At 29.2% G+C, this 72,089-nt stretch overlaps 8 protein-coding genes across 12 annotated transcripts in view; 4 read left to right on the top strand and 4 right to left on the bottom strand.

Moving 5' to 3' along the window:
- LOC109330323 (protein BONZAI 3) overlaps positions 1-5,365 on the top strand; it is a 10,881-nt gene extending 5,516 nt beyond the window's left edge. The window contains exons 9-16 of the mRNA XM_019564479.1: positions 77-173; positions 261-375; positions 751-827; positions 1,345-1,482; positions 3,140-3,307; positions 3,791-3,908; positions 4,165-4,257; positions 5,078-5,365. Coding sequence (XP_019420024.1) covers positions 77-173; positions 261-375; positions 751-827; positions 1,345-1,482; positions 3,140-3,307; positions 3,791-3,908; positions 4,165-4,257; positions 5,078-5,202 — 931 coding nt within the window. The 3' untranslated portion in view covers positions 5,203-5,365. The remainder of the gene's footprint in view (positions 1-76; positions 174-260; positions 376-750; positions 828-1,344; positions 1,483-3,139; positions 3,308-3,790; positions 3,909-4,164; positions 4,258-5,077) is intronic.
- LOC109330324 lies at positions 5,814-8,503 on the bottom strand. Of its 2 annotated transcripts, XM_019564481.1 has the most exons (8): positions 8,161-8,503; positions 7,350-7,568; positions 7,041-7,127; positions 6,799-6,945; positions 6,539-6,565; positions 6,330-6,425; positions 6,017-6,237; positions 5,814-5,983 (listed from the first exon to the last, which is right to left on the bottom strand). In XM_019564481.1, exons 1-7 carry the CDS (start codon positions 8,413-8,415, stop codon positions 6,037-6,039), a joined length of 1,032 nt encoding a protein of 343 aa, XP_019420026.1. In that variant the 5' UTR covers positions 8,416-8,503; the 3' UTR covers positions 5,814-5,983; positions 6,017-6,036. The 2 variants fall into 2 exon arrangements, with proteins under 2 accessions (XP_019420026.1, XP_019420025.1); XM_019564480.1 differs by having other exon boundaries at positions 5,814-6,237.
- On the bottom strand, positions 9,796-10,523 carry LOC109328900 (histone H2AX-like). Of its 2 annotated transcripts, XR_002105487.1 has the most exons (3): positions 10,238-10,523; positions 9,877-10,148; positions 9,796-9,837 (listed from the first exon to the last, which is right to left on the bottom strand). XR_002105487.1 is itself a non-coding variant. In XM_019562541.1 (2 exons), exons 1-2 carry the CDS (start codon positions 10,436-10,438, stop codon positions 9,927-9,929), a joined length of 423 nt encoding a protein of 140 aa, XP_019418086.1. In that variant the 5' UTR covers positions 10,439-10,523; the 3' UTR covers positions 9,796-9,926. The 2 variants fall into 2 exon arrangements, 1 of the variants encoding a protein (XP_019418086.1); XM_019562541.1 differs by having other exon boundaries at positions 9,796-10,148.
- Positions 13,592-15,958, top strand: LOC109330398 (gibberellin receptor GID1C-like). The gene is made up of 2 exons (XM_019564589.1): positions 13,592-13,810; positions 14,806-15,958. Exons 1-2 carry the CDS (start codon positions 13,772-13,774, stop codon positions 15,814-15,816), a joined length of 1,050 nt encoding a protein of 349 aa, XP_019420134.1. The 5' UTR covers positions 13,592-13,771; the 3' UTR covers positions 15,817-15,958.
- LOC109329393 (cytochrome P450 93A3) lies at positions 18,382-21,232 on the bottom strand. The gene is made up of 2 exons (XM_019563058.1): positions 20,295-21,232; positions 18,382-19,011 (listed from the first exon to the last, which is right to left on the bottom strand). Exons 1-2 carry the CDS (start codon positions 21,213-21,215, stop codon positions 18,382-18,384), a joined length of 1,551 nt encoding a protein of 516 aa, XP_019418603.1. The 5' UTR covers positions 21,216-21,232.
- Positions 28,420-42,466, top strand: LOC109329392 (probable polygalacturonase At3g15720). The gene is made up of 9 exons (XM_019563057.1): positions 28,420-28,577; positions 38,989-39,126; positions 40,832-40,987; positions 41,093-41,116; positions 41,204-41,411; positions 41,514-41,595; positions 41,704-41,812; positions 41,907-42,011; positions 42,173-42,466. The coding sequence occupies exons 1-9, from the start codon at positions 28,428-28,430 to the stop codon at positions 42,464-42,466; spliced, it is 1,266 nt and encodes a 421-aa protein (XP_019418602.1). The 5' UTR covers positions 28,420-28,427.
- LOC109329823 (TATA element modulatory factor-like) lies at positions 45,094-47,990 on the bottom strand. Of its 2 annotated transcripts, XM_019563673.1 has the most exons (2): positions 47,296-47,990; positions 45,094-47,106 (listed from the first exon to the last, which is right to left on the bottom strand). In XM_019563673.1, exons 1-2 carry the CDS (start codon positions 47,914-47,916, stop codon positions 45,361-45,363), a joined length of 2,367 nt encoding a protein of 788 aa, XP_019419218.1. In that variant the 5' UTR covers positions 47,917-47,990; the 3' UTR covers positions 45,094-45,360. The 2 variants fall into 2 exon arrangements, with proteins under 2 accessions (XP_019419218.1, XP_019419217.1); XM_019563672.1 differs by having other exon boundaries at positions 45,094-47,990.
- Positions 57,970-63,292, top strand: LOC109329824 (sugar transporter ERD6-like 5). Of its 2 annotated transcripts, none has more exons than XM_019563675.1 (17): positions 57,970-58,191; positions 58,346-58,408; positions 59,372-59,461; positions 59,575-59,634; positions 60,030-60,095; positions 60,191-60,256; positions 60,378-60,453; positions 60,541-60,605; positions 60,765-60,857; positions 61,078-61,158; positions 61,241-61,325; positions 61,417-61,460; positions 61,579-61,641; positions 61,720-61,779; positions 61,870-61,923; positions 62,554-62,660; positions 62,945-63,040. In XM_019563675.1, the coding sequence occupies exons 1-16, from the start codon at positions 58,033-58,035 to the stop codon at positions 62,617-62,619; spliced, it is 1,191 nt and encodes a 396-aa protein (XP_019419220.1). In that variant the 5' UTR covers positions 57,970-58,032; the 3' UTR covers positions 62,620-62,660; positions 62,945-63,040. The 2 variants fall into 2 exon arrangements, with proteins under 2 accessions (XP_019419220.1, XP_019419219.1); XM_019563674.1 differs by having other exon boundaries at positions 57,971-58,191; positions 62,554-62,613; positions 62,986-63,292.

The following is a 72,089-nucleotide window of genomic DNA, read 5'->3' as shown; positions in this document are numbered from 1 at the left end:
TTCCTACAATTTCTTGGGTTTCATTTTCTAGTTCATAGATGCAAAAATCACATTGATATAATTTTTATGTGATTAGTAAAATGCAGAAATCAATAGTGGATCTTGAAAAGCTTAACAAAGAGAAAATAGGTGCAAATTTTGTGATACCATCCTCCAATCACAGTAAAGAAAAGGTTTTTATTGATCCATGCAATATAATTACATTATGGCTCTATTCTTCTTACATAAACTCATAATGCTGAAAAATCTTTTCACTATAGGTTCTAAAGGGTAAATTATTTGTGGATCAATATTGTGAAATTGAACAGTTCAGTTTTATTGACTACATATCTAGTGGATTTGAACTGAACTTTATGGTTGCTGTAGATTTCACAGGTAAGTAACAGTAATTCTATTAAGAGTAAATATTCATTTTAGTCCCTCATATTTTTTCGACTTTACCAGTTTAGTCCTTCAAAATAGAAAAGACCTAAAATGGTCCCTAAAATTTCAAATGTGAGTCAAATTAGTCTTTTTTAGCATATTTTATAACATTTGGTAGCGACTAATTTGACTCCAAAAATGATTAATTTGACCCACATTTGAAATTTTTAGAGACCATTTTAGGTCCTTTTTTATAAGGGCTAAACCGCTAAACTGGTAAAGTAAAAAAATATGAGGGACTAAAATGAGTATTTACTCTTGTATTAAATGAAGTTTATTACTAATTTCATGTTTGTAGCTTTGCTTAATGCTTCAAAATTTGTCTAGCTTCAAATGGAAATCCTTATCAACCAGATTCTTTGCACTACATTGATGTATCTGGCAGGTTAAATTCATACCAAAGGGTAAGCTTGATACTTCTTGTCAATGAAAAGCACAATTCAAAACCAATCTTGTATTTTGTCTGGTATCTATATAAATTCCAGAGTTTATCTGAAACACGATTCTCTCATTTTGGTAGAGGACTGTGAATTAGTTCTTGCATATAATTGATGATGTGCACTCGCTTACAAGTACAACAAACGAGGTTTTTTTTATATCCAGAGTGGTTCTCCTATGGTAAAACAAAAGTTGATTTAAACTTAAAAGAAGCAACAGTAGAAACGGACTTCGGGGAGCTATAGAAACCCTACTTATAATTAACAGTTAATGGTAATAATATAAGTATAAATAACATACCGAACATATCAATTAAGTATACCCCTAGGTATCGGTATTTGACAAGATAATTTATGGTTTACTGTACTCATATCAAAAGAGAATTACATATCAAGTGATTATAGACTAAATTCAATAATAGGGTAACATTATATTCTGATCTATTGTATTTTGTTGTGTAATAAAAATGGTAATAATTTGTAGGCTATAATGGAGGTTGGGGAAGTTATTCAGTTCTATGACTCTGATAAGCATTTTCCTGCTTGGGGCTTTGGAGGAAAGACATATAGTGGCACCATTTCCCATTGTTTTAATCTCAATGGAAGTCAAAGTGGCTCTGAGGTGAGAGGCTCTTGTTTTTTTTGGGTACAATGGCCCTTTCCTTATTCACACTACATGAGACTCTTACATTGTTTGGTTTAGAGAAGAAAAATCGAGAAAAGAAAAGTTGAGGAAGGAAAACTTGAGAAAAGAAAATGGATAGAAAATGTGATGATTTTTTAGTTGTTTGGTATGATAAAAAATGGAAAGAAAATGAAGAAAAAATAATATAATTATTATTAATAATGATATGTCCAAAATCATGTTTTAAACTAATAAAAAACATACAATGTGAATTAAAAAATTAAATATTTTTTATTTTTTTTCTGTTTTTATTTCATCGTCATTGGTTTGGAACATGGTTTAAGACATACTTTGGGACAATCGATCTGGTACAATTTTTTCTACATGTTTTTCTCTTAATAATGGAGAGAAAACATAATACATGGGCCCCACAAATTTTCTATTTCCTTCATTCTTTTTAATGCAACCAAACAATGGAAAAAACTATTTTTCTTTCTCTTTCATTCCTCCCCTTTTACCCAACTTAGATGATGGTCTAGTGGAGTAAGAGCATCTCCAATGGAGAACAACATTTTCATTCTTATTTAGGTCTCATATTATTTTATAATTTATTATAACTCTCCATTAAATAAGAATGTCTATTTTTTTCTCACAATGACGAACGTCATTCTTATTCTTGTTTGGGTCTTACACCATCTACCTTTTTCCATAACATCTATCCTCTCTCTCCTCACTTTCCTTTGGTTAAGGACAACCAAGAATTGTTCTTATTTAAGAACAAAAGTTAAGAAATAAGAATGACACAGTGGAAAATAGAGTAAGAATATTCTTATTCTATTAAAAATAACCTTCAGAACAACTATTGTGGTTGCTCTAAGACTCCACTGAATTCCGAATATCGTACTAGACTAAAGGTGCCACAATAAGAGATACTCTTAGTGTTATACCATAATGAAGAATACCATTATACAAAAAAAAATATTTCTCTATTTTATGCTTTGATATTCATCCACTCTAATATAAAAACCAAATGTTCCAATGTTGTTCTGAAATATTGTAAAAAGGGTATTTCTCTTCTTGAAAAGGTAGAATAGTATTCTTAATTGTCATTTTTTCACTCTATTGATAATATCATTTCTATGAAGCACTAGTTCTATGAAAACATAAACAAAACAGTACAATTCTTATTTGCAATTTTGCCATCAGCCCTTGAATTTAGAAACAAAACTGAAATATAATTCTATAGTGGAGCAACAAACTTCACCTACATGATATAGGACTTGTATTTTAATGTTGGAAATGCTTGAAATATGTTATTGTATTAGTCTCACATTGTCTACTATCAGAATAGAGTAGAATATCAATGTTATATATTGAACTCAGGTTGTAATGTGCACCAGATATAATCATCAAATAGAAACACCCCATGAGCAGGTGGACCCATGGGTGTGCTAGGGTTTGTAATATTTATTCTCTAATAATATCATGTTGGCCGCTCACAATTTGTCGAACCCCGTTAACAAATTCTCTTATTTCTTCTATTTATTCTATGCACATTATTTGATTACTTGTAACCAACGCTACACAATAATCACTTCCGCTGCACCAACATTTACTTTGCATCCAATATATATATTCACCTTCTTTGTTTCAGGTTGTAGGAATTGAAGGCATAATGAATGCTTATACTAGTGCTTTACACAATGTCACTCTAGCAGGACCCACTTTATTTGGCCCTATTATCAACATGGCTGCACAAATGGCTTCTCAGTCACTCTCATCATCTAACTGCACCAAGTACCATGTATTGCTTATCATAACGGTGAGGAGAAACTGTTTCCAGAATTTTAACCCGTTAACTCATGGTTACTAAGCAACAACCTTAACATTGTGCTAACTTATACACATAATTGATTCCTTACTTTGAGCTGAACAATCACGTGTCTTTATCTTTTTTATATGATGGAGTAGTAGATGTATGCAGCCTTATCCCCACAAGTGGAAAGGTTGTTTCCAGGATTTAAACTTGTGACTTCATGCTCACTAAGCAACAATCTTATCGTTGCACCAAACTCACCTCTAAAATGGCAATCCATTACACGAGACTCTTACTTAATAGGGTTTGGGATGATAGATATACGGAACCTTATCCCCGCAAGTAAAGAGATTGTTTTTAAGATTTGAACTTGTGACCTCGTGGTCACTAAGCAAAACCTTATCGTTGTACCAACCCGAATTGATTCTTTACTTTTGATGAGACCACATATTTGAGCTGAACAATCAAATGTCTTTATCTTTTTTATAGGATGGAGTAGTGACAGATATTCAAGAAACAATAGATGCCCTAGTGAAATCTTCTGACCTTCCCCTATCTATTCTTATAGTTGGAGTTGGAAATGCTGATTTCAAGAGCATGGAGGTTTACCTTCTTATCCTTGTCCAAGTTTTCATTGGATACACATCTGCTGTCTCACACTTTGTACCACTCCATGTCCCATGGGCATGTGATTAGTCAGAAGTGGCACAAAGCGTGAGACAGCATATATACTCTCGTTTTCCTTACACTACATTGAATCATTTAGTTGCATGGCAATGTTTTGTTTTCATAATAATCATGGGATATAGTAACCAATACATAGAGATAAAAAGAATGACATGTTCATATTGGTTTACAGATATTGGATGCTGATAATGGGCATAGATTAGAGAGTTCTAATGGTCGTATAGCTACAAGAGATATAGTGCAGTTTGTCCCTATGAGAGAAGTTCAAAGTAAGTATCACTTGCTTCTCAAGTTTAGTTTTAAAAATAAAAAAAATCATATTTTGAGTGTTATTAGTGTTACAAGAGTTTAATATCTATACATTGCTTATGTATGGTGTCATACTATATTGTCTCACAACTTTTGATGTAAAGACAAGAATGTCTTCTATTTCATATGTTTTTTTGTGGGTCGGGATCCTGGGAAATACATGAAAAGCAAAAGAAAAAAAAAATAGTATGATGTGACATTTTTATCCTTTAAATGTAATGTGATTACACTTTTGTCCTTAAATGCAAAAGCAAAGACAATAAATTGTATCTCCTGTATCGGAGATTAAGGTGGAAACAGGTTATGCCGCCTACCAGAGGCCTATTACCTGACCTATAACAGGCTAGGCAAGGCCAGACTTTTTCGTAAACAGGCCAGACTCAGGCTTTTTCAAAAGCCTATTTAATTTAACAGGTTGTAGGCCATCCAAAAGGCCAATTAAACTTAACAGGTCGGCCTATTTAGTTATATTATGTAGTATGTTCATATTATACAATTTTAATATAAGTAATATTATTATACATATGTAATATTAATATAAAAATATAATTTAATTGTTAGGGCTAGAAGAGCCTAATTAAAAGTAGAAATATTAACTTATTTAAATGTAGACATGATAGTTAAATAGACTTTTAAACAGGCTAACAAGTCAGGTCAGACCTATGATTTGAACAAGCTAACATGTCAGACCCAGACTCCTACATGTTATATAGGTTGGGCATGTTTAAGACAAAATCTGGCTTAACCTATCTCTTGTTCATGAAATTTTCATTCACACAGGTGGACAAATCTCAGTTGTACAAGCTCTTTTGGAAGAACTACCTGATCAATTTTTGAGTTTCATGAGAAGTAAGGATATCAAGCCACTTCCTTCCCATTTCCCTCACTCACCCTCTAATCATTAAATTTTATATTTTTATGTAAGATATAAATGTGCGATAGATTGTGGGGTCGGAGGGTTGCTTAATTTACCGAGAAATATGAACAGTTATATATAAGTTGTGAGACCCATCTAAGAACAACGATAAAGTTGTACTGTTGTGGATGCTCTAACATTCTCATTCATGCTTCTTCTGGTGAATTTTCTCATTAACATACAACATTACAACCTTTTTCACTTGTTTAATTTGTGCTCTGAAATATGAATAATTATAAAATAGGTTGTGAAATCTATTTAAGACAATGATAGAGTTGCATGGTTGTGAATGATGTAAGAAAAATAAAGAATTATAAGAAAACTGGTTAGTTAAATTATGTTATGGTACACATTAATGAACTAAGTTTACAGGTTAATGTTATAAGTCTGATTCATGAGCTAACTAAAATATTTGTGACCTTGAATTGGTTCTAGTATAAGCTAAAAAAGATGGTTTAAAACATGAGTCGAGTTTTAAGTTAAACAATTCACAATCGAGCCGAATTCTCAAGTGGGACAATATTTCATATTGGTGTGTCTGATAGTTCATGCTCTAGAAATCATACCATAATTGCCTTTTTGAGTTCTTTATCTCCAATATCAAAACAGTTGGTCATCTTCTGTAGAAATTATTATATCTACACAAACAATTAATACAATCAAGAAACTGCATTAATTTACTGATTTTCGACTGTAACAAAGGATATTTACATTTCCCTCCTGGAACATAGTAACATGAAAGAAAAGTTTCTGGAAATCTTAACAATATCATGGAACACGGCATTAACGGTTAAAGGAATCATCAAGGGATATCCAATTCCAATTACAGATCTGAAACGTCGATAGAATTCTCTATAATCTCAATGCAGGATCCTACAGAATTTCCCATGGAGATGGCCTCGGCAAGCTTAGCTCGAGCTGCTTCATGTCGACGCAAGAGTAAGATTGTGTTTAGCACGGACCATCTAACTTGAGAATCTGCCTTCTTCTGTGTGAAGCCAAGGCCTTTAAGCAATAAATCCAACTACACGAAATTACGAAAATCGCGATTAGTAGTGTAAATGTATTGTTAGCTTTCCCTCTGTCATGACTAAGTATGTTAGAAAGTACATAAACCTGTCTTATGTCATTCAATCCTCCTTCAGCAAATCCATATATAAGGTACTCAGTTGACACACCAGCCAATGCTATACATGAAAATCTGTTTAGTGTCTGATAAAATAAAACATGTTTTGTTAGATGATTAAACATCGTAATCTGAAGAGAATCATTTAACGCAAATTTATAAACTGAAAATTAGAAGTCGGTTTAAGACAGAAACGTACCGTAGCTGATACTTTTCCTGCATTAACCTGCATGACATAGAAGGTTCTAACGATCAACGAATATATTTGTCAATTAGTTCACAGGATGCTATAAACAAACTGTTTAATGCCAGATAGAATCACTCAACCGAAACAATCGTGCAACGAGTCTTAACACAGATGTCTGGCTGTTACTCTCTAAACACACACGCATACCGTAAAAGTCTAAAACTAAGCCGAGTACATTGGAATTTATGAAGTGAAAAAGCACATCGACTTACTTCTTCTAGAAACTCAAAATCAACAAATGCAGTGCCTGCTTGAACATTGAGAGATCCCTCCTTCTTGAGGGCATCCAAACTAGAAATAGTATAGCTTTTAGGAAGAATTCCTAGCAGATAAGCAACTAAAAAATGACCAGCTTCATGCTGCATAATTTAAATTGTTATGGTCACTTCATGGTCTTTAAGATGCACAATAAAATTGTTTAAGTGCAGAAATAAGCGAATATCACGAGTCTGACTTGAATAACCCTTTGGTGGTATTTTGGACTGAAACTGTGACCAATTGTATCAAGAACCAAATTACCAATACCTCCACTAAAAGCAACCTGCATACAATCAATATGATGAGCAATGGTCAATACAATCTGAGAAACATGTGAGTTAACAAACATGAATGATAGAGAGGGTAATATATTAGGATTCTGCAGTTAAACCTTTCATTCATGTTGAAAATGGCATTTCAAATAAGGCTAATGAACTCTTAACACGCCCAACAAACCAGAATTACACAGAAAGCATAAGAGAATAAGCTCGGCCAAGTACATTACCGCATCTAGTGTCCATAGAAATAGCAGTCCAACCGATATATAAAAGATTTGCTGCGTAGAAATTCCAAAGGTGTACCATGCAGTAAGCCCTCCTACAATAGTGGCAATCTGAAGGTTTCTCTCTATTGAACCAAGAGTTGTGTCCAGTGGAGACAGAAGAGATAAAGCTTCTATTCCATTTAGCTTCAATTCATCCAAAGTGTAAAGCCTTTGAGGCACCTACACAAGCATTCACATTTCACACAATAAATGGTGCACAATTCGAAAAATGAATAAACACTGCATAATTTAAAAATTAAAGGCAGCTCAGTACACGAGGCTCTCAAAATAAAATTAAGTGAAACACTGCATGGTTATAGATTAAGTGAAACATCAATTGGTCTCTAAAATTGACATCATTATCCAATTTGGTCTCAGAGATCATGAAGAGGAAAAGGTTTAGTATGTGAGTTTGACAATTATCAATCAATTTAGTCTCTGACAAATGTCTCACTTGATAGGTTAAGACTTAAGTGCTAGTTTAGCACACAAGTCCCTATAAAAATGAGATTGTTGATTTTTCAAAAAGGACTACCAAAAACAAACAGAAAAACAACTTTGCAGGGACCAAATTGATCAATTGGACTAAATTTCACAAACAAAGTTGATCTTTTAAAATCTTAGGAACTAAATTGACTAAGGGTTGTGAAAGTGAGGGACTAAATTTGCTTTTACATGATGAGAAATTTCAAATCAAACAAATGATTTACTCATTAGAATTCTAGTCTTCTTTCAACCAAATTAGTGAACATTAACAAGTAACAAAACTAACCTGCGTGGCTGCACCAAAACATTTAAGGCCACCAGGTTTACCTTGAAAATCCTTGACAAGTGCAAGAGCTGCTCTATCATCCCCTTTTGTTAGTTCCTTATCCACTTGTTCTAGTACTTGTTTCTTACTTACCTCAACCTTAGAACAACATCGGATTCTGACCCTTAATTCATAAGGAACATGTTTCTGTTGTTGGGGATATGAAAGTGATGTTAGAGACATACCCACATAGTGGATCAACCCCAAACTACTCATTTCATGAAAATTCTTATGATGGGTTAAGTGGAATTATCTCTCAATAAAGCCATTGTTGGGCATTTTGCATGACATGCGCTCTTCACCACATAAACAAAATATCACATTATGTTTAGAAAAAGAGAGGAAAAATAATTTACTTATAAATTATCCCCCAAAGAAAGAATTACTTTTTACTTTTATTGTTGATATTTCCAAGAACTTTTATTTGCTACAGATTAAATAAAATATATTGTCCAATTTCTATATTTTTTTGGCATTAATGTTGTATAACTTTTAAAATAATTGTCATAGATTAAATTAAATAAAGAGTAAATTACACTGACACTCCCTGAGTTTTAGTGAAATTACACAAACCACCCCTCACTTTTCTACACCTAGTCCAATTGATCAATTTGGTAATGACTCATTTCTAGTCCTCACTTTTCGCTTTTATAATGTATAAGTAAGTTATGATATACAAATCAACAAATCAATGTATCGTTATTATTTTTTGTTACAAAATGCATTAACAATTCTAAAAAAGTATAGTTTAAATCGCTCTTATAATGTATCATAACGAACCAAAAATAATAAAGAAATATTGACTCATATATTATTTGGACTTGTCTTAATAATATATCATATTTTGTTTAACTTAATTGCGTTTATCACATTTTTTGTTTAAAATATTACATTTATTTCTTATACACTTATTTGATCAGTGTAATTTTGTATAATTTCACTAAAACTCAGGAGAGTCAGTATAATTTACTCTTAAATAAACAAGTTTCTATATTTTTGACATTAATGTTGTATACCTTCTGAAATAATAACAACGCCAATTTTTCTAATAAGAATGAGAAAAAACATTGTCTTATATTATCATTCATTTTCAATACAAAAGTGTTTCAACTATATTCACATAAATATTAAACTCAACATTATACCTTTAGATTCCTAAATATGCTCACAACAAAAGCACATAATAAAAAACTCATTACCACAAATTCTTATTGAATAAACTGGATTTTCTATAAATAACCAAAAAAAAATCGATTTTTATAAAATATTAAAAACTTAGTAGTAGGTATAAGAATTTTATGAAAGGACGATGCCTCCCAATATGAAGATAGATATGTAAAACACTTCGAATTATATTTTGCTTTTATTTTCTACATTCCTTTTTCATTTAGTTTTTAACATCTAAGTGCAAAGAATGTTTATTTAAATTGTTTTCAACTTTTATTTGAATTTTGAAAATACGTTACCTTACACATCAAAGTAGTTTTGGAATTAAATGAGTATATAGGTTTTTCATCAAAATAATATGTTGTTTAATAATGAATTAAATTATACATCTACTATTGCTTATATAAAAAAAACATATACCAATATATATGATTCATGACACAAATAATTCAGATTATAAATTACCAATTCCTTGCATTCAAAGTTTCATAAAAACAGATATCACAATACAATCCAAAACTTGTATATTACAACCGAATCAAAATCCATTCTAGAACCTTCTAGAACTCTTGAGAAGCAGATCCAATTTCACCCTTTCCCTTTCCAGTTTTCTTCGGAAGCAAAGTTTGATGAATATTCGGTAACACACCACCATTAGCAATAGTCACTGATCCTAAAAGCTTGCTCAGTTCTTCATCGTTTCTAACCGCAAGTTGAATATGACGAGGAACGATTCTATTCTTCTTATTATCCCTAGCAGCATTACCAGCCAATTCTAAAACCTACAAAAATCGAATTCTACATCGTCAAAAACCTAAATCCACGAAAAAAATTGTGAAATTAGAAATTGAAAAGAGAAGAAAATGCGAACCTCGGCGGCGAGATATTCGAGAACTGCGGAGAGGTAAACGGGAGCACCAGCACCAACACGTTCAGCGTATTTTCCAGCTTTGAGAAATCTAGCGATTCTTCCAACGGGAAATTGAAGACCAGCTTTTTGAGATCGAGAAACTGATTTTGATGCCTTTGGTTTTCCTCTTCCTCCTTTTGTTGATCCTTCTTTTGAACTCATTTTCTTGATTGATTGAGAAATTTCAAAACCCTAGAAATTGTGATTTGGTTACAGAGAAAGAGAGAGAGAAGAGTGTTTTGATGAAGAAGTACAAGTTGGAATGGTTTATATAAGGTTTTAGAGTTATCTGTGATTGGTGAATATCATAAGGCGCGGATTGCCAACGTGGCATAGTGAATAAGATTCGTGGCGGTTTTGTGTTTGAGAATTTTCGAATATAAACCGCGAGGGTCTAATTTTGAAAGATGAAAAATTAAAAAGTTGGTGGAATGGTTTAATTATCCAATAATTATTAGGGTTCCTGGTTGGGCCGAGTTTAGGTTTAAATAATTTGGGTCCGATTATTATTTATTATTTTCTGATGAATTTTGTATCACTTCACCTTACAATTTGAAATATTACACTTATATTTAGTAATAGAGAATAAAACTCATATCAAATGATAAGTTGTTTTCTCTCATTATTAAAATTATAACATGTATCCTATTTTTTAAATTTTTTTTATAAAAAATGATTAAATATGACATATGTCATACTTTTATTCATGGGAGAAGATAATTTAAGAGGATATGTTTTTCTCTCTTACTAATACATATGAGATGGGTATGTTTTGATTAACTAAAATCAACAATAAGTGAGTGAAGTCACATGGTAAAATTGTAAAACTAAGTGCATGGTTTTAAATCCTTATAAAAGGTTTGTTAAGTGCATGAAATTTACTAATGGAGAAATGGGTCACCTAATTCGTTTAATTTGTATATACAAATGTCGGCAAATCAAAGGTCGATGCAAACATGCCCACATATTATTTTTGAGCAAATTCTCATACTTTCATTTTAAAACAGGATAAAAGGCTTGTGAGATATAAGTATCCACAAATAATTAAAGAGTAAGATAGCCATAAAAAATAATTAAATAAAGAAGTTAAAATAGAAAATAAGGAAAATATTAATATATTATAGGAAGTTGAACAAAAAGAATTATATTATTATAATTTTTTTGATACATTATATCGTAATTTCTTATTTAAATTGAACTGTCCTTTTTAACACTGGGCTCATGTGACCTATATTGACCAAAAAATAATCACGAGCTTGATGGATAAACAAGCCACGACAAATACACAAAATGGGCCATGATGGTAAATAAGCTTGTGGGCCCCAAACAGCATCCACTTCATTTGAAATTCCATCAATTACTTGTATATCAAAAAAAGAATTTAGTTTTACCACCACTACTAGAGCATGTCGAAATGGCTCATGAGTTAGCAAAATAATGTTACAAAATTAACAAAACATGAGTTAACCCGAAAATATTTACAAACCCTCAAACTCCATCTAGTTATAATAGATTAAATGGACCAACCTATATAAGCCCACATCATAAGGTTCCCACATAATGTTATGGGTCACAAAATATTGCATCTTTCTAAAATACGTGAAACAAGGGTAATTATTATATGGCAATGAAGTATCTCCTGGTATAAGGAGATAAATTATCTCCTCCTGTCATGTTTCATCATTTTCTATAAAAATATTTTAAAAAATAAACAAAATAACCTACATGTCACATTTTTACTGGCTAGATAAGATAAGTTATCTCCTGATATGAGGAGATACATTATTCTCTTAGCATATATCCACAAAACTCACCTTCAACTTTATATGTTTTGGAAGTATATATCATAAACTATTTTTTCTTCTTAATTACTCATTAAACTTTAATTAGTAGTGAAATTGATCCCTACATAAATACAATTTTAAATTACTAATAAAGAAATTGGAATTAACATATTAGATGGTATAAGGTTGACTAATGCTACAGGCAATTAATATCTCTATCTGCTTCAAGGAGATGTAGCTCATTTCATAGTCATGATTGAGACTAATTTAGCTCACGCAACAAAGGTTCGATTGCATCATCTGTGCTTACGACTCCGATGGGCGATGGTGTAACACTCACAAGAGGAGCGAGAAAAGAAGCATAAGGTCACCTGCGTCACAAGAGAATGGAGAAGACTACTACTCCTAAATAATATAATGGAGTTGGTTAGGAATGACCAATCACAAGTTTCATAAGTTGGATAATGACAAAGATGGAAAGCTCTTAATTAAGGAACTTAAACCCGTTATTGTTGATATTGTCGTTTATCTTAGCTTATCTCCTCATCTGATCACATCTATTCTCAGGTGTTAAATGAATTCACAAATGGTATTTTAGCATCTAATTCACTTTAAACAATTTCCTTTTTAGTGTGTTAATTCCAATTTGATTGTTAGTAATTTAAAATTATATATATGTAAGGACCAATTCCATTAATAGTTAAAGTTAAAGTTTAAGGAGTAATTAAGAATATGCAGAACTAAGTGAAACGAACCAGTGATTTAAATTTTTTTAAGTTAATATGCAGAACAACAACATCATTTTATGTCATCTTTTACCTTCCCCGCCATTTCTTGGAGTTCTATTAAGATAGGTGATTATACTCCAAAATTAGCCAAAAACCCAAGAATCACTTACCCTCGTGATCAAGAATAACACCAAAGATAAATGCTTTTGAAGATGACATGCTCCCCATGCAACACCACTCACACACAATAATCTTGATGTGTAATGCACACAGTAAAATTAATATTGAGTTCCTCCACCTCTATAATAGTTTATTAATATTGTTCACTAATTAAATCGTGTACCGACAAAATTAAATATACATATATAATATATAAATATTAATGTTGAAAAATAAAAAAAATCAATATTTTTTTTTATTTTCATTAAAAAATTAATTTTAAATAAAAACCAACCAGTATTATCGATACAGTTCAATTAAAAACTGACCGGTATGATAATTTTTGACCAATTTTAGCCAATAAATTGGTATAATTATATGACCGATAAAATTATTATACCATATCAATATTGAGATCCGTTCAATCTCCTATATGAAACAGTTTTAAGAACACTAAGAGGAGAAATAAATTGTTATTCTGAAATTGAATAGTGGGTCCCACCAAAACAGTATTATTTGGATTGTTGTGTTTTTACTTGCCACTCACTTATTCACACCTTGAACATTTTAGCATTTATCTGAAGGCATATACTACAGTGCGCACATTGTCCTTCTTATCCTTCACCCCACCATCCCTATCCCCATCATCATCATCATCACCACCACACTTTTCTTCTGTGATCTTCCACATTTATCAACCTCTCTCCCAACACATTAGGACCTCTCTCTCTGTCCTTTCTTCTGTTCTTTCAATTCATATAATGTTATTTTCTACTTTGTCTCTTACAATTATCTGAAACACTAACACCAACTATCTCTTATTCATGGCTGGGACTAACCAACTTAACCTCAATGACTCAAAGGTTATTTCTTTCCTATTTTTCTCACTTCCACTTATTTCTACACCTATTTGGCTTCTCATAATTGTTTTTTATTGTATGGGTCTTTAATAGTATCATTGACTCTCGAATAAAAGTAATACAAATCCAACTGTAGATGATATGGCTATAGTGTAAAAAACTCTTCACTAGATAGATTCTAAACTCTATGTTAAAACAATTGTTATTAATATGATGTTTAATGATTTTAATCCTTTTAATGTTAAGGGTCTCCTTGATTTTAATGTTTATGCGTCATTCAATATAATATATATAAATAAGTGACCCATATTAAACATTGTTTTTTTTTTTTTTTATGTTATTGAGGATGTGGTTTGTTACTTAATGTTTTGTGTTGGTTTTGGAACTTCCCACTTTTTTTGATTGGATCTTCAATTTATTGAATTTTAGGGGAACTGCATCTTGTACTAATTTTATTTTGAGGAGAAAAAAGAAACAAACTTTATCACCAGCCATAGTTGGTTATAGGGTCTAGCTACTACTGATCATATTCTAAAATATTGTGTCGTTATCTCTTTAAGAGTCCGTTTGCGAGTTTAGTTTTGAGCGAGAATGATTGACAAACATGAAATACACGTGTGAGATGACTCTGAAGCCCTCCCTTACCGTTTCTCCTCTTCAGAACCCAACTCGCAAAACTGACTCTACTAGAACCATATCCTCTACGATTATCCTTTTATTTGTGCTTGTAAAAAGCTCTGATGTAATGGGAAGAATTCTATGAAATTAAGCATTTTATTAGTTATTGGTTGTTATTCTTAGATATTATTTTTGAAATCAGAATTCTTTAAATGCTCGACAACGCATTCGATTACCATACTAATCATGCAGGCCACTATCGGAATTTCCAGTTCGCCTTCATTTGTTTTTCGTTCGTAGTTGACCCCACCTAGTGAGATTAATTAAGGCTTGGTTTTTGTTGTTTTATCTGATCACAGTCTCTTTTCTATTTGATGTAGACTGTGGTTCCACTAAATATGTGGATACTCATTTCCAATTTTAAGTTAGCATACAATCTCCTTCGTCGCCCTGATGGCACTTTCGATCGGCATTTAGCAGAGTTTCTGGATCGGAAAGTTCCAGCCAATGCCAACCCTGTGGACAGAGTGTTCTCTTTTGATGTTATTATTGATCGCGAAACCAATCTCCTCGGTCGAATTTATCGGCCTGCTGAGGAAGAACAACAACACCATGTGAGTATCATAGACCTTGAGAAGCCTGCAACATCTGAAGTTCTCCCCGTGATCATATTCTTCCATGGTGGAAGCTTTGCACACTCTTCAGCTAATAGTGCTATTTACGATACTCTATGTCGTCGCCTGGTTGGGATTTGTAAATCTGTTGTGGTCTCAGTGAATTATAGACGCGCCCCCGAAAACAGATATCCATGTGCTTATGATGATGGGTGGAGAGCTCTGAAGTGGGTTAGTTCTCGGTCTTGGCTCCAGAGTAGGAAGGATCAGAAAGTTCATATCTACTTGGCTGGTGATAGTTCTGGTGGGAACATCGTTCACCATGTCGCATTGAGAGCAGTCGAATCAGGAATCGAAGTGATGGGTAACATACTGCTGAATCCGTTGTTCGGCGGGGAAGCAAGAACCGAGTCTGAAAAGCGTCTAGATGGAAGATACTTTGTCAAAATTCAAGATAGGGACTGGTATTGGAAAGCTTTTCTTCCAGAAGGGGAAGATAGAGATCATCAAGCATGTAACCCGTTCGGACCTAACGGTAGAAACCTCGAAGGCATTCCCTTCCCGAAAAGCCTCATTGTGGTAGCCGGCTTAGACCTTGTTCAGGATTGGCAATTGGCTTATGCGAAAGGGCTCGAAAAAGCCGGTCAAAATGTTAAATTGCTGTTCCTGGAGCAGGCAACAATTGGATTTTACTTGCTGCCAAATAATGAGTACTTCTCTACTCTCATGGATGAGGTAAAAGATTTTGTGAGCTGCAACTTTTGCCAATATTCATAAAGGGGAAGTTTAGAATAATAGTAATAGGTATGCTACTTAACTTCATAAAATGATTGTTTTTTCTATACTAATAGGACCATAGTCCCATGATTTGGCACTTCTATGTCTATGGTATGAAATGTTTAGGGTAGTGTTTTTTCTATGACAAAGGGTGCTATTATCCTATGACTATGTTTATTGAACCATAAGAAGCTAAAGATTACTATTACTCACTATGACTTGAAGCCAAGGAGAGGAAGACATGATATTGTGCATGTGACCTATATCTGTGGGACTTGTCTTATAATTATATATAGGTAATTTTGGAACACTAATAGGGAAAATATCAAATGATATTATGATGCTGGATGATTTATACTATGATCTATATTAATATAAATTTGGTTTAAGACTCTTCAACTCTTAGTATATTATGGAATATATTATCTATTTATCAGTGTAATTTTATGGCTTATATTATGTTTTCTTATTTTGTAATTTATATAAATGGATGGATATAGAAAAAGTAATGTATTATTTTGATTGATAGAATATTAAATTGGATTATAGCCATTAGAACAAGTAAAGGTTATAGTAGAGATTAAGGAAGAACAAAAAAGTTTGTCTTTGCTCTTCATAAACCATAATTATGTCTTATAAGTGGTGATTGTAGAACAGTTAAATAATGATTATCCCTTTCAACAAGTGTCATTATCATGAAATAAACTTTTGATCTAATACGATACTTAAAGTCTAGTGAATTTTACACTACTAGACCAACGTCTCGTTCCTTCATGGTTTTTAATATAAAGACATAATTAGTTCAGGTTATTTTTTATAAAAGAGAGGTACTTTAAAGTACCTCATATATAGCAAAGAAAGGGTATAGCAATCATGAAAGAAATAATTAGAACATTGAGTGAAGTGTGCTTGTCTCGAACCAGCATCAAGTTAGTGAGCTGAGTTTCACCAAACCAATTGAGCTGGAAGACTGGCGTTCAAAAATGGTAACTTATATTTATAAGACTTTAATTAGGGATAGCAATAAAAACTGAACACGTGAGTACCCGCCCGAACCGAACCCGAATTTAACGGGAAAACCCAATGTGATTGGGTTTGGGTTTGGGTTTTACCGGGTTTAAATTTTGGGTTCGGGTTTGGGTTTTACCGGGTTTAAATTTCGGGTTCGGGTTTGGTATAGCAAAGGCCCTAACCCGAACCCGCCCCGAAGTAAGGTAATTCAATTTAAAATTGAAATTTCTATCATTTGTCAATTGTTTTTAATTTCTAATTTTACTTTACATACTATCGAATCTTTAAACATAAAAGAAATGAAATAATACAAGAGAAAATAGAAATGATAGAGAAAAATTACACGAAAATAATATCATATTTTCCTTAATACTTTATCACTTTCTGGTTTTTTCAGGTTCGGAGATGGTATTTTTATTTTCAATCCCGTTGAGTTTGGGTTCGAGTTTTGAATTTCAGGTTCGGGTTTGGGTATGTGCAAACCTGACCCCGATCCGCCCCATTGCCATTCCAAACTTTAATATATATTTATTTTTATATATATATATATATATTATAGTGTAAAGTTTTACTCAAGTACCTTATATGTCGTTCATGTATACTGATTTTACTTGAGAATCAATGTTGATTAACATATGAATAATAAATAAATCATCGATGTAAAGAACCCTCTCACTTTTAGTGCTAAGTATTAAATTGGTACATCCATTATCAAACACCTTATGACTACATACCTTCTATAATAAACGAATTATGTGCACAATAGAAACTTTGAATTTTTTTGGTACATGCATTTTAAATAATTAAAAGCATGTATATTTTTTTATAGAAGAAAAAAGTTGTGCATTAATAACGTAAAAGATTTTCAATTGTCAATTAATCATGCATTATTTGTACATATAACTTTGACTAAAAGATTAACATTAAATATATGAATACAAAATGATGTACTTAAAACAACCATAGTGGTTGTTCTTAATATAATAAGGAATATTCTTACTCTGTCATTCTTATTTTCAACTTTTTGCTTTTAAATAAGAACAATTTTGGGTTGTTCTTAGCCAAAGAAAGTAAGAAAAGAGGTAAATGTTGTGGGGGAAAAATTAGATGTTGTGAAACCTAAATAAAAATAAATATAATGTTTGCTATTGTGTGGAAAAAATATATGTTGTTCTTATTTCATGGTCAGTTATAATAAATTTTAAAATAATGTGCGACTCAAATAAGAATAAAGATTTTATTTGTAATGGAAACACTCTTAGTATCAAATACTTTTCCATTATTGTATAACCATTAATCATTATTTTATATGAGAGAATAGAGAGAAAAGATGATAATATCACATAATAACTTAACTAGCAATATTGGTATATTTAATGTTTCAGTGAATGAAAATTAAAATATATGGAAAAAATATAAAGGACTAAAATACAATTTAATTATAGTTAAACTATGCAAGTACTTATTCCCCATAATAATATTTTAATAGTAGGAATGAAACATTTTTAAAATCATACATTGTCGGCATACATTGTCGGTGTATATATTTTTCTGTTAAATTAAAAGATTAAAACGTGTAGTAGGGTAACAAACAAGTGGCATTGCCAAACCTACAGAAAATGATGACCCTTCTACCATATTAACCTTATCTCCATCACCTTCAACTTTCCACTCAAAACATTGTATCAAAGTTGCTATTGTCCCTTGTATGACCCTTAAAGCAAGGGTATCTCCAGGGCACCCCCTCCTACCAAACCCAAATGGAATATACCTAAAATCATTATTACTATTCATCATTTTAACAAAATAATAATCACTACCTTCAATAAACCTATCAGGTATAAACTCTTGTGGATTATTCCATGCTTTTGGGTCCCTCATAATGGCATATACATTGATAAGTGTCCTTGTTTGACCCTTTATATCATAACCATTGATGTTACAATCTTGTAATGATTGTCTAAGAGCAATAGGAGCTGTTGGATGGAGTCTTAGAACTTCTTTAACAATAGCTTGAAGATAAGGGAGATTGGGTATGTCTGATTCATTGATTATTCTGCATGTTCCTACAACTGAATCAATCTCTTCTCTTAGCTTTTTCAACACTTGTGGGTGATTTATGATCTCTGCCATGGCCCATTGTGATGCTACTGAAGATGTGTCTGTTCCAGCAAGAAAAATATCCTAGAAATTTCTCAAATTACAAGGTAAAATCAGTGTGAATATCGTAGAAGTTTAAGTATGTAAAGATATGTACAACTCAAACTTATTAATGAGTTAGTCCAAATAATTTATAATATAAATAGAAATTGTTATAAATGATAAACTAAAATAATAAGTAATTAAATAAATATAAGTTATAAATAAATTCAAAAAAAAGAAATTAACTTAATAGTAGATAAAATTGTTGGTGCTGCGGAAACGATCGTTACGTAGTGCTGACCACAAACAATGAAATAAAGAGCATAGAATAAATACAAGAGAAGAAATAAGAGAATTTGGTAACGATGTTCAACCAATTGTGTCTATGTCCACAGGAGCACTGAGCGGCTACCAATATATTACTACAGAATCAAGATTACAAACCCTAACATATCTATTGAGTGTTTCTATTTGGTGCTTATACATGATGCACATTACAACAAGGAACTTGAGTCTAATATATAACATTGATTATTATTCCAATATTAAACAATGTAATACTAATACAATAACATATTTCAAACATTCTAAAAAAAATAATACTCTATCGATCTAAATATATTTAACAAAATCTCATCCCATATGCATCAATTATTTTTCTTGTTTGGTGGGGGTAGGTTTTCTATTTAAATATGGCAAATGATTGGTACTACAGCACTAGTAGTTAAGTGATTAAAAGGTGGTGCAAAATTTTATATAGTAAAAGGTGATGTAATCAATACATTAAAGAATTGTATATTTAATTGCAAACTAAGTTTATCTTATGTTTGTTAGGGAGATCCATTGAATAATGAAAGTTTCTACATACCAATGAATTACTATACATATACTATCTTATGTTTAAGTATAATGCTCTTTAAAGAGATTGGTGTTAAATTGATGATGTATCCATTGTTCTTGATTAGTTAAAGTGCATCAATACTTAAACACATTAAATGTTGTGAATGTGAATATACACTCACTTAATATATTTATACTTAAACTCATTTTAAAAGTGATTTTCTTCTGTCTAATATAAATCCAAACTTTGTTATATATGTTCACAATTAAAATTGACACCTTAGATGATACTCATATTTACATTGTATTCTTACCTAACATTTTATTTAGGTAACTATGTGTGAATATTGAAGTATCTAATGTGTTGAGATAAAACTAAAAAAATATTGTAATAAATGTGAATTATTGTCTTGTCGTTTGAATATATTGTAGAAAAAACATAAGTAGTGACAATATATTACATGGCTGATGAAAAAAAAACTTACTAGGAAGAAGGCCTTCATATCATTCCTTGTTAACTTAACTTCAGCATTTGGATCTCTATAAATTTGTAACATAATATCCATCATATCTCTTGTTTCTCTTTGAGAAACCTCTATTTCTTTCTCATGTTCCTCCAAGATACCCTCCAAAATTTGATCGAACTTTCCTACTATTTTCACAAGCTTTTTACCATACCCAAATAAGTCCAATTTCCCCAAAGGTCCAAATACCTCACCCATGCTCAATTTAGCTCCAACCTCCAAAAACTCCTTAACCAAACCATGAATCTCTTTAGCATCATTATCTTTGTCCAAACAAGTTGTGCTCATAGCCATCCTACATAGTATATTGTTGGTCAAAGAAGTAAGTTCCAAACTCAAATTACATGCTTTTCCTTCATTAGAACACACCATCAATGATTTCAAGAGCTTATGTATCTCCTCCTCTCGGATATGCATGAAGCAACCAAGCATTGAACTTGATAGAAGTTGTGTCATGCATAGCTTCTTCATGAACCTCCAATAAGGGCCATAAGGGGCAGTGGTGAAATAAGAACCTTTATATAGGAAGTACTCAGAAGATCCAAAGTTGGGTCGGTCACAAAAATTAAGATCATTGTCTTTCATTACTTCTTTTGCAACATGGAAATTGGATACAACTATGCATGTTGAAGCACCTAAACGAAGCTTAATTAGAGGACCATATATGGTAGCTAGGGTTTGAAATGACTTCGGTATTACTGACCCTAAAAGGTGAAGGTGACCAATTATTGGAAGTGATGGTGGACTAGGTGGGGGTTGAAATTTGGTGCTGGAATTCTTGATTCCTATGCTAAGATACTTAACAAGTAAAGTGACAAGGAGCAAAACTAAGGAGGAGGAGAAGATGTAGAAGAAAACACTAGCACTTGTAACTTCAGCCATGGATTAATTTAGGGATAGATACTTTTTTTCTTGAAGTTGAAACACTTATCGAATTGTCTTGAATTACTTATATTTCTTAGAAGCATCACCTTTTGTTTTCTGAATTAATAAGTCTTACAATGTTGCCTAATCTTTGTATTACACTTGTACCTATGAGACATCTTTAATACATTGTTTTGCGCATAAAATAAAAGAAACACAACAAGGAGTTTTGTCTATTTTTATATAAATAAAACTACTCAATATAGAAACCAATAAATTATGTCCGTCCAAACAATAATCCATAAAATCGGCCTGTGTTGTCAATCATCAAAGCAAAAAATATTCATATTAACAACTTGTATGACGGTGTTGGAGTGACTTAAATTATAAAAAATAATGCTAGTTGCACATTTTTTCCTTTAAACTTTTATTTTGCATACCTCATGTTGTTGTGAATGAGAATTTGCTAAATTTCTAAATCCTTGTGTTTGGATATCTAACAATGAGCATAAAGAAATGAAATGAGGTGAATTAGAATTAGATGGATATTCAACCTAAAAGACATGTCATGGTCGGACTATAGTGACAACTATCAACCTAAGACTAGCTAAGGTGAGTCCATTCTAAGCACCTTAGATCTTGATCACTCAACTGAACAATTCAGAAAGATACGTCATTGACATGACAAGATCCAAATTAAACAACAGTACAAAGACCATTTCTACCATTCGCCTGCCATGCTACCTGTACAAGATTGCCACCCTGTTTGGACAACACAAACCTCTGCCACGAACTGCATGTCACCTGCATACTACACCTACTTTCTGTCAGGCGACAATACTTACCTAGAATACTACTTAGCATATCACATATACATTCAGCTATCCCAACACTCATTTACTCAACAACGAAATTCATTTATTCTCAAAATTGACATTGAAAATCAATCAACCTCATCATCATTCAACACCAAATTTTGAATATCATTCACGCATTCAACGCGAAAATCCTTCTTCACACCGATTTCGAAAATCATTCACTCGTTTAACCTCAAAATCATCATTCACGCATTCAACACCGAATTAAAAGTGGGTTTTCCTTATAATGACTTCCCTTTTTTAATTACAGTACATTTATGTATTGAGTTATAAATATTTTCCTTATAAATGAGTGAAATCAGAAAGTGATTTCACTCATTTAGCTTGTATTGATGAGTTGGGGTTTCTGACCTCTTTCACTTTAATTACATAATAATGTATTTGCTCTGCTTAGTACGTGAGCTTAACTCCAAGCTTTAGTTTTAGGGATTTATTCTCATTATATTTTTTTGTTAATAGAAAATGGATCAAAAATGAATGAGTACCAATCGATTGACGAAGGAGTATGAGGAATGAGTGAAATCATTTGTTAGGTTTGCAATTGAGAATGCTGAAAACCCTAATAGAATTGTATGTCTTTGCTTAAGTTGTTGTTACTCAAACCAAATTAATCCAAATGAGTTAAAAGTTCATTTAGTGTGTCACGATATTGATCAAAGTTACACATGTTGGACAAGATGATAAAAATCCAAATTAGAAGAGAGGCGTTCACGTGTGATTGATAAAGAAACAACCATATTCATCAACTTAGTGTATGCTTTATTGGGGATAACATCTGCTGCTCCACAAATTATGTCATTGTATGTACCACAAGCCTATGATTGGTTGAAAAAATATTTTCAAGTTAAAAATTTAATAATTAATTATTTTTCTAACCAACCACAACTAATGATATATACAATAACACAATTTATGGGACCACAGATGTGTGCCAACCTGGAGTTTGATATCTTCAATAACTTTGTAAGGAACTTTTTCTCTTCATCTTTACTATATGGTGATGTATTCTGCTTTACTCTTATGGTACACATTCATCACATAAGAAAACAAACTTAGGCTTTATTTATCCCTTATAGCCATCCATGACTTTGAGCATAAATACCATACATCACATCCCATGGTTTCTTTAGAATTTTGCTAAGTTTTTAAAGGTGCGTTTGGTATCTTGTTTGCAAAATTGAGTTTTGGTTAACATAGGTCTAATAACTTAATTTTGATTAGAAATGGGTTTGTAGTAGCTTATGTATATTTAGTTATTTTATTATTAAATGGAATTTGGTAGATATATGTTGTTTGGATATTTGTAACCTTAATGACCTCTAGTTGTATGATTACAAACTTGGTGATATGAACATTGATAAAGATGAGGCAACAAACAATAAATTTTGGTATTATGGTAAGGGTAGTGTTGAAAACCCACATTGAGTTTTAATGAACAAAGAATACATAGAAGAAGGGTCTTCTTGGCTTCATACTGAGTTGTACACATGTTTTTCATTTCTCTTTCTTTTTGTTCACCTTATGTATGTAATGTTACATTGTCACATTATTGTTAGACCTTTTTTATTGGATTTTAATGTTATGCAAATGAACCTTTCAGGAAGCTGTTGTTGATCCACCATATGTTGCCTTTGGAATAATGCATAATCCAAATGTATTGGAATTTGTAAAAGTGTGCTATGAAGACCTTTATGTTGAGGCTATCACATCAATTGACTACCTCAAGTGTTAGGCCACAAATCAGCATTGTAAGTGATCTAATATTGAAAATTGAGTAATTTATAGTTCTTTAGCTTATAGAAATAGGAGAAATAACTTTTATTCCATGATGAGAGTTTTTCCTTCGAGATAATGATCTTTATATATTTTACTTATTCTATATAGTTGTATGTTTTGCTTACTCTTTTACTTTATTTTATTAATTGATCATTGTTCAAGTAGTCTCATTTCATTATTGTATTGTTAATCTCATATTTTTCATCAGACCAAATATCTCAACTTTTTCAAGGTGATGATGAAGTGATCAAGTGAACAAGGCTAGAAGTTCAATGTGATATGCGTGAAATTTTTACTATAGAAATATTAATGCTCATTATTTGTCTAAGTTTTTGACCAAATTGGAATGTTTCAACAATTGGTTTGAATGATACATATTATATTAATTTATTTATGCTCATGCATTTGTGAATTATTTTAAGATGAAGGTAATGATAATTTGAGATATTGGATTCAATTTCTTAGTATTAATTTTTACTATAAGTTTCAATTAGTATCAACTATTAATTTATTTTTGCTTAATTTCTTAGTATAACCAAATATTGTTAGACAATCGGCACAACAAGATCTGGAGAGGAATATGTATTAAAATAAGTTTGACTAAACCGTAGCTAATTTAATTTGCCACGATGGAAGTATGGTAATCATTTGCCATGAATAATTCTGAAGCTAAATCCTTATGTTAGCCACGATTTAAACTGTAGTAGAATAAATTTGACCATGACAAAGTAAATGTTACCACACTTTAGAGAAGCACAACTATATTGCAAAATGATTGTGGCTAATATTTAGCAAACACCATCGATTGCTACCCTAGCCACAACCGTGGCTAACACAATTAGCTACAGTTTTTAGTACTTTGGCCATGGTTTTAACCGTGGCTAAAAGGATATTTTATTGTAGTGTCTATATCTATGTTTTAACTAGGGATAACAACGAGCGGGTAGTGCTTTCCTGATCCCAAACTTACAAAATTTGTGTGGCGCCCGTGTGTGTTGCGGATATTTGTAGGTATCCAACGGATTGTTAATTTTAATTATATATTGATATACTTTGTAATAATTAATATGTACAAATAATTATTATATCAATAATATAATATTGATGTTATAAATTTATGATCATAGTGAAATATGTTAATTTATTAAGAAATAATAATAATGTATATAACATATAATCTTAAAATATTTATAAAAATTTAGTTAAAAACTAAATATACAAATTTGCGAGTATCAACGAGGCGGATATCGTAAATCTCGTTCTCATTCATAAGCTATTATTGCGAATACCCATTACATGTATCTCCACGGATCAAGTTTTTTTGTCATTCCTAATTTTAACTATAAAAATCATAGTGTCTACTCTAAATTATTTGAAAGAATAAGAAAAAGAATTTCATTTCTCTCTTTTCTTAAGTCATGTAGTCTATTATCCATCAATGATGAATCACAATACTAAGATACAATCCATTTTATTTCATTTACTTTTAAGAAAAATAGTTTTAAATAAAAGTTTTCCACTTGGGTGTTGAGTGATGGGAGTGGAAAAACATTATAGTATTATACTGGTTATTAATATTCAGTATATACTTATTTAATAACCTATTAGTTTTGAAATTCTGAACTTATTTCTGTACGTTTGAATAATTTATAAGTTTTATTTTTTCGTTTTAATAATATTTATAAATTAATTTTTTAAATATTATTTTAATCTTTAATTAGTATTTATAACTTCAATTTTTAGTTTCCGAATATTCATTTTTTCATTCCACTGATATTTATAAGAAGAAGATGATGAAATAATAAAAATGTAAATGTAGAAATATAATTATAGTTTATTGTATGAATGTTTTATAAAAATATTAAAAGATAAACATTGTGACTTCTTATAAGAAAAATGATATTCAACTATTGTAAGTGTGTTAAAGTATTAACTAAGAGTCTTCAAAATAATAGTTAAATTTGAGATTATATAAAAACACCTTAAACTTTATGTATTTTTGTAAATAATCACAATGAACTATTTTTTGTTCCTAATTACCTTTTAAATTTTAACTATTGATCCCTACATAAAGACAATGTGAAATGAAAAACAATGAATCTTTTTAACCTATAAACGTTTTTAATCTCGATTATTTATTTTATTTTTGTATATATAATAATATTAATGTATTAATCACTTTTAACTCCATAATTTACTTATTTTCTTCTTCTCAATCAATTTGTATTTTGATAGTTGTTTATGGATATTAATACTGATTAATATGCATTGTTACATTCCTACTATTCTGAGTTTGACTGTAACAATTTCATTGTTATCTATGAGTAATTTAATAATATATTTATACATGGACCAATTTCACAAACTGATAAAGTTTAAGGAGTAATTAGGAAGAAAAAATAGTTTATAATACCTACTTGGAAAAGACATAAAGTTTGGAGGTATTTGCACTTTCCCTATTATTTATTACTACATTGTAGTTAAATGAGTAAATTATACCTACACTACATGAGATTATACTCACTCATCCGGTAGGCGAATTGACTATAATCTTTTAAACAAAAAAGCGGTGAGTGTAATTTGCTCTAAATTAATTATGAAATAGATGTAGTTTATTATGAAATAATAATAATGTGTATAATATATAATCTTAAAATAATAATAAATATATATGAAATTTTATTTAAAAACTAAATATATAAATTTGTGAGTAATTATAAATCTTGTTTCTACCCATAAGCTATTATTGTGGATACCCGTTATAGGTATTTCACGGATACTCACGGATCGAATTTTTTTGTCATCCATAATTTTAACCATAAAAATCATAGTGTCAACTCTAAATCATTTGAATGAATAAGAAAAGGAAATTTATTTCTCTCTTTTCTAAGTCATGTAGTCGATTATCCATCAATGATCGAATCACAATACTAAGATACAATCCACTTTATTTCATTTACTTTTAAGAGAAAATTGACTGTACATTAATAATTTATATTTTTATGATATCCGTTAAGAGTTAATGATTATTAAATAAATTTTTTTCACTTGGGTGTTGAATGATGGGAGTGGAAAAACTTTATACTAGTTATTAACATTCATTATAAACTTATTTTAATAACCTATTAGTTTTGAAATTCTGAACTTATTTCTGTACGTTTGACTAGTTTATAAGTTTTATTTTTTCATTTTTGAATATTATTATTTCGTTTTAATAATATCTATAATTATTTTTTTGTAATATTATTTTAATCTTTAATTAGTATTTATAAATTCAATTTTTAGTTTCCAAATATTCATTTTCATTCCACTAATATTTATAGTAAGAAGATGATGAAGTAATAAAAATGTAAAGGTAGAAATATAATTATAGTTTATTGTATGAATGTTTTATAAAAATATTAAAAGATAAACATTGTGACTTCTTATAAGGAAAATGATATTCAACTATGGTAAGTATGTTAAAGTATTAAATAAGAGTCTTAAAAATAATAATTATATTTAAGATTATATAAAAACACCTTAAACTTTATGCCTTTTTGTAAATAAATATAATGAACTATTTTTTCTTCCTAATTACTTCTTAAACTTTAACTATTGATCCCTACATAAAGACAATGTGAAATGAAAAACAATGAATTTTTTAAACCTATAAATGTTTTTAATCTCGACTATTTATTTTATTTTTGTATATATCATAATATTATTGTATCTATCGCTTTTAACTCTATAGTCTACTTATTTTCTTCTTCTCAATCAATTTTGTATTTTGATGGTGGTTTCTGTATATCAATACTGACTAACATGCATTATTGTATTCCTATTGTTCTGAGTTTGAGTGTAACAATTTCTTTGTTATCTATGAGTAATTTAATAATATATTTATGCATGGACCAATTTCACAAACTGATAAAGTTTAAAGAGTAATTAGGAAGAAAAAAGTAGTTTATAATACCGACTTGTAAAAGACCTAAAGTTTGGGGGGTTTATGCACTTTCCTTATTATTTATTACTACATTGTAGTTAAATGAGTAAATTATACCTACACTACATGAGATTATACTCACTCATCCTGTAGGTGATTTGACTGTAATCTTTTAAACAAAAAAGTGGTGAGTGTAATTTGCTCTAAATTAATTAATTATACATTAGATAGAATGAATTGATCATTTAAAAATTAAAAGTTTCTAGATGAAAAAGAAATTTAAAAAAAATCATAGGCGAAATGATTAAAAATAATTTAAATATTCAATGATTTGTAAATGAATATATTCACGATAGAGTATTATGCCTTAGTTAGACCTATGTGATCAACCACACCTAATTGAATTAAGGTTTGATTGTTGTTTATAAGAATTTGAATAATTATTCACAAACACTAACTTACAATCCATTTCTGTTTTACAAGTTAAACTATTTTTTATAAACAAATTAGACTCATTTAATGAAAGGATCGAAAGGAAAATTTGAAACTCAACCAATTACCTTGATATTCACTCGGATTATAAATAATCATATTACACTATGAAAATTACATGTTTCACATTCACAATCAATTCATTAAATAATATTGATCATGCAAGGTCTTATTATAATTTTTTTCATTTTATCTTTTGCTTCATTCTGTTCATGTAATACAAGGCTATTAGATGCTGTTTCAAGCAAATCCATTTTCAATGTAATGGAATATGGTGCTGTTGGAGATGGCCTCACTGATGATTCTCAAGTAAATAATTTTTTAACTTCTCTATTTTTTTACATTGATAAATTACTTTTTTTCACGTAAGAAAATGCAGTAATATATGACTTCCAATTTCTAATATGTTTTCTAATTCTCAAGTGTTAAATTTACTTATTGGGTTTATAATATATATAAATAATGTATATATATATATATATAATGCAAGCTAGGCTTTTTTGAAAGCTTGGAATGCAGCTTGTGGAGTAAGTGGTTCTATTGCTACCCTTGAGGTGCCATATGGAAAAACGTTCTTGTTGAAGCCTCTATCTTTCAATGGTCCATGCAAATGTGCTGAGTTTAATTTTAAGGTAAAAATGTGTGACACTTACAATATAATAAATTGATTTTTGTACATACATGTTCCATCTTTTGTCTTTTGGACATATTTTACAATGTTGAAGGTGCCATTAACTTCCATTTTTGATTATTTAAATATTATATCTATGATTATGTAATTGTGATGTTTGTAAAAAAAATATGGTTTTACATAATTATCCACATTCACCATTCATCAAAATCTAATAAAATTAAATTCATTCATTAGAACTAATAAATTTAAATGAATATAATTAAATGAATAATTTTAACGATGAATGTATGTAAGTTCATTCATTATATCTAATGCATCAAAAAACATTCATAAAATATTTTTTGCTTTTCAGTTATATTCACTATCTCATATCTTACTTTTTTGTAATACTTCCTACTCTTACTTTGATTTTTTTATTAAATTGAGACTAATTATAAGACATATAGATATAATTAATGTTAAAAGTTTGTTCTTAAATGTATAGTGAATATGTATTAAAAAATTTACACTTAAAACTATAAATATTGCATGCTTATAGAATATTTGAAAAAATAAATTTCTTAAAGTTCAAAATATCACTTAATTAAAAAAAGCGTTTCTTAAAAAATAAAAATAAAATTTTTTCAACTTTTTCTTCTTAAATGACAGCTTTAGTTAACATTATGTATTTATTGAAGTTGAATTATTTCAGAATAATCAACTAACAAACTATGAAATTGAGACAGTATCCAATATACAATTCAAGTTATCCATGTAAAAATTCTCTACCCATTTTATATATTATTATTATATTATCTATATTCATATTTAATTATCATTGATTCTTAAAATATAGGTAATACAAATAAGTGATAAATAATTTATTGATGTGTATAAATCATTGATTCTTAAAATATAGTTAATACAAATAAGTGATAAATAATTCACTCATGTGTGTAAATCTTTTGTAGTAGAGTGTATAAGTTTTCCTAATATTGTTGCACTAAATAAATATTTCATTTCCACATATATATTTTTACCCACAGCATTTGTTTTAATGTGAAAATATAAGCTCGAAGGAAAAATTGTTGCACCAAGTAGCACTGAAGCATGGACAGGGAATGTGGACAAGAACAGATGGATTCAGGTCAACAATGTCACTGGTCTTGTCATGAATGGAGGTGGAGAAATTGATGGCCAAGGCTCTATTTGGTGGAAAATTTGTAAAGTATGTGATTTATTATTTTTAGTCATTGTATTTCAACTTTCTTAAAAAAAATCTTATATTTCAATTTTTTTATTATAACTCAAATTATTGAATTTCCTTTTTCAGGATGATAGTTGCCAAAGACCAAAAGTAAGATATACTAGCTAAGGAATTTCTCATTGCTAAGGAAATTATTGATTCTTATTTTATGTGTTAATAATTTATTTCATTGTTCAGGCTCTATCTTTTGAATCCTGTAAAAATCTCGAACTAAGTGGGTTACATCATATCAATAGTGCAAGGGGTCACATAGGGATAAATAATTGTGTTCAAATTAGAATACGCAATCTTACTATCACTGCACCTGAAGATAGTCCAAACACTGATGGTATTGACATTGGTAACTCGAACGACATTGTGGTCCAAAATTGCACCATTGCCACAGGTAAGGGTTGTACATATATTTTGCACATCCAAAACCATATATAATGATGAGAAATTGAGTGTGTTTATTTGTGACATGTTCATTTTAATAGGGGATGATTGCATTGCTATGATCAAGGGCACATCAAATATTAATGTTACTGATGTAAATTGTGGACCTGGCCATGGTATAAGGTACATATAAAATATAAAAAATATATATATATATATATATATATATATATATATATATTATCATCATTGAGATTTTACTAAATTGATAAAATTATTTAATAGTAAAATTTGTCTCATTTTCTCTTTTTTCTTGTTGTCATGTGTTTCAGTGTTGGTAGTCTTGGAAAAGATGGAGGTTATGCAACAGTAGAAAATGTATATGTTAGTAATTGCAGTTTCTTTGGAACAACTAATGGATTGAGAATAAAGACATGGCAGGTAAAAAGATAATCATCTTTTGTAAATATATATTTCAAAATCATCTCATGTATCAAATTATTCATATTTCTTTGTTCTGAAATTAATTTCACTCTTCTTCTCTACAGAACGGATATGGTTTTGTAAGAAATGTCACGTACAATAATATTAGACTTCAAAATACAAGAAATCCGATAATTATTGACCAGAACTATAGAGATCTTGTAGAGGTAATGCATATTTTGAATGTGGTTTCAAATCTTCTAACCCCATTAAGGGTTTGTTTGCGAGTTGATTTTTGAAAGAGAATAAAGAGAAAATAAATGTTTTAGAGTCGTCTAAAAATGTATTCCATAACCCTCAAACCTTCTATTTCACTTATTTTCCTTCCAAAATTCAACTCGCAAATAAATTTTAAATGAGAAACTCGTAAATCGATCATCTTTTTTTTAATCAGGACTTTCCTATAGCAAAATTATATGAAATGATGATGCAGGGAAAAGGAATTGAAATAATTGGTGTGACATACAAAGATGTGAGTGGAACTTCTGCTACTTCTGTTGCAATTAATTTGGGTTGCAATTCTAGTGAAGGATGCAGTAATATCATCATGGATAGAGTTAACCTAACTTCGGTTTCTCCGAGTGAAAAAGTCATTGTTTTATGTAGCAATGTTAAAGGACAAGAAACTACTGTTTCACCTAAAGTATCTTGCTTGACAGAGAAACTACCTAGTACTCTTATTGGTTCTCACATATTATTCAGTCATTAAAATTATAAAAAAAAGGCTCAAACTTTGCATACCTTTTAATTAGAATAAGGTTATGCTTCTATCACTTTTCTACAAAGTTATAATAAAGAATATTTTCCCTAGCTACTAAATATTTTCTTAGCATTTACGTACAATTAATATAAAGATTTACTTGACTACAAGGTTCTAGGGAGTGTGTATATTACACTTGTAATTATCACTCATCTTTTCCATAGATTAAAGAAGCAATCCTTTATAAAATGGTGAGGAATAATAAATGATACATAGAAAATAAAAAAAATGTGATATAAAATGGAATATCAAGGAACAAAAAAAAGAAGACACATTAAAAATTTGTGGATAGTTGATATTAAGGATCTGAGAATATTGTATATAAGAGTACAATTGATAATTAATCATTAATACTTTATTAAACTTCAAAACGAGACACATTAAAAGAACAAATTTTTTTTAAACAACAAATAAATAGTAACTGAGGGAGTAATCTAATCAAAAGAAAGGAAAATTTGAATCATCCCATTGCTTTCAAAGTTGAAATGACCCTCAAATTAAGTCCCCTAATTAAATGGGATGGTTTATTTATAATCTAGGGAATGGTAGATGCCATGCAAACCTAGACATAGTAAAGAAATTGAATCTTAGGGATAATCTATCTATTACAAATGTTTCATGGTGCATTAAAGAAAAAGTCACACATCCCTATTAGATAGAATTGAAGCAATCTTATATTTTATAAATTTGGATTCTCTATGTTTGTGGATTCTCTAAGTTGAAAAAGTCTAGCTTAATGGTAGTGACTCATGTGAATAATGATTATTTATCCTTGAGGTTATGAGTTCGAGTCGCGGAAGGCTCCACTCTGTGGGAAATAAAATATTGCATGAGGTATTTAAACTGGTGGGTGACACGCTCAGTGTATTCATGGGCTGGGGAAGTCACATGTTAGGACTAGAGTGTTACCGGTGACACGCTCAGTATATGTATGAGTCTGGAAGGTCGCATGACATAACTGAGGTGTTACAAGACCCAACCAATATTTAGGGTTAGATAGTGACCAAGCATAACCCATCCTGACCCGTACCATGATCACTTACTTATCATATTTGTATGTGTCTGTATTCAAGCATATAGAGAGTAATGTCACATTTTTTGTCGAAAATAATATTTCTTCTCTAATTTTTCATCATATAATATGTCAAGTGCAAGTAGTTAAAATTAATATTGTATTCTTAAGTACATAACATATATAAGTATGATAAAAATGTATGCACTCACCAATGTATGAGTTTTATAAGTGTAACTGCATCATCCACCTTTTATATTTAATTATTGTTGACTCTTCAAAAAAAAATCAAATGTATTGTGGATGATGTAGTGACTATGTATAAATCTTTATATTGACAATGCATATGCATTTGTTAAATTTTTTACACATAGAACCTTAAACAACACAGGCTCGTAAAACATTGGAAAAAATATTTTTCTATACAAGTTCAAAAAATCACTTTTTTTAAAAAAGTATTTTACAAATGATTTTAGAAGCGTTTTTTTAAAAGGTGTTTTAAAAAATGTTTAGTTGAAATAATAGTTTTTAGAATAATAATTTTCTTCAATAGATTTTTTTAGTTCTAATAAAAAATCAAAGGGATTGGATATTCGTCCATCCAAATCCATGAAAATGGAGTCATGTATAAATTGGATAGATTGGAATCCATTGGATATGGATGAATTGAATAATTTAAAATATAGTTTAAATAAATTTATATGGATTAATGGATGACTTACCATCCATCCATTAGCTTCCAAATCCAAATTCATTCATTTGTCACTCTTGCTTGATAACACCATGTGGTCCATTAGGCAACTCTGGTTTCTGACAAAGAAAAAAGTTATTAACTAAAAAGTAAAAACTCAATAAGTGGTATTTTTTTTAAGCCGAAGATGCAACTACACCTCGAAATATATTAGATAAGAACAAAGATATCTCAATAAGTGGTGTGAACAACAACAAACCTTAATTTCAATTCCTGAAATTATTGATTAAAAACAAGGAATATTAATCCCTTGCTTTGGGAAATTATCATATTAGTCCCTCCTATTAGTCCTGGTTCAATAAAATTGGTCTTCACACAATAACTTTAAGAAAATATATTATTATATCGTAATTTTAAGAAATGTTATAATATCATATTTTTTTTAAATATTATAACATCATAATTTAATTTTCTAAAGTGTCATTTGGAAATTTATTATTTTCATTAATGAAAAAATAGTCTCTATAGATAGACTTTACCTTATTTTCTAATGTCTCATTTGGAAATTTACTATTTTCATTAATGAAAAAATACTAAACCGGAGAAAATAGTAAATATTGCATAAAATATAAAGTATATATAAAGGATTATCAAAATCTGCAAAGTAGTGTTTTATAAGGAGTATATAATACCAACAATTGGGAAAACTTCTATAGATAGACTTTACCTTATTGCCATTGATTTTAAATTTTATTTACTCCTTAGAAATAAATTAAAATAGAGAAAAGAATTGTTGTACCTAGGATGCAACTGACGCGGGTGGGCATGAGTAGTACTTTCCTATTCTCAAGCCTACAATATTTATGGGTAGCCGTGCGAGTAGCCAGTATTTGCAGTATCCAATAGATTTTTCATTTTAATTAATATATTTATATAATTTATAGTAATCAATATGTAAAAATAATTATTAGATGAATAATATGATATTTATATGATAAGTTTTTATAAAAAATTAAATATGTGCAATTTATTATAAAATAACAATAAAGTATATGATATATAATCTTAAGTAATAATAAAAAACTATAATATATAAAATATTAATTACAAATTTTGAAGCTACCCGAGGGCAGGTATTATAAAACTCGTTCTCACCCAAAAGCTATTATTATGGATATTTCCACAGATACCCACAAGTCAGTTTTTTTGTCATCCCTAGACTTGGACCTACGTAAAATTTCCATAATTTCAATGTTAACACATACATTTTTTATATTTATTTATGAGTGTAATATTTATGTATTGTCAGTATAAATATTTATCCATAAATAATATATCATCTACTATTCATTTATATTAATTTTTTGAAGAGCAAATGATTATTCAATCTTACTTTTGAAAGTTGAAATTCAAATAATTGAATCACTCACAATTGAAATAAATATAAATATATTCATTGTATATAATTATGGTGTAATCATTGAAATAAACTTATCATATTTAAAATATAATATTTAATATTTTTGATATTTGGAAGATTTTGTTTTTTACATTTCAGGTTTATTAATTCTTAAATAATTATATTTCATATAAATGTTAGATGATGTATCAATAATATAAAAAAATTATATTATTGATGTACATATAGTGAACTGTTTATTCAATTTCAGCCGTTTTATGAACATGTTTTCACATATTCCATGTCAATTCAATTATTTTAAAATTATATGCAATGTATATATACATCATAGTTTAATATTATGTATTAATGTGTGTTCTTTGTAACATTGAAAATGTTTATTGTCCATAATCAAATATGATTTTTGTTACAATATTACTAACATATAACATTGTATGTTATACTTTTGTATTGAAAGATGGATTTATCCTTCATACTTGTAGATTCAAAAGTTGTAAAAACATTGCACTTGCACATAATATCAATTATTCTCATGAGAATTTGACTTAAAGAATAATCAAGGCTAGAAAGTGAGTAATTTTGGAATATAGAAATTATGTATGCTAAATTTTATCAGGAAATGTTAGTATTTATAGGGGTGATATTCAAACTCTCAACTAGGGGTGAAACTTCTTGGAGACAGGTGGGGGCAACTGCCCCCCTTGAAATTTTATTTCAAATTTTTTAAAATATTTTTATACTTTTTTAAACTGTAAATTGTATAATCGTTCTAAATTTTTTAGATAATAGATAAAGTTCTTTTATATATGTAGATGTTGATATTTCTTATAATATTATTACTTTGTTTAATTTCATAATTATTTTATGCTTATATATATATATTATAAGATAAATATTATCTTTGTCAAATTTGTAGCAAAAGTCTTAAGATTTTATCGGTTTTTATAAAACATTTAATATTGATAACATATGTATTTTTTGTGCAAAAATTCTACCATATGAATTTCAATGCGAGTAAGAGACGAATTACTTGATATGTTTATTTCAACGTTTTATTGTTGATATTGTTAGCCCTTCATTTTTGAAAAAATAAAAACTCACAACCATCTCTGAATTAATTTGAACATTGGCAATACGGGAAAAGTAAATATATATTATTTGTTTGATCAAGTTATTCTCTAATCTTAACTATTGTGGTTTAGCTACTAGAGGAATATCATTTTTAGCAACGAAGACACCAAATTGAAACAAAACTATGTAGTAAAATAGAAGATGAATTTCTTGTAGACAACATGATGATTTATATTGTAAAATAAATAGTTGGAAATTTTATCCTTAATTTAATCATCGATGAGTCGAAGCCTTTAACGAAGAGCGACACTTTAAATTAATGTATATTTTTCTTTAACATCTTTAATTGTTAATTATTATTATTTAGAATTGAAATGTTATTTTGAAATTTTCAAACAATTATCTAGATTTTTTGTTACTCAATTAATCTTATATTTTGCCCCTCCTTAACATTTCTTCAAGATCCGTCACTACTCTCAACCTTCTTCACTTCAACCCTTCTCTCTAACCATCAAAACACCTTATAACTCTTCTTTCTTTTAAATTTGCTATAAATGACACTCGAACTCACGACATTCTACAATTCATTCCTTAGATTCTTCTCCTCAACCAATAGACCACTCATTACAAAGATATCATTGATTTCTTCATTTATTAGAACTAATAAATTTAAACGAATATAATCTAATGAATAACTTTAGTAATGAATCAGATTGAATTCATTTATTATATCCAATGAATATCCATGAATATATCTATTTAAGTGGATATTTATTCCATCCAAAAAATAATTATTCAAAAATTATATTCTTTGTTTTTCAATGTGATTCACTTTATTATAGTGCTTCTCACTTTGAATTTTTTATTAACTTCAAATTAATTGTAGGATATGTAAATGTATTTTATACTAAAATTTTATTCTTAAGTACATAATATATATATGTTAAAAGTACACATAGAACTTTAAAAGTCATATGTTAGTAGAATATTGTAAAAAAATTAACTTAAAAAAATATTGTTTTAAAAAATATTAAAAGAATGATTTCAAAACATTGTTTAAAAAACATTATTTTAAAAGAGATTTAAAGTTAAAAACGTTGTTTATAAAAACACTGTTCTAAAAGTGATTTTCTTAAAAGTATGATTTCAAAAATTATTTTATTGAAATAGTGATTTTTAAAAGAATAATTTTCTTTAAAAGTGTTTTTAGTATTCCTAGGTGCAATAGAGAAATTAAGATAATGTAGTTATGGGTTAAAATTAATTAGTTTGTTTGTTCAATTTTTATTAAAGAAATTATTTATTATTTATAATTAAGTGAATTCAATAGCAATGAGAATACATGCATCATGAATCAACTTCCCTCTTTGAGAGAGCAGAAAAGAATATACAACATATGTCTTTACCGTGATATTAAAATTCCATAACTTTCATTAGTTATATGATTAAAAGTATTTAAGATTAATTGTATCAATATAATTTAATTAAATCAAAAGGCAAAGAAACTACATTGGTCGTAAACAGATACTCTACTTCTACAGAAGAAAGAGTAACACAAGTGGTTGGTGATCTCACTACTAAAAATCTATTGATCTCATTAATTATGTAATTAAGAATATTTAAAAAGAACTAATTATTTTTATTAAATAAAATCGTTAACAAAGAGACCGAAGGGTATTGAAGTGACTCTGTGAGAGGAATAAAGAAGATATGACATCAGTGTTGTTAAAACCGTATCAGTTATCAAACTGGTCATTGTACTGGCATAGTGGTACAATGATTCAACTGGTGGTTCAGTAATTAAACTGTATGCCGGTTAAACCGGATATACATACTTGTATTTATATATATAAACCTATAACAAAAAAATTCTAAACAGGTAGATACTCAAATTTATAATTCATATTCATAATCTACTCAAAATTCACATAAACAAACAACTTTAAGTCTTTAACAAATTCAAAGTCTAAATTACAAAACATATATCAATCTAAAAATATTACTTAACAACCGCAAAATATAAATAAATTACACAAGTTCACAACTCACTCTACAAAACAAATAAATTTGGAGTTTTAACATTTAACACCAATGAGTCAAAGTTGTCTCATATCGGTTATTATATTTTTGCACCAAATCCTATCTTAGACAGTACTCAAGGATTACACAAATGTCACTGAGATTACACACGAATGTTAGGAACCAAAATGTGTAATCTAAGTATGTCTTGGAAACATGTGTCTTGAAGTGTTGAATAATGATTGGAAAGATGGGTCACCTTGTAATAGGTTTTTAAGTTTTTAACTTCTTTTTTCAAAAAAAAAATACGTGTATATACCGGCCGGTTCATCGGTTTTGATCGGTTTTTGACCAGTTTTGATACTTGACCGGTTCAACATCTGTACCGTACTGGTTAGGAGATTGATTCACTGGTTTTCCGGTTGAACCGGTCGGTACGATATAGTTTTTACATCATTTAATGAACTATTAAAATCCAAAAAAAAAAACAATTATTTAAAATATTAAATAAAACAAATTTACTTAATCTATTACTATTAAATTAATTAATTAATTAATTAATCATTCATTAATTTATTACTTATTTTAATTTTAATTTGAAACTCAACCAATCACCTCATATTCACTTGGATTATAAATAATCACATTACGCTATGAAAATTTCATCTTTCACATTCACAACAAATCTATTAATAAATATTCATAATGCAAGGTTTTATTATCACTCTTTTCATTTTATCTTTTGCTTCATTATGTTCATGTAATTCCAGGCTATTAAAAGAGGTTTCAAACAAAACCAATTTCAATGTAATGGAATATGGTGCTGTTGGAGATGGCATGACCGATGATTCTCAAGTAAAGAATTGTTTAACTTCTCTATTTTTTTACATTGATAAATTATTTTTTCAAGAGAAGTTCAGTAATATTGATTTCCAATATTTCTAATAAATTTTCTAATTCTCAAGTGTTAAATTTACTTATTGTGGTTATAATATTTCATTCAAGCTAGGCTTTTTTGAAAGCTTGGAGTGATGCTTGTGGAATAAGTGATTCTTTTGGGACCCTTGAGGTGCCAAATGGAAATACGTTCATGTTGAAGCCTATAACTTTCAATGGTCCATGCAAATTTTCTGAGGTTCATTTTAAGGTAAAAATGTGTGAAACTTACATTATAATAAATTGATTTGTATACTTATACATGTTAATCTTTTATCTTTTGGACATATTTTACAATGTCCAAGGTGCTATTAACTTCAATTTTGGATTACTTAAACATTATATGTGTTATTATGTAATGAAAAAATGATGTATATAGTGACAGATTTTTAAACAATTATTATATCATTCATCATTCATTTTTAATGATTATTAACTTATAAATAAAATTAATACAATTGAATAATGAATGATGTACTAACTGTGTATAAATATTTACACAATCATTTGCATACATAATATACTCACACATACACATATAAATATATATATATAGTTGATGGTGTAAAACATGGAAGTGCATCAAAATTAAACCAGAATATATAAGATAAAATTTGGAATTAAAAATTAATATTTAAATTATAAATATTAAATAGATAAGTAATTAAAATAGCATTTAAAAATCATGAATTAAAAGATATTTTTCTTAAATTTATAAACAATAAAATAAAAGTATAATTCTGTGATGCTTTAGACTGTTATAAATAGATTAATTTTTAATTTCTGTCATATAAGATTTGACTATACTCTTTTAATCTATAATTTCAAGACTTCAATATAAATAAGTAATGCATCTTATTTATATCTTTAAATCTTCTCTATATTAGGGATTTAGATATTATGTTTTAAAATAAGATTTTCTACAATTAAATCATTCCCGTTAAAAAATTTAAGGTTTCATGTAGTGTTATGAAAATCTTACTGTATCGGTGGGTTCAACCCGTAAATAGGTCCCTATACAGGTATAACAGATCAATTATATCGGTCATTCAATAATATTGGTCCAAACTTATCTTATTGACTGATTTTCATTCAAATCGTACTAGTTACATCGGGTTTTCATTTAAAAATACATTTTTTTATGAAGAAACTTAATTTTTATCTAAATGTTGTTATGGAGGATCAAATACTAGTACGCTGATCGTTTTGATGACTGAAACAATATTAATAACACTACTTTCATATTAAAAACAACAGATAATTGGAGAAATAACCTAACATATATTTAATCTCTGTCAAGGAGAAACAGATATACAATGCATGTGACTTTCTTTGTTTTTATTATTATAAAGAATTTTGTCACACAACTTGTCTAATGACAAAAAATTTATCTATAGGGATGACAAAAATATATGACTTATAGATATTCACCAAAAATATTTGTAATAGATAACTGTAATAATAGCTCATATGAGATATGAGTATCATGATAATCGTATTAGTAATTTTAGTAATTGAACTATAGTGATAAGCATATAATATACATATGTTACTATTCATGTAACAATTATTTTTATGAATATTAATTATTACAAAACATAAATATATGATTAAAGTTGAAAACTCGTTGAGTCCCAACTATCTGCTACCCATACAGATACTCATAAATAGGTGTAAATAAGGGCATGAGAAAACACAACTCACACCCCCTAGTCTCATTTTTATATTTTACTATAATTGGTTCTTTATATGAGTGTTAAATAATTACCCGAGTGTGTATAAAATTTGATACTCACACTAAATAAATTTTAGACTCTAAAATATAGGCATGAGAGAAATATTGTTGACCTAAATAGATATTTCACTTCCACACATTTTTTTACTCCTAACCTTTTTTTTAATGTGAAAAATATAAGCTGGAAGGAAATATTGTTGCACCAAGTAGCACTGAAGCATGGACAGAAAATGTTGACAAGAATAGATGGATTCAGTTCACAAATGTAACTAGTCTTGTCATGAATGGAGGTGGACAAATTGATGGCCAAGGCTCTATTTGGTGGAAAATTTGTAAAGTATGTGATTTATTATTTTTAGTCATTGTATTTCAACTTTCTTAACAAAATTCTTATATTTCAAAAAATTTATTATAACTCAAATTATTGAATTTTATTTTTCAGGATGATAGTTGCCAAAGACCAAAAGTAAGATATACTAGCTAATGAATTTCTCATTGCTAAGGAATTATTTGATTCTTATTTTATGTGTTAATAATTTATTTCATTGTTCAGGCTCTATCTTTTAAAAACTGTAACAAACTCCAACTTAGTGCGATACAACATATCAATAGTGCAAAGGGTCATATATCTATAACTAGTTGTGTTCAAACTAGAATACGTGATCTTATTATCACTGCTCCAGAAGATAGTCCAAATACTGATGGAATCGACATTAATGAATCTAAAGACATAATAATCCAAAATTGCACCATTGCCACAGGTAAAGGGTGTAGAAATATTTTAATTTTCACATCTAAAACCATATATATATATATATGATGAGAAATTGATAATGTTTATATGTGCATGTTTATTTTAATAGGAGATGATTGCATTGCCATGAATAAGGGCACATCAAATATTAACATTACAGCTATAACTTGTGGACCTGGCCATGGTATAAGGTATATAGAAAATAGATTATCATCATTGAGATTTTATTAAATTGATAAAATCATTTAATGGTAAAATTGGTCTCAGATTCTATTTTTTCTTGTTTTCATGTGTTTCAGTATTGGTAGTCTTGGGAAAAATGGAGATTTTGCAACAGTAGAAAATGTATATGTTAATAATTGCACTTTTAAGGGAACAACTAATGGAGTGAGAATAAAAACATGGCCGGTAAGAATACGATCATTTTTTGTAAATATATATTTTAAAATTATGTTAATCATATTCTTTGTTCTAAAATTAATTTTACTATATTTTTGTACAGGAAGGATATGGTTATGTAAGAAATGTCACGTTCAACAAAATCAGACTTTACAATACCAGAAACCCGATAATTATTAATCAGAACTATAAAGATAAGCAAGAAGAGGTAGTGCATATTTTGAATTTGGTTTTGAATCTATTAAAATGAATTGATCTCTTAAATAATTTTTTATAAGGGTAGTGAAAGAAATAAATTCACAATTTATTTATTTCTTATATCAATACTTTCCTATAGTAAAATTATATGAAATGATGATGATGATGCAGGGAAAAGGATTTGAAATAAATGGTGTGACATACCAAGATGTGAGTGGAACTTCTGCTACTTCTGTTGCAATTAATTTGGGGTGTAATTCTAATGGTGGAGGATGTACTAACATCATCATGGATACAGTTAACTTAACCTCAATTTCTTCGAATAAAGTAGTCACTGCTTCATGCACCAATGTTAAAGGACAAGAAACTCAGGTTTCACCTAAAGTGCCTTGCTTGACTGAGAAACCACCTAGTACTCTTATTGGGGCCGGAATCCGTACTGGAGAATCTAATACCAGACTTTAGATTTTAACATGTGCCATAAAAAAAAATTAAGGATCGAGAATTTTCATTATTTTTGTATTAGCAAATTAGATATCTCATCTTATATTTTAGTATTGGGAGATCTAATATAAGAGAGAATCTCATTCCTATTTTTTTTTGTCACATATCATTAGTTATTAAAATAAAACAGTGGCTCAAGTTTTGTATACTTTTTCTTTTTGAATAAGATTATGTTTCTTTTACTTTGCTACAAAGTTACAATACATAATGTTTTCCCTGTTAATAGTTTCATTTTCCTTACTAAGCAGGTAATTAGATTGAAAAAGATGTATAGACTCGGTATGTAATAATTTTTTACACCACATCACCTATCATTCATATTTAATCATGATCACTCGACTTTTAATACATAACCCAAATAAAAATTAATGATATATGATACACTGAATATGTATAAATCTTCATACAAACCAATGCACATATAGATATTACACTCTTGCTATATAATTCATCCTTTCTATATAAAAAAACAACAATGGAGAGAAAATAATAAATGATGCATAGAAAATATTCTAGATGATATTTTATATTAAGGATAAGAGATAAATACTACATAAGCCTAAAGTTTCTTTGGTACAAACATAAAAGTAAAGTTAATAAATAGTCATTAATACTTTATTAAACTTCCAAAAAAGGCATATAAAAAGAATAAAATAATAACAAATACATTTTAAGTTAAAAAATTAAATTCATTAGCTGTGATTGGTATAAAGTTTGTTTTGTACAAACATAAAAGTAAAGTTAATAAGTAGTCATTAATACTTTATTAAAGTTCCAAAAAAGACACATAAACAGAATAAAATAATAATAAAAAACAAATAAACATTAACTAATGGAGTCATCTAAGAGAGCATATTCGTTATCCCATAAAATGTATCATTTCATGTGTCATGGGATGTGATTGATTATAAAAAATACATTTAAGTTAAAAAATTAATTATTAGGTATTTTTCTGATCAATAACAATCAATAACAGCCCATGACATATGGAAGACATACATTATGAGATGGGAAATATGTTCTCTAATGGACAAAACTTAGGTAGAGTACCATATGGGTCGTTGGTGGTTCCACATATTCTGTCTCATAAAATGTCATACTCTATCTATGTATTATTAATTGTGATTGACTAAAAAAATATTTAAAAATTAAGCTTCTAACTTAAATACATTTTTTAATCAATCACAATTAATAATATATGACACATTTTCTTGTGGTTGTTGGTGTTGGTATTCTATTAACAATTGAGACATGTCCACTCACTTACTTATTCTCTTGGTTACTATCAAGCTGTTATTTTTTTTAACCTTTTCTATCCTTACTCCCTTTCATTAAACAAAGTTAAGACAACATTTAACATTTTTTTCCTTGTTTTCTAAATGACCACATCTTTTGTCCCACAATATTATATCACCCATGTGCCATCAGATATGATTGGTCAGAAAAATACTTAATAATTAAATTTTTAACTTGAGTATATTTTTTTCGACCAATCATAATCTATAACACATGGAGTGGCACAAAACGTAGAACAAATGATATGCTCCCCCCGTATTCATCAACAGAGGATCTTCAACCCACCCTAATAACAATGATTGGAAAGATCAAAAACCACCAATTACTTGAAGTCTTGAACAAACCTAATATGAAAGTGGTAATTTTAGACACAATCAATTGACAAATTTGAATTGTCTAAGTTTTTATGGGTTCCCAAAACATTTGAGGAGCCTGCAAAATTGTGCAGCAATACCATAAACTATGTACTTAACTTACAGTCTAAATGGGTGGTTTTATTGAGAAGCAGAAACCAAGTGACAAATGCAAAATCAAATAGATTCATCACCTAAATTGTGTAATTTCTTCAAACAACTTCACAATTAATCTATATTAACAGAATGCTGGGATCTGCTACACTACGAGTTCTAGATCTATTTCAATTATACATAGCAGTTCTAATTGTTGCTACTGAAAAATGGAAAATGCAACCCGGGATCTGCTACACTATGAGTTCTAGGTCTAATTGTTGGCACGCAACACGAGGATGCAAAACCACCAACAACTTTCCAAACCCAGGAAGGAACGATAATTAGAGTAAACAATTACAGACCAGTAAACTTTTCGGTTCCCAGAGACATCGATCACGAATGTTCGTAGAGACATCGATTGGTTTACCATGCAAAATTGTGCACTAACACCATAATCTCTACCCTGGAAATATAATAGAATTCACCTTAAGACACAACATCCACACCTGGGAAACAACAAGAATAATTACAAAAAGGAATGCATTTCAGATCAAACAGTTAGATTCATCAACTAAACTTTTAACCTCGCCGATCAAGTTTTGAGTAAATCTGCAATAACAGAATACAAGGACTTGCAACACCAAATTTCTAGTTCCATTCCAATCATACAAAGTAATTCTAATTGCTGCTACTGAATGTAACAAAAATTAAAAACAACAGCAACACATACATTTGTGAATCAACTTTAAGAACCTGCCCTATTCAGTATTTATGTATTTGTTCTTTAACAAATTTCTTTAATGAAAATTGTGGAGCAATGTTAGCCTAACATGTAGTCATGGACCATAATTTCTCACTGCATTTCTTTTAACTTTTTTTAAACAGAGATTGAAAGTGAGCATAAGCAAATAGAAATAACAGACATGTTAAAACAGGACAAAAACTCATTTGTTGACATTTATATTTCATCTGGTTTTTCGGTCAACAAAGATTAAATTTAATTCCCTAAAGTCAGAGTTCATGATATAGCTCAATTACTTCTTAGTGCTACAAAATGTAAATCTTGATCCTAATACCAGAGCAACTTTTCTGAGAAGGAAAAACGGCCATTCAGTGTCCTTTAGCAACATATGCAGCAGCAAACGCCGCAGCCAAAACTGAAGCTCCCGAGGATATCATAGTCCATAAGCTTTTCATTTGATGTGCCTCATGCACAGATTTCTGCAGCACTTCAGATTGTTGCTTCATATCAGCCACCATCTTGTTCTTGTTCCTAAATGCATCCCTAATTGCACCAAGCTGTTCAGCATAAAGCCGGATTTCTTCCTCGGGCTTCTGCTCATTGGATACAACATCCTCTTCCCCTTCCATGTCTTGGGAAACAAGTGCTGCAGCATTCTTCAACATCTCCAGTACCTGGTTTGAATTGAGGCTGTAAAATTCAACCTTAGCTCTGACTTCATCACACTCTTGTTGCGCCTCCAGAAGGCTCCGCTGCAATGCATCCTTTTCATCAATCAAAACGCTCACACGGCTTTCCACCGTCTCATTCTTCTCAAGTAGCTTCACCTTCTCACTTTTTATCATGCCTATCTCACCTGCCAAGGCTTCAATTTTACCCTCCATTTCTGCAACTTGCAGCATTAAGCTCTTCACTTTATTTTTCTCCTCTTCAAAACCCTTTCTGATGTTATCCCTCTCAACCGTGACTTCCTTAACAGCATTCTTGTAACTCTCAACTTCTGAAAGTAATTCACTATTTTTCTTTTCAAATCCTTTACCGGATTGATTCAACTCATTTGCAATATTTTGCACCTCAGTAATTTCCTTCACGTAGCTAACTTTCACGTTCTCAATCTCACGCTGCTTATCCTCCAATTCCTTCCGAACCTTGCCCAAAACCTTCTCAACACTATCTCTCCCCTCCTTCAGCATTTCAACACTCCCTTCCACCTCCTCCTTGTGTTTCACCAAATCCCTAATCTTCAGCATCAACCCCTCTTCCTTCTTCTCATATATCCCGACTTTGTCTTCCAATTCCAGAAGCTTTCCTTTCATCAACTTCTCTTCCTTACTCACATAATTCAATGCCTCACTCACATTGACCAACTCCAATTCCATGCTACTGATTTTCACCTTCTGCGCATCATTCACCTTTGAAATCTCATCCTTCTCCCTCGTAACCAAATCTATCTCCTCCTTCAATTTTTCAATCACCTTGGTCGACTCTCGCAAGCTCCTTACAGCAGATTCCCTCTCACTTGTCACTTCACCAATCAATCTATCCTTCCGAGACCCTTCCTCGAATAACTTCTCCCCTTCCAATCTCACCTTCTGCAACTCTTCTAGAAACCTTTTGTTACTATTCTCTGCCTCTAGAAGCTTTTCCTTCAACTCTCTCGAGTCCCTTACAGCCAAATCTCTCTCCACTTTCACTTCACCGATCACTCTCTCCTTCCGAGACCCTTCCTGGATTAACTTCTCCCCTTCCAATCTCACCTTCTGCAACTCTTCTAGAAGCTTTTTGTTACTATTCTCCGCCTCTAGAACCTTCTCCTTCAACTCTCTCGAGTCCCTTACAGCCAAATCTCTCTCCACTGTCACTTCACCAATCACTCTATCCTTCCGAGACCCTTCCTCGAGCAAGTTCTCCACTTCCAATCTCATCTTCTGCAACTCATCTAGAAGCTTTCTATTACTATTCTCTGCCTCTAGAACCTTCTCCTTCAACTCTCTCGAGTCACTTAAAGCTGAATCTCTCTCCACTGTCACTTCATTGATCACTCTCTCCTTCCGACCCCCTTCTTCGATTAACTTCTCCCCTTCCAATCTCACCTTTTGCAACTCTTCCAGAAGCTCTCTATTATTATTCTCCGCCTCTAGAACCTTCTCCTTCAACTCTCTCGATTCCCTTACAGCCGAATCTCTTTCTTCCCGAACCTCCACGATCACACGCTCTCTCTCAAACCCTAGTTTCTCCCCTTCAACCCTCGCTTCCCGTAACTCCTCCACGAGCTTATTTTCTCTACTCTCAGCTTCTACAACCTTCTCATTCAACTCTCTCCACTTACTAACAGCAGAATCTCTTTCACCTATCACTTCTTCAATCACCTTCTCCTTCTTTAACCCTTCCTCAATCAACTTCTCCCACTCCGATCTCACTTTCCGTAACTCCTCCACAACCTTCTCCTCTCTTATCTCACCTTCTCTAACCTTCTCCTTAATCAAACCAGCATCAACAACAACACCATCAAAATCAACCTTCAACCTATCCCTCTCTCCACTAACCTCACTCAATCGATTCTTCAATTCCTCAACCTCAAACCCTAACTCTGAAACGACATGGCTCATGTCGTTTTTGTCAGAAGAGAAAACAAAACCTAATTCCTCAACACGTGACTTAATGAAAGCAAAAGCAACAGATTTTTCCAACTCGGAAACGACATTGTCGTCTACAGTGTTGGAAAGATGAGACTCTAACGACTCAACTTGTTGTCGTCGTTTAGTGGTTTCTTTAAGAAGGAGAGAGTTAAGGTTTTTCAGAGTTTCAAGTTTGTTGTTGTTGTCTGAAGAAGGTGTTGGTTGAGGTTGTGACACATTTTCTTCATGTTGTTGTTGTTGTTGATGTTGTTGTTTGGATTGGTTGGACATTTTCTTTTTGGCCATAGTTGAGAAATGTGGTTTGAGAAATACAACAAGATTAGGGTTTTTGATGAATGGGTGAAGTTGTAAGGGATAATGATAATGATGATATATAATATATACATATATATATATATATATAGTGTGTAAAGTTGGTTTTTAAGAATTCAAATTTCAAATGTTGGGCCTAAAAAAACCCATTTGAAGTTTAGGGTTGGGAATTTGGGAACCTTCCACATTGGGCGATTATTCCTAGGGATATATCTTTCAACTACCAAGTTCAAGAAGTAGTTTTTCTCATGGTTTCTCCCATGTATCATCGCACTGTAAGTAATTTTGTCCGAGCCAGAAATATCATAGATATTTGGGGTTAAATCCTCCCGTAGATTTTTTTTTTTATTCACAAGACTCGAACCCAGGACATTGCTTAAGAGAAATCAAACATATACTACTTAAACCAACACTCGTTTGTAAGTTCAAGAAGTAGTTTGGCATGTGACACTTGAGATGACAATTTCAAACACTAGGAATAGACACTCACAAAAGTCTTTGGCCTCACAAATATTTGTATATTTATAAATTTATATTAATTATATTATATTTTTATTATTTTAATATTATATGATTATGTATTTCATTATCATTTTATTGAATACTTGCCAATCTTATGGGAATAAAAAACACTAATCTGGTTGCCACTCCTAATTACTATTCCTAGTGTTATTACTTTTAATTAATTAAAAATATAATTAAGTTAAAAGTTTAATAATTAAGTATTTTTTAACCAATTATTACAATCAATAACATGTAAAGTGATACACATTTTATGAGATATGATATACTCCCATAATAAGTATAGAATATAACTAGGATGGAAACAATAATTTTTACCTATGTGTAATATAATATATAGTACAGAGTTAATATGTTTATTTTGTTTATTTTTATTTTTTGAAAGTCTAAATTTAATCTGTTGAAAATATGATTTACATGTTATCCTATTTAAAAATTTACTCTAATAAAATGTTAAAGAGGTTCACAAGTATGCCGCTAAAAACTTGATTTAAATAGACTTCCATAAGATAAACATTTAAACTTTAATTTGTATATATATTTTATATTCAAATTTTTTTAAAATAATTATATTATAATATAAATATTATTATATAATGTAATTAAATAAGTCAACTCGTTAGACTTAATATGCATTCTACCTAACCTAAAAATTAATTTATTAAGCTAAATAGAGTCTTTAATATGTCTAAGCTCAATCTAACATGTTAGGTAAAGGCTTTTAATATAACATGTTTCTAACCATAACAAATATAAGTATACATGATAATTTGAATTTTATTTTGTATACGAATTATTTAAATCTTATTATTTATTATGTAAAATTAAATATAAGTTATCACTTTATTTCTTTAAAAAATATTGCTATTTAAACTAGACATCCTAATGGACCCAGGTAAAATTTTCCTCTTTTTTCCTTTTTTATCTATTTTTTCATTGTGTCTTGCACTCTTATTTATATGAAATTAATTATTTATATCAAATGAAATCATTAACAAAGAGACCATATTGATTGGGAAATGACTCCTGCTTTCATGAGCATAAAAGAAGACATGACACAACCCATAACCCCATAACCGAACTATTAAAATAAAAAATATTACTTAAAAAATTACAAAATATTTTTACTTATTTTATTACTAATTATTTATTAATTTTATAATTATAAAGTTATGTATAAAAATGGAATATTGTTTTATTTTTATAAAAAAGGAAAATTATTAAGAACGAACAGAAAAGAAAAAAGAAATATACATAAATAATTAAATACTTGCCACATGTAAAAACAAAAAATGACAATGATGTGTAGAAATTGGTAAAAGAAACAAGTCCCCAAACGCAAAATGCAATGTTGAATGTTCATGAACGGTGTTAACGCACAAGAAAAACGGTGACAAATATGATGTATGGACACTTCAGCTTAAACTCTTCTTCATTAATAGAGAAGTAAATTGTAAAAAAATGCACTAAAAAATTAAAAGACAATGATATTTATGACTTTTAATTTTTATTAAAATAACAATTTTGACCTTAAAAATATACTACAAAATATTACTTGTCTCTTTATTAATGTAGAGTTCCTTTTCATAGTGTCTATTGGTGTAGTATTGTGAAAATAATGCGGAAGCATAAAATGAATATTGTGAATCTTCATTGATTGATTAAAAGATTACAAGTCATGTGCTTATATACACAATACAAAGATAACTTGTGATACAAGTAACAACTTAACAAACTAACTAAGATATTAATCACATGTGTAAAATGTGCAAAATGTGTCATGGTAGCTTTGATCTCCAATAACCCCCCTCAAGCTGGAGGATAAATGTTAATGACTCCAGCTTGATAATTTGATTTGATAACAATGTGATAGATCAGAATCTCGATCGTCATGTGATTGGATTTTCCCAACTACTTGATTATTTTCCTGGTCAGAAATCTTGACCATATTCTTTTCAAAATAGGAGAACATTATCATACCCGTACGGGTACCCGTGTAATGCAAAAATAATGCAGCATAAAATGAATATTGTGAATCTTCATTGATTGATTAAAGGATTTCTTATTCTTTGTACAAGATTGATAGTGTGATGATTAGAGTATGTATGATTGTTGTTTTTGTTGATCTTCTTGTTGTTATTGTTGTTGTTGATCTTCTTGTTGATCTTGTTGTTGTTGATCTTGTTGTTGTTGATCTTGTTGATGTTGATGATCTTGTTGTTGATGATCTTGAACATTGGTAGAAGATAGGGGGTAGAATCACTGCACTCCAACAATTGGTTGTGCCTTTCGAAAAGACTAATACAACCTCAGTGCCATCATTCCCCTTAACATGAATGCAAAAGTTTTTTGTTTTGTTTGCATCATATGGATTATCTTTCATATAAACAACCAGTTGCTCAAAAGAATCTGGCAGCTTTGAGTTGCAAGATGTTCTGGATGTTTCTTTATTTCTTCCTCGTAAATTGAAGTAATCAGTGCCTAAGGTTGAGCAAAAGCGGGTTTGAATGCCATACAAGGTGCACGTTATCGTTGATGGTGTTTGATGAAGAACCCATCATTCTTGAGCAATGTCTCCCTTCGATCTTCTCTCTCTACAAACTTCTCCGCTTCATGTCAAATTGTTGAGATGATTCTTTATTTATCTTGTAAGCGAAAGATAATATTAGTATAGAGAATGCGCAGCGGTTACCAAAGCCTCGGGATGAAGGCTCTGATACCATATTGTGAAAATAATGCGGAAGCATAAAATGAATATTGTGAATCTTCATTGATTGATTAAAGGATTACAAGTCATGTGCTTATATACACAATACAAAGATAACTTGTGATACAAGTAACAACTTAACAAACTAACTAAGATATTAATCACATGTGTAAAATGTGCAAAATATGTAAAATGTGTCATGGTAGCTTTGATCTCCAATATGTAGATAGGACAAAAATCCACAAGCAAGGTTGTTTTTTTTTCTTATTTTTTCCTCTAGTTTTCTCTCTTTTTTCACTCCGTAGAAGTTTTTTGTCTCGAAAAGTATACAACTTTATGTATCATTACTTGTGATTGGTTAAAAAATTAAAATATTTAATTATTAATTTTTTAACTTAAATCTATTTTTCAATCAATCACAAATAATAGTACATGAAATAATACACTTTTGTGAGACAACAATTATGTTTTTAATATGCTTTATAGGTCCAATCTACTATTGCCACTCAAATCACATTTAATTTTATTTTTCAATAGACATTAATTTTGTCCTGCAATTGTATAGTCAAATAACAATTATACCATTTATATTTTCCATCCACTAATATTTTGATTTGGATTTAATTCATAGGAAATAAATTTTTAATTTTAAAACAATATCTAGTCATAAAAACACTAACTATTCGTATTGTCCTATAATTGTTTAACTCCTCCACAAATCAATTTTTATTTTATTGTACTTTAAGTTCCTCATACAATTGTAAAATCATGTCATATTTATTTTCTTTCCAGTATTTTGATTTGATTTTAAATCACATGAAACAACTTTTTTATTTTAAAACTAGACACTATTTCCCTACCTATACATTTCCTTTTCTTTATTCGAGCACCAAATTTTTTTATTTCAGAAAATGACAATATTCAAAGAAGTTTCCTTTGGGGTGGGAGATAAGAGGAAAAAAAAAACAAATTGAGTGAATTGGAAGAGAGTTTGTTCAATTTGAGTATGTTCAATTTGTCCCTTCTAGGTAAGGTAAATGATGATGGAGACTAAGTAATAATAGAAATTCTTTATGAGTTATAATTTTAATTTCTAGATATGAGGATGAGTTAATTCATAATTATTATGAGTTATTTTTAAGAGGGGCTCATCCAAGATAGAAAGAGTTAATTCATTTTGTAATAAGTATTGTAATATTTAAATGAATCGATAAATTGAATATATTAATATTAATATTCTTAATATGTCTCTTCCACATCATATCCCATTCTTCATTTGGTCACTTATTTTTAACATACCATAATAAATTAATAATAACATTCTCAATATTAAAAGGAATCAGTGAACAATAAAAATTACATAATTTTATTACTGTTATACCAAAGGGGTAAATTTTGTCTTCATATAATAATAATAATAATAATATAGATAAGCCTTAAATATTGTGGAAAAAAAATTAAACACATGTCCAAGAGCACTTGATGAGTGAAAAATAAGTTCATATTTCGAATTTGAACTCTAGGTATGTTATTCATAATAATTATATCCAACTCCAACACAATTATTCCACCTAAAATATACCTATGCCCCACATCAAAACAAATGGATGACCTATAAATGGTAATATAAGATCCATTGCCCCACAAGATTGTATTAAAAAAATAAAACTTCAAATAATTTTATTCAAAAATCTAGTAACTTGACATATAAAGTGATGCACTTCATACGGCAATATATTTTATATATTATTGTGTCCAAGAAATATAAAATTTTGTACCTTAAATTCCATTTCAGCAAGTAGTCCTTAAATACCATGTTAAAATGTGGTAAGAGTCATGAAAAGAAAGCTTCTTGATGAGTCAAGAAGTATATAAAAGAAATCTTAAAGAAGATTAAAGAAAGAAGAATGAGAAATAAAGATTGATAATATTCTCATTGAATGAATTGAATTGATTGAATAAGAAGTGAGTCAATATGACTTATTTATACAAGAGAAAAGAATGAAAAGAAAGCTTTTAAAGCAAGTAACTAACATAAACTTAAGTTGTTAATTCCTAACTTTCTAACCAACTATCATCTTTCAAAATAACCTATCATATATTTTTAATACTATATAAACTACAAAGAATTTTCAAAATTTCCTAATTAAATAATAAATTATCCCCCTCAGTAATAGACATTTTGGTTAAGTAAAAAGGATAATACTTAGGTGAGATAATATTTCATATTTCGATAATTTCTAATATACCTCTCATATACTTTTTGCTAGAAATAACAATCAATCCTTTATTATATCAAACCTTTATTCTAAAATACAAATACAACTCTTGAAATCATAGTTATAAATAACATATTATACTAGCAGGCCCAACTTGTAAAATAATCCCTATATTTATGTAATGTAACAATTATAACAAATATGTAATTAAACCAATCAAAATTAATCAAAATAAATTTACATATGAAAGAGTTTAATATTTTTTAAAATGGCACGTTAAGAATTCAAAACTTGAATATAATAATTATTTTTAACATAAAATCCTAATAATTAAGTTATTAATTTGTTGCAAATAAAATATTTATATTTGTTATAAAATATATAACTAAATCAATATTCGGTTTCATTAATGTAAAATTGATTGAAGTATTATACTATTATATTAGTATTGCAATAAAGATGATATTAATAACACTGTTTGAAACAGCTCATTTAACCGAGATAGTTTAATATTTGAATAAATTATGTTTACTTTACACTTCATATATATTTTTTGGTCAAGAAAAAAAATAACAATAACAGGATAAATATTTCATGAATCTGTTTCAAATACTTTCTTTGTGTGAATTATATATACTGTTTCCAACTTAGTTTCAACTTATTATATTTAATTTTTAATGTGTGCCTTCTAATTAAGTGGAGACTAATTTGTTTAGGAGGCGTATAAATATTTTTATTAATAAAATAATTTGTAACCTAGTTACTTAGATAAATCTTCTCATATGTTGTAGGAAATCTAATCATATAACAATCACGTACATGAGTAATCTAATTGATAGTGATGTAGAGAATTTTATATTACTACGTAATTAATAATGTCACACTTTCCATTAAGGTTGCTTTAATTGAAAAATAATCCTAAATCCGTGTTAAACTAGCACACGCAATGATTTTTTATAAAATTTAAAAGAATGTAATATCTATGCAAAGATTTATACACACGTAGTATATCATCCATCGTTCATTTATATTACTTTTATTTAGAAGTTAATGATGATTGAAAATGAACAATGCAATGACAGTGTAAGAAACTCTTACAAAATCAGTTCATTCATCTTTTTCTCAATTTAAAATAGAGTAAATTATACTAACATATGAGTTTTAGTAAAATTACAGAAATCACATCTCCTTCTTTAAACATACATAAACCACCATTAATTACATACATACATACATTATACTCACTACTTTTGTATAAGAGATAAATGTATTTTCTTAAAAAATGGTGATGAGTGTAATTAAGTCAAACAAAATATGGTATATTGTGAAGACAAGCCCAAATAGTATAAGAGTCAATGTCTATTCATTATTTTGGTTAGTTACAATATAGTATAAGAGTGGTTTAAACACCCCTTACAATTATTGATGCAGTTTTTAACGAACAAAAAATAATAAATAGACATTAACTCTTATACTATTTGGACTTTGTTTTCAGAATATACTATATTGTGTTTGACTTAATTACACTCGTCACAATTTTTTTGTTTAAGAAATCACATTTATCTCTTTTACAGAGATAATGAGTGTAATATATGTATATAATTATAGGTGATTTATGTAAGTTTAAAAATGAAGAGATGATTTGTATAAAATACAGAAGGTATGAGTGTAATTCACTTTTTAAAATAACATGCGGATATCAACTATTTTAAAAGATAAAGTCTAATATCTATGTTATTGCAAAAAAATTACAATGTTAATATATTATTTGTCATCCATATATATATATATATAGTAGTTTTTCTACTTAATAAATTTGAGTATTACAATCATTAATAAATGATTAAGATTAAACGTTAGTTATTATTCATATGATAGTCATTTGTAAATATATTCAATCTCGTCCATTCAAATAATTTATATTAACTATTCTTATTTCTCACAATCATTATTATTTTAGTTGGAGTCACTTCCTATATATATTAAAAGATATCTAACATTATATATATAATTTGATATGTGGATTTTTGAGTTGGTAACACATCATAATGGCCATTATAGATGGATGTTGGCACATATAAATGTGGAAGACGAACTCTTGTGATTAGAGATGAGCATAAGCTGGGTGGGGTCGAGTAAGATTTGTCCCTTATTTGACTCCAAATATTGGTAGGGTCATTTTTGAATATATACTCGATCTTAGATCGAAGCTAACCCGATACAAAATATCGACTAGAACAACCTTTTTACTTGAATCCGATCCTAGATTCGATTAAATATAATGTATACATATTTTAGATAAAGTCTTCTCAATATTTTACTTATTATTATGAATATGTAATTTGACATATCAAATGATATATTTGTTAATCGTGTATATATGATGAAAAAATAGAAATCAATGATACCTTTGACCGAAGAGATCTCATTATTGTATACACAATTGAATAGAAACACATACAAATATGATAAGTGAATGACCATGAGACGGGTCGGGTCATGCTTGTCTTCTATCCGATCCTAAATATTGTCCGTATCTAATTTTCGAACCCAACCCTAATCTGATAATACTCAACCATATTTAGACCTAATCATAATTAAATCAAACCAAGTGAGCGGATAGAAGCAGCTCGTCCGTACTCCTTATGGTGAAAATAATAGAAGATAGGTGTATGCACATTCTATATAATTCTTTATGATTTTATGACAATCTCCACCTCAAAAGCTTATAAGTCAACACTATTCACATTTTTATGTGGAGAAAAAAATACAATGAATCATCATAAATAAATACAAGTTGGGGGCAATTAAAAAAAAATCAGAGATAAAAATAAATATCTTAAAAGATAAGAATGCTGAATCTCCCTCCTCATCTTGTCAGCATTAGTATTGTCCGAAGTGAAGAATTTTGGCTCTAATTGCAGCAGTCATTTTAGACAAAATTCGTAATGTCAAACTTGTCACATTTTCATATACTCTTATCCTTAATTGGGGATGTATCTTTCATATTAATTTTCTTCTATATTAAACATATATAATATAATATAGTACATATTATATATTATGTATTATACATATATAATATAATACATATATTATAAATAAAAATTTGTGCAGACCAATTTAACTCTTAAACCGATCTCAATACTATTATGTACAATAATTATATCAGTTTTCAATTGCACCGTATCAGTCATACATTCTGATTTTTATTTAAAATTAATTTTTAATGAAAATAAAAAAAATTATTGTTTTTATTTTTATTTTTCAACATTTATGTTAATATATTATATATGTATATCTAATTTAGCTAATATGCGTTTTAATCAGTGAACCATCGACTGAACTGCTATAATATTATACTAGTACTATGATCGGTTTGATGATCAATATTGTATTTATAACACTAGTCTGAAATAAGGTCCATTGAAATTTAGATAAACCAAAAAGTCATATGTTCGATTCTTAGAAGCGATATTTGTTTATGGGACAATCTCATATCTAAAAAGTGGTCAGTTCCTCATTTCGAGCCAATAAAATATTATTATATAAATGAAAAAAAACTTTTAAAAATGAAAATAATATTTTATATTATTTATTAAAATCTAATTGATCAGATACAGTGAAAAAACACCCTTAAAGATAAGTGGTCCCTTTTCTTACCTTTGAAAAACAGCAACATATATCCATATCCCAACACTCATTGGCCCATTCAACTCCACCCATTTTGGTCAACAACGACACCAGCAGCCCCCACCCTTACATATATAAATATAAATTAAAGAGATTATCTATTTCTCGACCAATCAAATTTTAATAAGTAATATAAAGATCTTTTATTTTAAGAAAAATTATACTTGTTTATGTTGTTATTTTTAACTGTTTAGGACAAGGAATGAAATAAACTCTAAAACAATGATATTTATTTAATAGGATGAATGCTTGATTATTGTTATGTGTATATATAACAGATAAAATAACCAACCAATTTAATGTCTCAAACATTATCCAATACATTCTTAATGTTCATCCTACATTAAATGCATCTAAAATGTTACATGTCATATATCTGAAATGCCAAGTTAATCTCATGTAATTTCCATTTTAATCTTTCAAAAGCTTAAAAGCACAATGTTGCTTCAACTCTCACAAAATATAATATTTAAGGGTACTTTAAATTAGTTGAGTCCCCACTAATTTGCTACATTTATACACCACCAATCACTATATTACCCCCTCATTCATTTATATTAATAATTAAATATAAATGACGAATAATGTAATAATAATGTATAAAATAATTACTCAGTCGAAACATATGTTTTTATTTCATTTCCTTTATGAGTTTAAAATCTATGCATCATCAACGTAAAGTTTTTATACTCTCGACATATTATCTGATTTGATTAATTTTGTTTGAGAGTTAACATATAAAAAATGCTTACACAACCAATCCATACATATTAAATCCTTCATATAATATCAAGTCCCATAAGATTGGTAAATATAATATTTAAGCACTAAGTTGAGTCACCGCTAATGTTTGAAGAAGATGAATGCTATATATATATATATATATATTGTTTATAACCTTAATAATCTCTTTGAACCTTCAACCTCTGAATTGTTACATAGAAAATCATGGGTATCAAAAGTACAGAACCTGCAACAATCCCACTTTCAAGTCCTTTGCTTTCCACAAACAACGTTGAAAATGATGAAGGAACTTCTTCTGTACCAACTATTCTTATTCTAACTACCCTTGTTGCTGTTTTTGGTTCTTATGTTTTTGGTTCTGCTGTAAGTTCTTATCATTAATCCATAGATCAAGTTTACTTCACTAGTTCAATTATATCATTAGTTTAATAATGATTTATCATAGTTAACTTTGATAACAAATGATTATAGTTCATATTGAATTTGATGAGTACTAATTTTTATGTTATTTTGGAAGGTGGGATATTCATCTCCTTCTCAATCTGGAATCATGAATGACCTCAATCTTGGTGTGGCCCAGGTTTTAACTTTTTTTCAATCATGAATATATTGCATAAGGATTTGATGCATTCAATGTGTCAAAACTAAAAAAAATACCTTTTTTACTAGTAAGTGAGGTTTATTTGGGTCGTGTTATAAATGCTTTGGCTAAATCTATTGATGGTCGAGGAGAAATTTCAGCTTTGGAGTCTCGGTTAATTGAATCTTCTGCTCCTGGTATTATTTTGAGATGTTCCGTATATGAGCCTCTTCGAACAAGACTTGTTGCTATTGATTCGATGGAGTGAAGTCGTAACAAGGTAGCCGTACTGGAAGGTGCGGCTGGATCACCTCCTTTCAAGGAGAGCTAATGCTTATTGGGTAGTTTGGTTTGAGAGTGCTTCACAACACAAAAAAGAAGAGACGTTGGTCTAGTGATGTGAGGACCCACTAGATTCTTAGGTGTCGTATTAGGTCAAAGATTCGTTTTTTGAGAGCGAAAGGGGCCTCCACATCCCTTGAAAGTGATTATTTCTTACATATAGGATGAAATGATACCCCTGATTATACAAAAAAATGTCAGACTTTTAAACTTAATTTTCGATGAAACATGTCCTTATTTTTGGTGTCTTAAACTTATGACAGAAGATAACAAAACCCTTTATTTTTAGCACATTCAAGCTTGTTTAGTACAAAAAATAGGTGTTTTGTTCGGGTGTTTGTGTTGCTCTTTTCCAATAAGGATATAACACGTGTAACAACTCGTCACTGAAAATAACACGTGTTAATAGTTAAGCATGTTGTATTTTTTCTGGAAAACAACATCAGGAGACCCTAAATATAACTCCTGGATTTTCTAGGAGCTTATGGTACTACTTTCGAGTAAGGATCTAACATGATTGATCTTGTCAATGAAAACTAGCATGTGTAATGGTTAGACGTGTTATATTTTTATTGCAGAACATCATCTTTAACATCAAATTTCTTTTCTGTATTTATGCAGTATGCAATTTTTGGTTCAATACTGACAATTGGAGCAATGATTGGTGCCATTGCTAGTGGTAGAATAGCAGATTACACAGGTCGCCGAGTCGTAAGTTTAGCTGATCTTATGTATTTCTAAAAGGCCATGGAATTCTCAAAGTTTAATCGTAAATTGAATGTTAATACACTTCATCTTTGCCTATTTTGCATTTTGCTGAGCAGGCCATGGGATTCTCTCAGCTATTCTGCATATTGGGATGGATTGCCATAGCATTTTCTAAGGTTTACGATTAATTTATTCTATTTCATTTCTAAATTTAACCGAGTTTCTTGTATGCTACTCCCTCTGGTGCATTGTATGTGTTGTTTAGTATAGTAATAAAGCATTAATTGTTGTCAACAATGATTGGCGCATTTAGCAAGGAAGGAACATGTCAAGCATGTAAGTCAGAGTTTGATTCTTGCCCGGGTTACACATTAAGCCTAGAGGTATATCGTGAGCCTAGAACGAGACAACCACCCTTGACCCGAAATTGTTATGGACATGAAAATGGAGTAATTAATTGGTCGAACCGTAGAGTTATAGGTCACTAAGATTCTATCAGTTAAATGTCCTCATCTGACGAGATTTCCGCAAGTTCAGTTATTGATATCTATCATTTGATACCCGTTTGAAGGTTGCTTGGTGGCTTTACATCGGAAGGCTTTTGGTAGGATGTGGAATTGGACTTCTATCGTATGTGGTAATTGTCATGACTCGTAACTTGTCATAGTTGCAGTTCAAATGATATTCAGTCACACAGGAAATACAATTGGACAGTTTCCTTTTCCGTAATAGGTACCGGTTTATGTAGCAGAAATAACACCCAAGAATCTCAGAGGGGCATTCACAGCACTACATCAGGTAAAGAAATACTATATTCTCATTATCGTGTTAATCTTGTGTGTAGCATTCTGTCACCTATTGTTTTACATCTTTCGCATATAGGCTAAGTTTAAATCCATGTTTGGCGTTCTTTTCCCAGCTAATGATTTGTTTGGGGATGTCATTAACTTATCTTATTGGAGCGTACTTGAATTGGCGGATCGTGGCTCTAATCGGTAATTGTTCTTCTTTTTGCTGTTCTTATCACAAAACAAAATTAAAACGAGTTCCATGTAACTCATATTTTTCCGTCTTTATCTTAGGGACTATTCCGTGTCTTATACAGCTTCTAAGTCTACCCTTCATCCCAGATTCTCCGAGGTGGCTGGTGAGTTGTTCATCACGGCTGGTGTAAGTTCATTGTTTGCGCTGTGTCTTGGACACAGCTCACACAAGAAACTGAGTTTTTTTATTACTTTTGTCAAATGAGTCAAGACATGCCGTTAGACAAATATATCACAAGTGTTACACTTTCATTCTCGTGCAGGCAAAGATCGGTAACATGAAAGAGAGTGATTCTGCTCTACAGCGCCTTAGAGGGAAGAATGTCGATGTTTATCAAGAGGCCACAGAAATTAAAGTATACAATAAGTATTTGTTCATTAGTGTTTCTTTTGTGTTACAGTCTAATTAGGAAGCAAAATAAGGGAACTGTTGTTTTGAGCATTAGTAGTTCTTAGCTGAATGTAATAAAAGTTCAATTCCTTAGTTCTTCCCGATTCGATTTATTTTCTGAGATTCTTACCGATGCCTATCTCAGGTAAAAATATGTTTTTTTACATTGTACTTTCTTTTTGCAGGAGTATACAGAAGCCCTTCAGCAGCAAACCGAATCTAGCATTATCGGCTTATTTCAAATTCAGTATATGAAGGCACTTACTGTGAGTTTTCTAAACTCGCCTTATTCATGCAACCTATCTTCAACTTTTGAAGACTCTTATGCTATTTAGTTACTTTGTTTAGGTTGGAGTTGGCTTGATGATACTGCAACAGTTTGGAGGGATTAATGGCATTGTTTTTTATGCAAATTCTATATTTATCTCTGCTGGTACGTGCCGATCCTTTATTATGAAAATATCTTATCTACGACTAATGAGATTAATATATTCACAAGAAAGCAAATATCTTATCTATGACAGGGCTTTCAGAGAGTATTGGAACAATTGCAATGGTTGCTGTTAAGGTTTTTAATTCTCTTCACACAATTTCATCATTTCTGTCTGCTTAGTGCTGTATACGATTGACGAGTGCACCCTTCAATCACGGTCTCTTCACACAATTCCGTTATTTCGTTGTTGTAGATTCCAATGACAACTTTGGGAGTACTTTTGATGGATAGATCCGGAAGACGACCACTTCTGCTGGTAAAAAATTGATCTTTTGTTTCTACTATTTTGTGATGTTATGTAAATTCTGAATCGAACATTTCGACTCTTACACAGGTCTCGGCTGTAGGAACATGCCTAGGATGCTTCCTTGCAGCGATATCATTCTTCTTGCAGGTTCTTTTAAATTTTAATCGAATAATCCGCTTTAGTAAGTTATTTTTCGAATGAACTTTTTTCTTTAATAATTATGCGTTCGATATGCAGGACTTACATAAATGGAAGGAAGCCAGTCCGATTTTGGCGCTTGTCGGTGTACTGGTACTGCTTCTGCTATTATATGCATACATGAATCTTTCACTATATTGTTCAATCACACTATTTTAGTTCAAGATCTAAGTATCTGACTTAAATGGACTAATTCATTCTGTGTTATGATTGTGGAAGAGTAATGTAAAATTTCATAGAAGATTAGCACATTTGCTTATTTGATACTTATATACTAATCAATTATGTGATTGTCCCAGTTTGGAAATAAGTTCACATCGTCTACCGTATTCTTCTAGTCATGGTTTAAATACTTGTTCGACTCCTCTCTTTGCTAATAAGTTTTGAGATAAAACCTTAACATGAGATTAGAGCCAAAACCCAAATTTTCCGAGTTGTCATGGGCTAAAAGATACTTTTTAGTCATGGTCATAGTTAACTCTTCACCTGGTCCGACAGACTTCTACGGAGGGGGCATGTTGAGAAATAAGTCTCACATTGTCTGCTTCATTCTCCTAAACAAGATTTTAAATATTTGTTGGATTTCTCTCTTATTACCAATTAGTTTTGAGATAAAATTTTAACGGCGCCTAAGTTTATGCTCGTATTTCTCAAGTTACTATTGAGTTAAAAAATGACAGACAAAACTATATATTATCCTTTTTAATTCTGGTAATGGAACAGGTATATGTAGGATCTTACTCACTAGGCATTGGAGCAATTCCTTGGGTTATAATGTCCGAGGTATAACTTCTATATAAGCTTATGAGATAAATATTCTAACATAATAAATTATAGAGTAATTATCAATTTTAGTCCCTCATGTTTTCCGATCTTACCAGTTTGGTCATTCAAAAATTGGAAAACCTAAAATGATCCCAAATTTTTTAAATGTGGGTCAAATTAGTCCTTTTTGGGTCAAATTAGTCTATACCACGGTTTTAAAATATGCTAAAAAAGACTAATTTGACCCACATTTGAAATTTTTCGGAATCATTTTAGGTTTTTCATTTTTTGAGAGACCAAACTGATAAGGTCGAAAAACATGAATGACTAAAATGAGTATTTACTCTAAATCATAAGATTATGAATGGTTTATTATATTCTATTTTGCAGATATTTCCCATTAATGTTAAGGGTTCTGCTGGGAGCTTTGTGACATTGATTAACTGGTTATGTTCTTGGATTGTATCATATGGTTTCAACTTTCTTATGAGTTGGAGTTCTTCTGGAACTTTCATTATATTTTCTATCATATGTGGTTTCACTGTATTATTTGTAGCAAAACTAGTACCAGAAACTAAGGGGTGTACACTAGAAGAAATTCAAGCTTCTTTAAATTCATACTCAACAAAGAGATGAATCAGAATTTCATACATTATTCCTATAAGATTATTATTTTTTTTTCCTTTTCAAAATGGTAGATTGATAGTTAATAATTTTTTTTGTATTATACATACGGGTATTTATCTTTTACCAACGACATTCGATTTGATTGTAACTAAATGTCAAATTTCCTGTAATAAATGTAACAAGTTTGTCTATAAATATTTGGAAGCATATGCATATTCAAGTATGAACTAGCATATAATTTTTTAAATAAGATATTTTTATTTGTAATTAAAGAAAATGTTAAGATGCATTTCTAGTATGATTATTTTAATAGTGACATGATTTAATGATATTTTGACTTACTATAATGCTCACACAAGAAACCAAGAAGAATACACCTCCACCCAACCAAGAAGAATACACCTCCACCCAATTGCAGATAGAATAAATCAGAAATTGGCTATCTAGAAAGATTCCTTCCTCTCAAATCATGGGTAGGGTTCAGCTTATTAAATCAATAATACAAAACATGTTGGTTTATAGTTTCCATATATATATATATATATATATATATATATATATATATATGTATGGCCTGCTCAATTATTAAAATATGTGGATAGAGACATCATGAATTATGGACTCTCTTCCAAAATTGATTCTTGGTAGAACTCAATTCCCTCTTTTATTTTTAATGAGTGTTCTAACAATTGGTTAAGTCTCCCTAACTATAGATTCAAACATATGTAATTTGCTTTTCTTGTTCTTTGTATCCGGTTCTTTCTATTAATATATTCAGGGTGCAATTGCACCTTTCGTCTTAAAAAAAAAACCCACCAACGTAAGCCACAAGAGACGAGCGTCAAAGGATGGCACAACATGCCCATCATGTCCAGTACTTTTCAACGAATTCATATATAAAATCCTATTGTGGCTTCATGTGAAATCGCTCATCCAATTCGAGTGTGTATGTAACCCGTGGAATTCTCTAATTTCAAGCTCCAATTTTGTTAAGAAGCATTTACATCGTTCAAGCATTGATCCCAATCTTCACAATCATCGATTATTGGGGATTGATTATTATTTGGATCACAAATTTGTATTGTCTCCCTCTCTTTGATCCGTAATTGATAACTTGTCTCGACCCATATTTGATGAGTCATCACTCGAGTTGTGTCTTGGTGTCGAGATTGTGCAATCATGCAATGGATTGATATGTTGGATTAATTATGAAAATGATAATTATGTAAATTATTTGAATCCATCAACCAAATTTATATCTCAATCCCCACCATGCATTGATCACCCTTGGGTATTTGGTGATGTTGATGAACTTTGTTTCACTTGTTTGGTTTTGGATATGATCATATCATTGACCCTTATAAGACCATCTCAATCTATTGTGATCCTAACTTGTGGGTTTTAGGAGATGCCTTTGTCTTTCTTATGACTTCAATAAGGCACATTTTGTCTTGTGGCAAATGAAACTATAAGTTATAGAGTCTTAGAATATATTTCTCAAGATTTCTTATATGGACATTGAGCCATATTATCCAAGACCCTTGTTCATGTGGGACAACAATGAATTAATGTTGAAAATGTGTTTTTCCAATCTTTCAATATAGTGAAATCTAGTTTTTGCATGAGAAAATTGATATTTAATCTAGTGTACTATTATTCATCAAGGAGTGAAGGTAAATTCCAACAAAACAATGATGTATTCTTATAACTAAGATTCAAATTCCTAAGTTATCCATAAAGTATATTTTTATTTTTATGTTTGAATGTAGATACACTCTAGATTTTGTAATTATAAAATGTTTGAAGCAATTAGACCTTTTTAGATCAATATATAGTATGCATGTTACCTCCTTAATATGAATTCCTAGTCACTTTTACATATATACATTTTCTTCCTTGCATTCTTATATTATGTATTCAACCCAAGATTATACTTTTAAATGAGTTGAACTTTCAATTTTCTCCCCTTCTTTTAAATGGTGCACTTATACTCACCATTACCTATCCAAATCCCAAATAACCAAAAAATTATCCTAAAAAGTAGCAAAATAACTTCCAACAACCCTCTTTTCTATATATTGTATTCAGTAGGTGATTAATTCTTAATCATGATGTCTACATAACCATTGTCAATTTTTTTGTCATATTAAGTATCATTGCACAATCCAGAAACATCCTTACACAAATGTTTCATCTCTTTGACAACAAGTGATCTATGTATGTTAGAGTGTTCTAACTGTACTCATAGGTATAAGACTGCCATAGTTTTCTATCATAAATCTGTCAGTGATTAGTGCAACACTACCCAGTTTCCTTGCTGGTTGGTGACTATTTGCAGACTGGTAGGCTATCTCTCGACAAAGTCACATTCCATAGTCTCAACATTTGCACTAAATTTGGTTAGTTTCCTATACCAGTGTTCTTTTTAGTTTTGGTTTGTTGGCAACAGATCTTATAATAAACATTAACAATAAAAATAATCAATACTCACTATAATTAAAATGACAATTAATAAAATTATTTGCTTTAGCAAATATTTTTACGTGCCAAATTTTATTATAATCATTTATCAAATTTCTAATTTTTAAGATTAATCAAAGATGGAGGAGAGTTATGATATCATCTTTCATCTTTATATCATCTTCGAGCGGTCATATTGTGATACATCTATTCATTTCATTTAATTACCAATAAAAAATAACTTCTTTTAATTAAAATTAATAATTAGTAATAATAGCAATAACAATGAAAATCACATTTCTTTGATAAATAAAATAAAAAACTAGATAAATATTTTCCATAGCCCTATTTGTCCATTATAAACAATATCCTCACTAAATTGCATGACTTAATTTATCTCTTAAAGTTATTTGATTATTTAATTACTTAAGAAAAAATACAAAATTTATTTATTTATTTGTTGTGCGTGATAATGTGTAACTCTGCTCCTACGTATCCTTATAGTAAATAGGTATCAAGACTATGCAGTTCTTTAGAAAATTGTTTGTAGTTGAAGTATTTTAATTAGGAGCAGAAGCGGCATAGCTCAACCGTCCAAAGATTAGTTAAGGAAAAGAAGCCTCATTGGTGACCCTTCCTCTTATCATCCCCGCTTCGTAACCGACTCTTGAATGTAGATATTAAAAAAGCCAAAGCGCAATGTGATACAAGAATTGGGATAAAATATTTTTCTATATTCTTTGCCATAAAAATATAGTGGCGACTCTAAGAAAATTATGTGACTGAATATCGGATCGCAACAATTGGTAAGTTATTTATTTGAAGCTATTCTCACTTTATAAATATTACTTCAAATAGCTTTCAAATACCACAAGATCCTTTTTTTAAAAGATATAAGTTTCCTTCCATATATGTGTAGCAAATGACTCTAGGAGTTCATTGATTAATTTAAAGACCAAGTTACTTGAAAAGCTACAAGCTCGCGTTGGGGAAGAATGTCATGTTAATTAATGACACTTGTTATCCATGCGAGTTTTTCCCATAATTTCCTATATTTGTTTAAAAAATTATTATAACATTTTTATATTTAAAGTATAAAATTAATTTATTTATGTGATAAAATATTTAATAAATAAATAAATTAATTCATTTTTTTAAAATATGATAATCAACCTATATGTATACATGAAAGTGATTCCAGTAAGAAAAATTGTTATTGTTATAAATAAGAATAATGTGGACTATTGAATTTCATTTAAATGATTAGGATTTAAAAGTTAAATACACATAATTTTTAAGTGATTACGTACTGTTAAGGAACTTTTTGTTCTAATGTGTATGGTATAAATAAAATTTCAAATGAAATCTAATTGTCCATAAATTAATTAATCTTGTCTACATAAATAATTGGAATTAAAAGTTTGTTAATAATCATTTAACCACTTAAAAAGTTATGTGTATTTATCTTATAAATCCTAATCATTTAAATGAAATCCAATGGTTCAAATATTAATTATTTTTATTTATAACAATAAGAACTTTTCTCACTGGCATCACTTTCATGTGTAGATATATATGGGTTGATTATCATATTTAATAAAACTTTTTTTTTGGAAGAATGAATGAATTAATTTATTCAATAAATATTTTATCAAGATATATCAATTAAATTTATACTTTAAATATAAAATACTATAATAATGATTTTTTTAAATAAATACGAGAAATATGAAAACAACTCGCATGAATGACAAGTGTCACCAATTGACATGGATACTATTCGACAATGTAAACTTGTAGCTTTTTAGGTAGCTTGTAGTTTTTGAACTCAGTAAACAAGTTACTAGAGTCATTCGATAAACAATAATGGAAGGAAGCTTGAGTGTTTTAAAAAAAATGAGCTTGTGACATTTCAAAGCTACTTGAAGTAACAATGTAAAGCAAAAGTAACTTTCAATAATTCATTTATCAATTTTACCCTTCAAAAATTTTAAAAATTATATTAGTTATCCTTTACTAAAAAATCCTATTATTTTGTTATCTTACCGTATCTCTCATAATACTTGACAAATAAATAAAACATTATACATCCAATTATAAATAAAATATTAAAATAAAGAATTGAAAGTTTTGATTTTAAATTATTTATCTATTTAATTATTCTAATTAATTGTTATTTAATTAATAATAACTAAAAAATAGTAGACATTGTATATACTTTTTTGGTCCTTTTTCTACTTTTAACCAATTATGAAGCGAGTCTTATCAAATAACTATATTTTAATAAGTTATTAACTACAAGTTTATTGCTACAAGTTAGTTTTGCTGAACAGACATAAAACATGGAAAAGATTACTCATGCAATGGAAAGGGAAAAGATACCTTTTGTGTGGATTGTTCAATTTCCTTCTGTTTGAGGATGCATGTAATATTTATATATTATTAATATAAAGATTTATACACAATAATTGTATTGTTTATCATTTATTTGTATTACTTTTTATAAACTCAATAATGATTAAAATGAATAGTAAATTAATAGTGTATACAACTTTTACATTGTTTAACATTCATGTATAGCATACACGTTGGATTGCCCTTTCATTAAACTATATATATATATATATATATATATCATTTAAATTGAAAGCTCGAGAGGAGAAAGTATTTAGTCAACTAACCAATATAGAAATTTCAGATTACTATTCAAGAAATATTCCAAACAAAATCCCTTTAAGAAATCTACCGATTAACCTATAATAACTAATTTTGGCCTTATGCCTTAGAACAGTAAATGGTTATACAATTTGTTAACCAAAGAATGGAACGACTATTTAGGATTACTTAGAGTCATATATATATATATATATATATTATATTATTCTTGTGCACAAGTTGGTTTATTTTAAAAAAATTTCTCTGTTTTGCCCAAGTGAATTATTAGGGTTGTTGTTTGAAACATTTCAAGAACATTGGGCTGTAGTTTTTATATTGGTTACCTACCTAAATAATTAAGCATATTGATATGTTTATGCACAAATTTTGTTTATTTTTTAACCCCTTTCTCCATCTTTAAATCATTATCATACATTAGCTCCTCATTTTTAATCTGCCATTAGCTTGTTATTATAAAATGTATCTCTTCTTTAATATTAGAGAATTCAATACTGAAATATAATATATAAATAGATTTTATTAATATTAATATTTATTTTATTAAAAAATAATTTTAAATTAGGACTGTTAGATATTTTTTATACCACATCATCATCTTTATCAAGTAGTGAACCCTCCATTGAGAGGACCTATATTTATTACTATACATAATTGGAAATTAATTGAGGAATCTTAGGCATAAGGTCAAGATTAGTTTTTTCTATAAGAAAAGTTTTATTAAAAAATAAAGGGAAAGAATTACATTATATCAATCTAATGTATAAAACCTATAAGTAGAAGATGTATATCTAAGGACCTTTTCTACACGAAGAGTGATAAGGTGGTCTAATAGTGAAGAGAGAGAACATAAAGAATGAAGTGTAGGAGATTGTGGGTTCGAGTCACACCATCAACAACAAAAAAAGAGTTATAAGGTGGTTTGATAGTCAGGGTTAAGAAGGTTGAAGGTGGAGTCTCACCCACAACAAAAATACTAACACACTAACATAATTATTAAGTAAGCTTCTTAAGATCCTTTCTAACTGGGAGCAAATCTATTTACTATATAACAAAATAAATTCCCACCACTTCATCAATTGCCACATGACATCTCCTCCTTTACGCCATCTCATCAATTGCCACATGTCATCTTCTCCTTCATTTTTCTATCGTAAATGGTTCCATGGTAATCATATGTACCTTCCCACACTATATTTGTCATTTCTTGACAATTATTGCATTTAATAAATAATTATTGAATTTTTAAGATGTAATGCATTTGAATTGTTATTGAGGTCTATGACTCTCTCTTTCTCTTCCAACATTCTTTTTCTCTTAACAATCTTCTTTTTCTCCAGTTTCATTTCATTTTATTAAGTCTCTTCATTATCGTCCTTTTACTTTTCTTTCAATCGTTCTCTTTAAAGTGCATTTATTTATTTATTTGTAGATATGATCTTTCGTACATTTTTTATTGATTGTTTTGGTTTATTTTGTAGATCTGTTCTTATTTTATCATTATTTTTTTGTATAATTTTTCATTGATTTCCTTATTTTATAGACGTGCTCTCACTAATTTCATTGTTTTGTAGATATATTCTTCCAGCAATTTTCTCCTTTAACATCTGATAAGCAAATGTATATTCCTCAAAGAAGATCAAACCTTCAAAACTTATGGTATGTACCCAATCTACGTTGTATTATACATTCACTTACAATATTCCATTTATTTGTCTATTTATTTTGTTAATAATATATTTATCTCCTAATCTTATCTCATTGTTATCATTTTCTCTCTTTATTTATAGTTTGGTTCTCCCCCGAAACATATCTGCAAGTTAATTTTCTCTATTCACATCTCTTATATTACTTATACACATTTTTATTCAAGAAATCATTATTTTGATTTTTTGTTTTGCATGTTTCAGAAACACCTAAAGTGTATCATCCTCTAAATACGGTAAAAATCATGGTTAGTTATTGGTATCTTCATTTTTGGCTTCATCATTAGTTATTCACTCACTTATGAATTTTGTATTTTATTTTCTCTATTCGATGATTTTTAATATATATGTTGTTTAATACACTCATTTTGGCTCAATATTTGTGCTCTTGGAAATTTTACTTAAACCTCATTACCTTATTTAATTGTTTGCTTAGAAATTTGTATTGTTTGGATTGTCAAGAACATAATATAATATCTTTGTTCTTTGTTTCTCGATTTTTAGCATTCCTATATATGAAGAAGAATAATGTCTTCATTTTTATTTGATTTATATATATTTTAATTTATTTATGATTTCCAAATTTTAAGTAATCCTCATTATTGACATAAATTTGTAGAATTGTAACTAATAAATTTTGATTGTGATAATCAATTGATTTGATTTATATTTTGTTTAAATTATTTTTTATTTCTAAATTTTAGGCAATGCTAATTATGTAGATAAATTTGTAGAATTATAACTAATAAATTTGTGCAATAAGAATTAATTTCATTTAAATTTTATTTTGTTTTAACATCATAAATAATATAACATATGATTCAAAACTCATGAAGAAATATAATAGTTTAAATTTTTTGTATAAGTTACAAAAATAGAATATAAATTTGCGAATTAGTTACAAAACGGAAAGAATAAATTACCAACATAAATTAAAACATATCAGAAAGAACAGTTATTATAAATTATAATGTAATATAACATAAATCATTTGTTATAAACATGCATTAATTATGATTTAGTTTCTACTTTAAAAATATGTATTAAATTTGTTATGAAATATTGAAAAATATTTTAAATACATTAAATGAAATATGTTGTAGTTACACATTTAAATAGATCTTAAAACATTCGTTACAAACATGCATTAATTATGATTTAGTTTCTACTTTAAAATTATGTACTAAATTTGTTATGAAATTTTGAAAAATATTTTAAATACATTAAATGGAATATGTTGTAGTTACACATTTAAATAGATCTTAAAACGTTATCTATTAATATCATTTAATCATTTTTAAAACATAAATAGTAGAAAACCAATCTTATTACTAATAGAAAGAATAAACTATGATATTATAATTAATATGTAAATCTGTTGAAATTTTTCTTCACATAAAAATGATAGACAATAAATTTATTTCATAAAAATAACAATTTTTAATACTAATTAGAAGAAATGTAGATAATTCCCTTACGTTCTTGGAATTAAGGAATTTGGGGCATTAATAACGAAATAATAAATTTGGAGCAATAATAACGATGTTTGAGAGTCGTAAGATGATGTGATAGTTAAGGTGAAAGAATATAAGGGATGAGGTGGATGAATTTGTGGGTTCGAGTTTCACCCATAGCAAACTTAAAACAATAAAAAATGAGTTATAATATGGTTTGATTATTAGGGATTGAGTGAAGAGGGTTTAAGGTTCTATTATCACCTACAACAAATACTAACATACTAATTATTATTAATTGAAAGAATGTGTTATCATATTACAATTAATAAGGAAATATTTTATTATTATGTCTGACATAAAAAGATAGACATTGAATTTATTTCTTAAAAATGACAATTTTTAATACTAATTATTTAAATAGATGTTAAAACATTCTAATTTAATTATTTTTAAAAATTTAATATTAGAAATCCAATCTTATTATCCAATATAATATATATGTTCTTAATCATATGGTAAAAAATACTGCTCCGTGTATTCGCACGGGTAACTTGCTAGTGTTGTAGTAAAT

The sequence above is a fragment of the Lupinus angustifolius genome, chromosome LG16 (assembly GCF_001865875.1).
Source record: "Lupinus angustifolius cultivar Tanjil chromosome LG16, LupAngTanjil_v1.0, whole genome shotgun sequence".
In the NCBI taxonomy this organism is placed as follows: domain Eukaryota; kingdom Viridiplantae; phylum Streptophyta; class Magnoliopsida; order Fabales; family Fabaceae; genus Lupinus; species Lupinus angustifolius.
Note: the sequence above shows the minus strand (reverse complement) of the source record. Positions and strands in the feature narration are given on the sequence as shown.

Excerpts from the sequence above, each read along its gene's own strand:
- LOC109330324 (XM_019564480.1), bottom strand. The coding sequence starts at position 8,415 with ATGAGTAGTTTGGGGTTGATCCACTATGTGGGTATGTCTCTAACATCA. Across the intron at positions 7,128-7,349 it reads TTCTATGGACACTAGATGCG|GTTGCTTTTAGTGGAGGTAT; the intron begins GTAATGTACTTG and ends GATTGTATGCAG. Across the intron at positions 6,238-6,329 it reads GATTGAATGACATAAGACAG|TTGGATTTATTGCTTAAAGG; the intron begins GTTTATGTACTT and ends AATTTCGTGTAG.
- LOC109328900 (XM_019562541.1), bottom strand. The coding sequence starts at position 10,438 with ATGAGTTCAAAAGAAGGATCAACAAAAGGAGGAAGAGGAAAACCAAAG. Across the intron at positions 10,149-10,237 it reads TCGAATATCTCGCCGCCGAG|GTTTTAGAATTGGCTGGTAA; the intron begins GTTCGCATTTTC and ends CGATTTTTGTAG.
- LOC109330398 (XM_019564589.1), top strand. The coding sequence starts at position 13,772 with ATGGCTGGGACTAACCAACTTAACCTCAATGACTCAAAG. Across the intron at positions 13,811-14,805 it reads TTAACCTCAATGACTCAAAG|ACTGTGGTTCCACTAAATAT; the intron begins GTTATTTCTTTC and ends TATTTGATGTAG.
- LOC109329393 (XM_019563058.1), bottom strand. The coding sequence starts at position 21,215 with ATGGCTGAAGTTACAAGTGCTAGTGTTTTCTTCTACATCTTCTCCTCC. Across the intron at positions 19,012-20,294 it reads ATATGAAGGCCTTCTTCCTA|GATATTTTTCTTGCTGGAAC; the intron begins GTAAGTTTTTTT and ends AGAAATTTCTAG.
- LOC109329392 (XM_019563057.1), top strand. The coding sequence starts at position 28,428 with ATGCAAGGTCTTATTATAATTTTTTTCATTTTATCTTTTGCTTCATTC. Across the intron at positions 28,578-38,988 it reads GCCTCACTGATGATTCTCAA|GCTTTTTTGAAAGCTTGGAG; the intron begins GTAAATAATTTT and ends CATTCAAGCTAG. Across the intron at positions 41,412-41,513 it reads AAATTGCACCATTGCCACAG|GAGATGATTGCATTGCCATG; the intron begins GTAAAGGGTGTA and ends TTATTTTAATAG.
- LOC109329823 (XM_019563672.1), bottom strand. The coding sequence starts at position 47,916 with ATGGCCAAAAAGAAAATGTCCAACCAATCCAAACAACAACATCAACAA.
- LOC109329824 (XM_019563674.1), top strand. The coding sequence starts at position 58,033 with ATGGGTATCAAAAGTACAGAACCTGCAACAATCCCACTTTCAAGTCCT. Across the intron at positions 60,257-60,377 it reads CATTCACAGCACTACATCAG|CTAATGATTTGTTTGGGGAT; the intron begins GTAAAGAAATAC and ends TTCTTTTCCCAG. Across the intron at positions 60,858-61,077 it reads AAGAGGCCACAGAAATTAAA|GAGTATACAGAAGCCCTTCA; the intron begins GTATACAATAAG and ends TTCTTTTTGCAG.